At 37.4% G+C, this 72,089-nt stretch overlaps 2 protein-coding genes across 2 annotated transcripts; both read left to right on the forward strand.

Annotated features, from left to right (window-relative positions):
- The first annotated feature begins 4,031 nt into the window (after window positions 1–4,031).
- LOC125227625 (xanthine dehydrogenase-like) lies at window positions 4,032–5,986 on the forward strand. The gene is made up of 4 exons (XM_048131981.1): window positions 4,032–4,291; window positions 4,650–4,842; window positions 5,144–5,257; window positions 5,866–5,986. The coding sequence occupies exons 1-4, from the start codon at window positions 4,154–4,156 to the stop codon at window positions 5,934–5,936; spliced, it is 516 nt and encodes a 171-aa protein (XP_047987938.1). The 5' UTR covers window positions 4,032–4,153; the 3' UTR covers window positions 5,937–5,986.
- A 5,587-nt stretch (window positions 5,987–11,573) lies between these two features.
- Window positions 11,574–17,486, forward strand: LOC125227626 (aldehyde oxidase 2-like). The gene is made up of 3 exons (XM_048131982.1): window positions 11,574–11,616; window positions 16,602–16,771; window positions 17,322–17,486. Exons 1-3 carry the CDS (start codon window positions 11,574–11,576, stop codon window positions 17,484–17,486), a joined length of 378 nt encoding a protein of 125 aa, XP_047987939.1.
- The last annotated feature ends 54,603 nt before the right edge of the window (window positions 17,487–72,089 follow it).

The raw sequence follows: 72,089 nt of genomic DNA on the forward strand, positions 1-72,089 counted from the left end.
AGACCTTAGAAGTTGCAAACTAATCAGTGTTACCATAACCAGGGAATATCAAAAACATTCATAAAGCTTAATATAATTATAACATTTTCAATAGGTTATATATAAAATAATAGGAATAACTTAACTTTAAATAATAGGAATAACTTTTAATTTGCTTAATGACGTCATCATGACGTCACATCATCAGATACTTAATACCATTAAGTAGGTACTCATACGAAACTTAACACTATATCATATTTTGATGTTCTTACTTTATTTTATTTTCGCATGCAGTATTTGTATTGACATGCAAGGCTCTGAACATCTGCATAGTAAATAATATTTTCTCAAACATGCAATGAAATATTGTCTTTACGTTCCTTAAAATGGGCTGGGAAGTATCGCTTTTTGGGCGCAACAACTCGAGAGGACTGTAAAGGTATTTCATATTATTTTTTAGGCCTAGGCCTGCAAAGTAACTTTTTTTTATAAAATATTGTCCTTTAGAGCATTTTTTTTTATTTCATTGTATGTTTGAGAAAAGCACTATACATGCCTCGGCGTGAAAACGGATTCCCGGCCTCGTATCCCTATCCGGCCTCGCTCGCACGCTCGCTCGGCCGTATATACCCACTTGGCCGGAAATCCTCATTTTCCCGGCCTCTGATGTAATGTACTATTGTTGTCTCGGATTTGGATACGAAGTATAATTAATAATCAAACGAACTTACCTGATTGTATAAATTGCGGAATTTGTTACCCTCTTCAATTTTTCCTCTCATTTACTCAAAGGTTAACTCGAAGAGATCCCTCAAACGGAAGTCCTCGTTTGTACTTCACATCTCAATGTATGTTACTTTTAACCCTTAATTTGGCAGACATATAAACATTAAAAATGCGCTTTTTTTTTGTTCAATACTATTTTTATGGGTCATAAGGAGCCCCGAAAAAATAATGAAAAACATCATAATCTTTCAGTTTTTCAGGAAAATTATGTTCGGTGTGGCGAACACTGCCAGCTAATCAAGAATTAAAAGTGTGAAATAATTTGCTATATAAATGTCAAGAAACATACAATTTTTTCATAGAAAATGAACATAAAAGTATTGTCTACACTTTGTGTGCCCTTTTTGTACTTTGTGACCCCGAAACTAGACCTCCTTCGTAATGTTGACACCGAATATCCCGGTACTCTTGGAGACGGTAAGGGGAATGTCCTGGAATTTAGGCGCTATGTTATGTCAAATGGGGTTTTATATGCAGAAAATCTGCAAAACTTCTTACTGGGGTTCACCTAGATGAGATTATGTTTACTCCACTCGGATACCTGCTCAAGAGAGGCATTGATTTGAGACACAAGTTGCATTCTGATTTCCAAAACCTGCTCACGATAGGCATTTGCACGACCTGTGTACTGGCTGTCACCTGTGCTGTCATACGCATAGCAATAGATATTGCTAGTTTCTAGCTTATCATTGATATGAAGGATAAACAGGGTCGGTGATAGGATAGATCCTTGGGGTACACCTCCGTTAATGGGCCGGATTTCTGAGTATTGATCGTCGATGAAAACTGAAATGCTTTGCCCAGGTAGAAAGCTGGCGACCCACGTGCAAAGCCTTTCTGGGAGCCCGTACGAGGGTAGCTTGGGGAGATGCGTCTTATGATAAACTCTATCAAAAGCCTTAGATAGCGATATCTAGGGTAACTGCCAGTACCTCTCCCTTGTTCTCAATGGCGGTGGCCCAACTATAAGTATACCAAAAGATCACCAGCGCCACGACCATGGTGGAAGCCGTATTGTCGTTCACTATAGTCTGGTGTTCTTCAGGTATGCCAAGAGCTGGTTATTAACCACTTACTTCATTGTCTTGGAGAGAAGAGAGGTTCTCTCCTCTGGGCCTCAATGGGCTGACAGTGTGTAGGGTTTGTACGATCACCCTTCTTTGCGGTTGGATGGACTCAAGCAGTCTTTCAGGATGACGAGCATTTACCTGAGCAGTATGAATGCCAAAAAACGCGAATTAAAACTGGGGTAAGCTCCCCAGCGCACGTTTTCAGCATAATAGCTGGAATACCATCAGGCCCATTGGACTTATTGACACCGATGGCAAAAAGTGCACGCCTAACTACACTTTGAGTGAAGCGAACCTCGGATGAGAGTATTTAGAATATTTTTCTTGGATGAATGATGGTGGATGAATCTACTCTTAGAAAGTATTTTTGTGGAAGTGGGAAGACTCATGAGGAAAAGGGGTCTGAATCCTCGCTGTAGGACCTTCCTGATGCACATCCATCGCGGTTCAACACGGTAACGCAGCAAGAACACGGGTAGGTACTTTTGCATCGGGATGTTCGTAATTAGGTTAGAGTTGGCTATTAATTTTTTTTTATTTAGACGCCATATTAATGTAATTTAATTTAGCTTTGTGCTCTTTTGTCAAATAAATATTTTAGTATAAGGTCCACCGATAAGTTGGCAATGTTCGTCACACCGAACATGCAACCCTGGAATTCAAACACTGCGTAGCTGGCAGTGTTCGCCACACCGAACATGCAACAAACCTACTGTTTCACTGTGAAGATGGCAGGTTCGGTACCACGAACATGACTTTTTAAGTGCCATTGTCACTAAATTAAGACTTACACTAAACTAGAAACTCTTTAGTACGATTAATTACCTCATTGGTAACCGATAAATGTCGTTTTTATTAATGTGACAAAATAAAAATCTAATATAATGTCATAAATAACTTGATGATACTTCGCGGTTGCCGTCTTGCCGCGGTTTTGCGTGCACTGCTGACATACGAATATTGTGACAGTAGTGAAATAATTTTCTACCAATTAAAACAATACAAAGCTACAATTTTAGTCGAACGAAACATAAACAAAGATGAAAATGTGACCAGTAGATTTTTTTGAAATGTATGTTCGCCACAGCGAACACTGTCCAATTAAGGGTTAAAGTGTTTTTGTACAATAAAGAGTTACTACTACTACTACTACTACTTAAACTAAATTTTTAAAGTGAATAAGTACATAATATTCAATTTAATTTTTATATATTTTCAGGCACTTTAGAAGGAATTGCATTTACCGAAATGGTAATTGGAAGAAATATCCTATACACCGTGTTTCCGGTATAACTCAAAACCTCAGACACCCCAACTGATTTTTATTTTTTCAAACGTGTCTAGAGTGTTCATCCTTTAATCTGATGATTATTATTTTTTGAAATTGAAATTTTCATTTTCTGTACAGCTCTACTCGACTTTTAACTCTACACTCAATAAAATAATTGCTAGCTACCATCATAACCCTTCAAACTATTTATTTGTGTACGTTACTGCAACGACATAAGGTTTAACAATAGACAGCTATGTCACTGTAAAGCACTTAAGCTTTGTCACAGTAAACTTCAAATTGGACAGGTAATCGCAGTAAGCAAATTTAAACCTAACATTCAAAATGACAAGGTTGTAATTTGGTTGGAGTTCAATTTGTTATGACTTATGATAAACATTAAAAGTAAACTGACACACAACGTCAAATTCGTAGCGGAAAAAATAATCGTCCACGTAACCAGCCATTATTAATTATACTAGATAGAGACCCCATAGAAGTTCGTCGTGCCAATTTTAACCCCATGAATTTTGACGTCATTGAAATGCTCGACGAACTATTGCGGGAAAGAGAGTATTACAGAAGAAAGAGAGAAGTTGAAGAATTTAACTCTAAAAACCGTTGGAAGAAAAGAGGAATAAGAATTTCCCTCATGAGTTGGGCTGCTCCTATTATTTCCGGTTATCAAGTTGATTTAAACGTGTTACATAGTGACGGAACTGTAGTTGTTAAACATGGAGGTGCAGAACTTGGTCAAGGGGTTAATACCCAAGTGATCCAAGTAGTTGCTTACACTTTGAATATTTCTACAGATATGGTGAAAGTAAAAGCAAATGACTTATCCAATGCAAATTCTTACTCAGTTGCTGGGAGTAGAACATCAAGCTCGTGTTGTATTGGTGCTATCAAGTGTTGTCAGGTGTTGCTTGACAGGTTATCAGCAACTAGAGAGACGCTGAACAACCCTTCTTGGGCGTTATTGGTGCAAACCGCGTTCCTAGCGGGAATCAACCTGCAAACAAGTTACTATACAACATCAAGTGATATGGTGAATTATAGAGTGGGAGGAGTAGCTATGGCTGAGGTCGAGCTAGATATACTTACAGGAGAACATGAAGTAAGGAGAGTTGATATCATTGAAGATGCTGGAACATCGCTCAATCCGACACTTGATATTGGACAGGTAAATCACACGTAGATATAAAACATTTGTACAGTAGATCGATAATAAATTGTAATTCATGCAGACGTCAGCGAATATTTCAGTGTCGTGGCAGTGCAAAGGTGCCTGTACCTAATATCCTTACTGATATAAATTGAACACGACACAATTGTTATTCCATAATACATACTGAATGCCTTGTTATTAACCAGATATATCTATAAATAGGAGTTACATTGTACATATTAATAACAGAACTCTAAGTAAATTGTTAGTAGTAAATAATTTAATTTGTTTTTATCGTGGCACCTGTCGCGGTAGCAGTCGACGCTTGCAGAGCAGGAGTTATCTCAAGTGACAATGTTGAATGTTGTTGCAGATCGAAGGCGGATTTATAATGGCTATGGGGTACTGGACCACGGAGCGAATCATATACGACGAGGCCTCCGGAGAGTTGCTCACGGACCGTACGTGGCAGTACCACGTGCCGAGTGGGGCCGACATACCCCTTGACTTTAGGGTCAAGTTGAGAAAGAAATCATACAATCCCCTTGACGTTTTGGGCGTAAGAGGTGAGTTCCAGTAGCCTAGCTGCTCGTTTCATAACAACACTCATTTTTTTTTAGGCATTGTTGAGAGTCAATCGGTCCTCGTTAGAGATACGGGCGGCCGGTTGCTCTTTCATTGGTAATGGCTGGTTTTATTGTGTTTTGTAGTTAATGCCTCTCATTAAGCACCAGTCACATAAATACCTAATAGAAAGAAACTTAATACAAACCTTGAATCTACCATGATAGACCAACGTAGGGTATACAATACTTGGTAGTAATAAAGTATAAGTAGTTTTTAGAAAAAGTGCGTATACAATTGCAGGGGTTGCAGAACCTCCGTTATGCTTGGCGATATGCGTGGCGTTTGCTCTGAGGGAGGCCATAGCGGCATCTAGGCAGGAGACAGGGTTTCCGCGCAGGGAGTGGTTCCACGTCGGTATGTTCTTAGATTAAGAGATTTTTGGATAGAAGATACCTAAGTAAATAAAAAAAAAAAACAATTTTTTTTTTGTCTGTAATGACTACTAAGACTTATATTGACCGGGATATAAACCGTGATTCCACCCGCCGTCTTCAGTTTCCCGTGATCATGATGCATGCAACTGCGTCGAAATATCGGGACCTCAATAAATATCAAACAGGTAATCGCGGTTTATATGCCGGTCAATATAAGTCTTATGAAACTAACCGTGAATCATTTAAAACTCTTATTGTAATGACTACGGTTTAATTCGTTTTTATGTATACTATAGGGCATCACTTTGTCTCGATTTGTGATTTTTCTTGTCGTTTTACCCATACAGCTTTTTGATCCTGTATAGGAATAAGAAGGAACTAAAAGCATCGAAAAGTTTTTCAAAAATTACCCTTTTCTCGCACCCTGTTTGATTTTCACAAAATCTGTAAACGAAAATATTCATTATTTTGAAATAGAGGTAAGGTCTTTTCATCAAACCGTTTTCGCGTAGCAAGCTCGGAATCTAAAGTAGCTGTCCTCACTGACCCGCTATCAAGTACTTAACTATTAATTTTATTTCCTTCCAGATGGCCCATTCACATTGGATGAAAACGTACTATCAGCAGACGTGCGACTTGATGAATTCAGATTCAAATAAAGACAATTAAACACTAAACTAATTCACGGTGACCAATTCAAGAATAATTAAAAAAAAAATGTTGAGTAAGACAAAAACATTACCGATGTCACAATAATTATAATTTGTATGTATTTCCCATCACGGAACAATGGTATTCCGGACCTTTGGGAGGCGTGCGCGGGGCCGAAGCCAACACGTAGAGGCCCTTTCGACACTTTAATGAAATGTAAGGGGTACAACGAGCGGATGTTGCCCTTGCCCGTATCATGGGACACACGCAGAGGCAACACCCGCCAGGGTGTAAGGACTATTTGAGAGTTAATGGAATCTAAAATGAACTGGTCTATTTTGATGAAAGTGATGGACTAAATACTCACAATAATTATAATATTATTATCCCATATTCACATATTTAAGTATTGTATTTGATCATAAAATGTCTGCACATCGTCTACTCCTCCGAATACTAATATCCTTATCAAACTAACAATTTGAGTATGCTACTCTGCGGCGGGGCCACCATAATGAAATTCAACTAATTATATGTTAAAATGATGTACGTATAACGTACAATATGTACGTATGATGTTTATGACTGTACCTAGAGGTATAAGCGGGAAACCAAATAAATAAATAAATATTATAGGACATTCTTACACAGATTGACTGAGTCCCACAGTAAGCTCAAGAAAACTTGTGTTATGGGTACTCAGACAACGATATATATAATATACAAATAATGGGCTTTGATTGTGGCGCCACTGGGGAGCATGCTCTACAGCGGCGCCACTCAGTACTCAATACTCATAGATAGAAATTACATTATCTACTTTTTTCTTAAGGAAACTTAGTAAAATGTACTTTCAGTAATTCCGCATTCCGCCTGAACGGTATGAGCTATTATGTAAGGAGGTGTACGGGTAAGTGAGACGGAGATATGTTCCTTCCCGCTCGCACCCGCGCAACCCTCCGCTTTTCAATAATGTTTTTATTATTAACATAGTAGACCGTAACAACGTCAACCAAATATGTATGAAAAAATAGGTATGTCAATTCTGCTATGATTTCTTAGCTCACGACACACGGTCATGAGTATTTGACATTGTTAACCCAATTGAGTTAGGTAGGTAGTGCACATATATTACTATGTAAATCTTTGACCTAAAGACATAATATGTAATTTAAATAAATGAGATTGTTAAAAAGTTTCGTAAACGATATTTTTATCAAATGAAAGCACTTACATTTATTATCCCAAATATATTTTAAACATAATTTAGAAATTATTTAAGCAAAGACAACCATTTTCTTTACCTTATCTTCGAAACGAACTCAAATGTTTACGTTATATGGAAATTATTTAGAAATGTACAATTATTAAGCTAAGTTGGAGTAACAAAAGGCGACTTCAGTTTCATAATATGATACCTCCTCAATCTCCTCATTGATGCTGGGAAGGTGCTATGTGCTCTCAAATTTAAGGAGATTACTGTACGTGTACGCAAACTAAGTAGCGACAGTTTTAGTAACCTATATACAATATTTATAAGAATATAATGATGTTCTTTCGTATTTTTCTTTAATTAAGACTATTGTTGTGTTTGGTTGATTAATTTATTTTAGACTGTTTGTCATCTGTTTTTAGTAAAGTCTCACTAAAACAGTTACCTATATACATAAAATCGTAATTATGTAAGTATTTAATTTTAAAGTCTTTGAGGTAAACCCCAATAAATGCTGATTTTAAGCCCAGAGTATTATTTCCTTCTTGCTTTGTTGACTTATCTAGGCACAACTACAATCAATGTTTTTTTAAATATGCATGACAAGGAAATCAACAAGAAAATATATGAAGTTCCACAAGTAGCTATAAACATAGTAGTAGTAGGTCTATGTCTATACGTATTAAATTACTTTATTGAATTAAAACCCGATAAATCATATTTATAATCATTAAACTTAAATAAATGTGATATACAAACAAAATATTACCAAGGCCTACCAAGTGTCCAAAGCTCCTGCTCCTGCTCCTGCTGAATTCGAACCAGCGTGTACTCCGTTTACGCGACGGATGCCTGAACCGCTCGGTGGCAAGACTGGCAAGGATCGAAATTTTCAAGTATAATAAAATTATGACACAATTCCCGAAGGCTAGCTTGTAGCGCCCCCTGGCCATCCCTGAGGTGAACAGTACGGTTCGACCTCCTAGCTGAACCCGCTCAGGTGATTTTTTACTCTTAGAAAATATTTTAATCTGCATTTTAAGCAGATATTAAATCTCAGGTTAGGCTTTTATAATATGTACGTAAGTAGTAAAAGGTCAGGGTGGCTAGCCGAATGGCACAATCGCTCACGAAACAAAGCGCTAGTAGATATCTATCTCTATCGCGCTTGCGTATTGGCGCGACAGAGCCAGCGGCGTAGTTTGGCGTCAGATCTGATCAGAAGTGCCCGAAACCGACGAGCATGTAGCCCATGTAGGAAGAACGTTATGGAAGTGAGTGAAGCGACAGTGGTTTGTCGGGAACGTAGTAGCAAAATTTTTTTTTTTAATTTATTAATATTAATTACAGAAAATGGCCAAAATGAAAGAGGCCAAATAGAGGGAAAATGGTTAAAATCGGTTCACGCAATAAATAATTATCCCATAAAAATCATCTTCCATATAGCTCGCGCACATTAGTTTACTTAATATGCCGATAGATGTCGCTGTACGTTGAACGCTCATTTCCAACATCGCGTTTTTCCTGATATAATGAGGTACATGTAAACTATTGAAGTCTTGATTTTCTTTGGACGATGTCAAACAATAAAATTGTATATTAAAATATTACTTGTTATGTGGGAAATTGAGTCTTGAGGGATTTAGTCAAGTCTCTAGAGTTATATGAATAACATTTGATGATTCAACTATTAAGTTTGTACGGAACCCTCGGTGGGCGAGTCCAACTCGCACGTGGCCAGTTTTTTTTTATTTTCTTTTAAAAAGAAGCTTGTAAGGTCGACAAAAGCTATTCTTCGTAATTCATAATTCATAATTCATTTATTTGCATCATAGGAAAAACGAACTCTCCAGTGACATGTTGTACGTACAAAGTCAGAACGCGAAATTTGAACGCCGCCTGTGTGCGTCGGAACTCTTGAGCGGTCAAACGGTCACCAGAGTGCGGAACTCTGACAGAACGCAGACCGCTCTCTGTCTGTGCACGCTCGAAAATTTAAAAACTCAAATCATCATCATCATCATCATTTCAGCCATTAATCGCCCACTGCTGAGCATAGGCCTCCCTTCGTGTACGCCACTTATCCCGGTCCTGGGCTAATCTCATCCAGAAGTGCCCCGCAGTTTTTCGAATGTAAACGAAACTCAAATAGGTAACTTGAAAACCAATCAGAATTGAACCCTGGTTCATTGATCTTAAATATTTTCAAATGACCCATAATTATGTGGAAATTGTAGAACATCCCCTTTGAAGGAATAGATAGAATGGTAATAAATCATTTCATTGACTGGTCATGGTAAGAGTGGTAACGGTAAGTCAACCTGTAATGTCTGTCATGCATGTAAATCCATGACACTTAAACGGTTACCTACGAGACAGGCGTCTGAAACGGTTACTTACGAGACAGGCTTTGCCTAGTGTAGGAACCAGCAAATCCTAATGATAACATTTATTTGACTAAATGTACCTACATAACTGTCACTTAGTTGTAAGACCAGATAACTCAATTTCTGTTTAAGCTTTTTTGTGTGTACAATAAATACTTTTTTACTTTACTTTTTTTTTTTACTTTACTTGCCTACTAACTCTAGTAATACATGCGTGAATATAATGTATCTTAGATATCTAATAAATAAATATCATAGGATATTCTTACACAGATTGATCATTATGTTAGTATAGATGTCCCGCCTACCTCTTAACCCTTGTAATGCCGCCAATCGAGCGGTACAAACAAACGACAACTGACCCCATTTAAAGTCCAATGACAGAACAAAAACGTCACGTTAACCCCACACGTGCGGGCAACCCCAATTTACGTTATAGCGTAACGACTGCGGTTATCTGGGCATTAGCCGGGTTTGCTCTATCATAAGCAGCTGGGGGGTTAGTGTGAGTAGGTTTTAAAATGCGACATTAAGCTGGCATGTGCCTGACTTGTGTTTAGGTTTCAAGTAGGCTTATTTTAGAATTCACACATTATCTTATAAGTTTATTAAGGTATCCTTGTTCATTTTCGCACTCTTATTTACTTACCTATATTTAAGGTAGGTAGGTACTTTCTACCGCGATGCAAGCGGCTCCGGCGTCGGCGGCAGCGGCGGCGAGCCGCGGTATGGACGCGGTTCGCGGGCGCTGGGAGCAATTCTTAAATTTTTATTATTTAATTTTTTGGCTGAATACATGTGTAATGCCTTTGCTCTCTTTGATAAAACTATTAAGTTCCCGCCATTATTTCATCTACAATTAAATAGGTCTTACCCTGTCAGTCTACCCGTGACCACGAACATAATGTGATATTCGAAACGTCGGGCCAAATATAAATGTAAGTGTTTACGCGATTAAGTCCCGTTTTGTTCTAAAATTTAAAAAATCCTAATAAATATATAGAAAATATGGGCAATTTAAATACCTTCCTTCAGTGGTGCAATTTTTTTTGTTACCGTCTACAGTATTCGGTCTGAATAAAAATGGCGGTATAGATCAGCAATTCCCGAAAAGTTTGCACATTTGGATCACGTCTCCGATTTTGATAAAAATTGGTAGGTTGATAGAGTCCATGATGCTGAGCAAGATCCACTAGGTTTCCCAAAATGTCCTATATAGTTTGTATGAAACCTTCCTTTTTTGTTACCGATAATGTATAGAAATCTGGTAAAAAAAAAGGAAGATGTACAAACTTTTCGGGAATTGCTCAGATAGCGCTACTAGTTGAGGAATTCGCTCGATCAGGGCTAAGTTACGAGTGAATTCCTAAACCTCTGTACTTTTAGGTATTTAAAAGAACATACACAAATAATTTATAATTTTCGGGTAGTTACGACATATTTAGTCGGTTAACCAACCAAATACAAAAACCAAACGGATCTGTCACTGACAACATTCTTAAGTATTTGGTCGTATAATGTTTTAATTTACCCTCAACTGACAGAGGGTAGAATTTTGAGGGTAGAATGTGTTTACACTTTTTTTAAATACCTAAAGATACAGACTTGTAGTCCATACTTCCATACTAATATTATAAATGGGAAAGTGAGTGCATGTGTCTGTTTGTTTGTCCGTCTTTCACGGCGAAACAGAGCGACGAATAGACGTGATTTTTTAAGTGGAGATAGTTGAAGGAATCGAGAGGACATAGGCGACATTTTGTCTCTTTCTAACCCCCACTTCCCTAAAATGGGGGTTGAAATTTGTATGGAGTGTTCCGCAATTTTCGAATTTAATACGAGCGAAGCCGAAAACAAAAGGTAGTATAGTATAAAGTGTTTCGTAAAAAGTAACAGACATCCTAATATTACATTTCCTCTACGATTATTATTTAAATACCTACATAACTCACATAATAGACAGATATCATCTAAAATTACCTGCATCCTTCAGCACGTGCTATATTGGCGGCGGGTATCTAATCGATCAATTCCAGGTTGGCGCGATGGACCGAATCACGTTCAAAGTGAACGGGGAGTTATGTTCAGGTACATTTTATTATCAACACAATAAAAAACATATCTAGGAATACCATGTTACTTCTAAGTTTTGTGTTTGAAGAATTGAGTGCCTTTACCTAAACTACATATTATTATGAGTTCAAATAATAAGTTATTTAGATCGAAAAACAATGAAGTACTAATTTGACATCGAAACAGTGCGTGAAAACCTTTTAGTTTACATTTCTAAATAACAAGGAATAAAGAATAACGAGGATTAATTAATACAAACAAAATCGAAACGAGTGGCGATAAATCAAAACACGATCGAATGGAGTCTTTTAAATCGACATATTTTACAAATTTCCTATTTGCACGTAAATCGCAGCATAATTATGGCTTTTATAAATTTTCGACACAAGCACATATCTAACGCATAATCTAACTTTTCGCATATGATTTTTATAATTGTTTTGGTCCTTTGCGGAGATTATTTTGAGGGTTTATGTAGATGGATAGAATAGGCTTTATTGGCACAGCTCAGCAAAATATACAGAAAAAAGATACAGTTGAGTCAAAACAAATGATTATTAATAGAGGCAGACAACAGGCAGTTTATCGCTAAAGAGCGATCTCTACCAGACAACCTTTGGTTAGCGGGAATAAAAAACAATCAAAAAGAGTATTATTTATGGTCATGGTTCGTTAATATTTCTTGTATGTGGGTAGCTTTTGCACATTGTAATTTTTCCTCAGTCACCCGTTGACCACGAACGCTGTAAAGTGTTTGAAACGTCGGGATGAATTGTAAATTCATTATACGCGATTTAATCCGTTTCCATAGTTTTATTTCATAAATTTATCATGTTATACTGATTGATTGATGGCTATGAAGTTAATCACATCGCTTCCATCATCATCAACAAGGCTACAGTCAATAGCACGCGTGATTAAGCTATCAATTATGAAATCTTGTTTACAAATCAAACAGAACAAAAAATATTATGCAAAGTACAGGTAGTTGCGATAACTTAATTGCCGCAGCTAAGGTGTTAATTGATCAATTATTGAAATCTTGTTGATAAAACAAACAACAAACAAAAGAATGGAAGCAACCTGAAGTTGATGAGGAATGGGTAAAAATACAGCGTAAGAAGTTGAGAAACAAATTTATCGGATGTAGGGGTAACGCGGAGCCCAACGGAAATATAAAGTTTAAAGCAGCTGATAACAAGGTGCCGTTGTATATTTACAACGTACATAGAGATGTTTCGGAAAATGATATTAGAGAGTATTTATTGCAAAAAACAAATGAAGAGGTATCGGTAGTGAAGATTAAAATGCGCAGAGAAAAAGAATATCAATCGTACAAGTTATTTGTTCCCAACGATAAATTGTATATGTTTATGGAGGACGGTTTGTGGCCTAAAGGTGTGTACTACAGACGTTTTTTCACTGGTAGGGAATATCAGGGGGCAATGAGCAGCCAAAATGATGAAGGAGGAGCCTTAAACGAAAATTTGGTCAATGAATAGTGCCAGTAATCGATCAAATAGTCAATTAAATAAGCTTATAAGTTTTAACTGTAAGTCGTTTAAGAGATCGGTAGAGGGCGTGAGGGAGCTGTGCAAAATAGGAGATATTATTGCGCTGCAAGAGACTTGGCTGTTAGTGCATGACCTGCCGCTGCTTGGAACGGTGAATCACGACTTCGCATACACGGGGAAGTCAGCTGTGGATACCAGTGACGGCTTGCTGGCGGGACGCCCGCATGGTGGAGTGGCGTTACTTTGGAGAAAGTCGGTGTTTCCGGTTGTTAATGTAGTGCAGTGCGATAGTGTGCGGTTAGCTGCCATTAAGATAAGTTTGCCGAGCTCAGCGGCTTTGGTTTTTAGCGTATACATGCCTGTGAATGCACCTGACAATCTACCACTATTTACTGAGTGTTTGAGTGAGATTAGTGCTATCAGTGAAGAAAATCCCGAGGTAGAAGCGATATATATCTTGGGTGATTTCAACGCTCACCCCTCCGAGCTTTTTTGTAAAGAACTGCTACAGTTTTGTGAAACCCAAAATTGGTTATGTATAGATATAGATATGCTGGGTACAGAATCGGACACCTATACGTTTACAGCGAGGCCCATGGCTGTAATAGGTGGTTGGATCACTGCATTGTCACTGATGCAGCGCGAGCAACAGTATGCAGTATTAATGTTAAATACGACGTGTACTGGTCCGACCACCTACCGCTTGTAGTTGAGTGTAATCTGAGTAAGATACAGATCAAGTCCGATCCGATTACACCAACAAATTTAGGTATAGTTTGGGGGGAGAGACAGGAGGCACAAGTGGAGCTCTATAACTCGTTATGTAATGAAAAGCTTAGATTGATGGACTTTCCGGCCGAGTTTACGTCCTGTGCGGATCGATTATGTAATAATCCTAGTCACAGAATAGTACTAGATAGAATGTATGACTGTATAGTCGCTGCGTTGACGGAGGCGGCCGGAAGGACTAGCAGGGTGAGCCGAAAGCGGAGAGGTCAAATTACTGGTTGGAATAGGTATGTGGCGGACGCTCACAGGGATGCCAGACTTAAATTTCTTATATGGGTATCGTCAAATAGACCTAGTAGAGGCCCTATATATAACGAGATGTGTGAAAGCAGAAGGTTTTTTAAGCCTAAACTAAAATGGTGCCAGGACAGGCAAGAACAAATAAAAAATGACATTCTTGCTATGAACAGAGCTGCTAAGGACTTTAAGGCCTTCTGGAAGAACACAAACAAGTTTAATGCCCGGCCCGGCGTCCCTGCAGGCAAGCGACGTAAAATGAGCAAATAATTTAAATAATAATTTTTAATGGCGTAGGCCTGTCACTGCCCAGTTTCGTCTTTTAACCCCTTATTTGCCAAGAGTGGCACTGAAGCTTTAGTAGTTTCGTGTGTCTGCCTACCTTTATGGGATACAGGCGTGATTGTATGAATGTATGTATGTAAATAATTTCAAAATTGCCTTCAATGTAACGCCACTACTTAGGTCATCAACTCAGGAGGTGCACAATGCTGAGTCCGACATGGAGGTAAGCCCTGTGGTTTTTACAGCTAAGGAGGTAAATACCATCATTAAAAATATGCAGAAGGGTAAGTCGCCGGGGCATGACAGCCTCAGCATTGAGCACCTGAAGTATGCCGGGGGGCACCTGCCTCGTGTATTGGCGATGTTTTATACTCTGTGCCTTAACCATTCTTATCTTCCACAGGCACTCACGAGGACAGTGGTTGTGCCAATCGCGAAGAATAAGACTGGGGACCTCTCGGATCCTAGTAACTACAGGCCCATCTCACTCGCCACGATACTTGCCAAGGTCCTGGACAGCTTGCTTGATGCACAAGTTTGCAAGCATATAGAGCTGCATGACGCCCAATTCGGTTTCAGGCCGGGTCTATCGACGGAGAGCGCAATTTTGTGCCTTAAGCAGGCTGTCAGGTACTATAAGGATAGAAATACACCTATATACGCGTGTTTTTTAGATCTGTCGAAAGCTTTTGACCTGGTTGTGTACGACGTACTGTGGGACTAGCTAGACAAATCCGGACTGCCCAAGGAATGTGTCGCGCTGTTAAAGTACTGGTACAACAGCCAGGTCAATCGAGTGAGGTGGGCTGGAGAGGAGTCGGAAGAGTACAGGCTCAAAAGTGGCTTGAGGCAGGGCGGATTAACATCGCCGCTGCTGTTTAACCTTTATGTGGACGGGTTGATTGGGGAGCTTGGTAGCACAAGAGTCGGATGTCATATTACTGGGACATGTTTTAATAACATAAGCTATGCGGACGATATGGCGCTGCTGAGCCCCTCGGTCGACTCGATGCGGAGACTGATCAAGATATGTGAGAGGTATGTTGAGCGGCATGGTCTTAGGTACAACGTTTCAAAGAGTGAGGTGATGATCTTTAAAGCACGCAAATACAACCCAACAACTGAGCCTAGGATCATGCTGTGCGGCGTACCTCTAAAGCTAGTCCATAGGTTTAAGTATCTGGGACATAATACTCACGGAAGATCTAAGCGATGACCATGACATAGAAAGAGAAAGGAGAGCTATATCGATACGTGCTAATATGCTTGCCCGCAGATTTGTACGATGTAACAAACAGGTAAAACTAACGCTTTTTAAAGCATACTGTCAGACGTTTTACACGTGCAGTCTGTGGGTAAGGTTTACGCAAAGGGCATACAACACATTGCGTGTGCAATACAACAATGCCCTGAGGTTGTTGCTGAGGCTACCGAAATACTGCAGTGCTTCCGGCATGTTCGCGGAAGCGCACACAGACGACTTCTTCGCAATTAGGTGGAAGAGAATTGCCTCGCTGATGAGAAGAGTGCGTAGCAGCAGCAACAGCCTCCTTCATGCATTAGAAGGGCGCCTTAACTGCCCTGTCACTGAATACTGGGTGGCAGTAGTGACGGGCAGGAATAAATAAATTTCTGCGCAATTGTGTTGTTAGTTTGCTAAGTGTACATAGTCTTAGTTTTAGTTTTCTTTAGCTAGTTTGTAGTTATACTAACATAGTCGGTAAGGATTTTTGTGTAATTGTATCTACTAACCTATTATGGATCGTACTATGGTCTGAAATAAAGAATTTTTATTTTTATTTATTTTTATTAAAACAGAACAAATAAAGCATGATGATGAATATTAAACGTAAAGAAAATGCCATTTCAAAAAAAAACTTTTTATATTTTATTTTATTGTCATAATTGTTAATTTTAATAATCTATGGAATGTATTTCCGAAAAAAATAATAACGTCATGTATATATTATCGTCATCAAAAATAATATGCTGCATGCATGCTGTAGTATTGTCATTGTCACGTCCTAATCCTGCTAAGGTTCAAATAGTGTGAATATTCTTTCTTCTAACCTATCTACCTATTTTTTGAATTGCAACTTGAGTAAGAGTTATTGTAGCTAGATCTAGTGCTGTAGCGATTGTGACGTCGGTAAGTGAAGTGCATTCTGTTCGCAGTGAGTTCGGAGGTGGACTCGGACACGACGGTGCTCGAGTATGTGCGCGACACTCTGAAGCTGCACGGCACCAAGTTCATGTGCAAGGAGGGCGGCTGCGGGTCCTGCGTCGTCAGCGCCACCATGCCCGACCCCTACACCGGCGGCCGACGAGTTGTCTCCATCAATTCTGTGAGTACCTATAAAGTTTACAAAGAAAAGGAGCGAGTAACTTAATGCAGGGTAATTGCACATTGTAAACCCATCATGGGTAAATTTCGAACTGCTAACAAAGTATATACTTCATTCCGTCAATAACGTTTAATTGTAATATCGTGATATTCCCTAGTTTCGCTAACAAAGAGAATTGTAACTAGGTATAAGTAAAGCTGATAGCTGGACAGTTGCTACTGTTCTAAATTGACAGATTTTGCTCTTTTCTTTCTACACTCCATATTTTGTGAGTTTACAGCCAGGTTTGCAAAATTACAAGGTCTTTTAAATTAACTCTACGGTAATATAAGTGAGAAACATCACACATTTTTTCTGTGCAGTATGGTTTATGATGAATTGCATTTTAAAAAATACACTAATACCTATAAGTTTGCAATCGGGAAATATGCTTTGAGCATTTGATTTCACGCAGGTATATCTGGAGTAGGTACCTACCAGATATCCAATTTTGGACACGATAATAATTTCGTAATAAAATTAGAATTACTTTAGTATTTGACATTGACAGTGTTTGGTATCAATAACATCCTGCCAAGACTGGGAGATCAAGACTATAGAAGGCTTAGGTGACCGCCGAACAGGGTACCACCCCGTCCAACGGGCGCTGGCGGAACACAGCGGCACACAATGCGGGTACTGCAGCCCTGGCTGGGTCATGAGCATGTACAGGTAAACAATACTTTGTGTTACTTTGTAAATGTGTGACTTCAAAGCGTTAATAAGTTTCATTGAAATGACGCAAATGAATTTATTTATTTCAGCTTGTTGGAGTCCAATCATTATGACCTCACCCAGTTACAAATAGAACAATCATTTGGTAGTAACTTGTGTCGTTGCACTGGCTATCGTCCCATCTTTGATGCGTTCAAGACCTTCGCAAAAGACGCACCGAAACCGGATAACCTCGCTGATATAGAAGACCTCAAAATATGCAACAAATCTTGTGACAAACCATGCGATGGCAAAGACTGGTGTTTAGTTGATAAAGTGAATGCTGGATCAAATGAAATGAAAAAGATTATTTTGAAAGACAAACGTATATTTTACATAGTATATGATATAAAACAAATTTTTGAAATTTTAAATCAGGAAGGTGATGATTATATTTTGATTGGAGGAAATACAGGAAAAGGTAAAGACGAAAGAATGTTAAATCTCAAGATTTAAAAAAGCTTTCAAATGTTACCCTCACCAATTGTTAATGTTAACATTTTTCTTGTTACTTTATGAATTTAAGCATCGTTTTACACCGTTTTACTTATTTCATTTTATAGGGGCCTACCCAATATTCGCGTACCCACGAGTCCTCATAGACATCAGCAGAGTGCTGGAACTGAAGACGCACGTCGTGGACCAGAACCTGGTGCTGGGAGCGGCGACCACCCTCAACGACACGATATCGATCTTCTACGAGGTCTCTCGACAACGCGAGGAATTCAGCTATCTCGCCTTGCTTGCCGACCATATAACATTAGTGGCACATATTCCTGTTAGAAATGTAAGTATGTACATTTATTTGGAATGCATTAGTGTTTGTCTTAATTAGTGTCCTTCCATCCTAAAGATGTACACGGTCTGAATCCGGTTAAGATATATGGAGGTTATGGGTGCAAGTCTTGTTTATATATTTATTATTATTCGAACTCGCGCAGCTGTATCCATATATGTTTGTCAGTAAGAGGATTCGTTTAACATTTGTTTTATTTTGCTTGCACTTTATTCATGTTTCCAGATCGGCACCATAGCTGGCAACCTCATGGTTAAACACAGAGTACCAGTGTTCTCTTCAGACTTATTTTTACTATTGGAGACCATTGGAGCTGCACTTGTTATCGGTATGTCAATGTTTTTAACATACAGAGATGATACAAACGGGACTGCACAACACCAATCTCACTCAAAGCATCAATCTATAAATTGTAACTTTGTATTCCTACTTTAGCAAAATGTACAGAGACCTCGGGAAGAGTAGGGATATATTACTCTTTCTGAGGTATCTGTATATTTTACTAAAGTACATGATTTATTATTAAAAAAAATGCAAATGCAGCTTCGTTGGTGTCTGGTTGGTGTGATAAGAATATATTAGGTATGTCAAATGGTAAAACCTTTAAAATATTTAGTGCCAGCAAACCAGCATTAAATCGTAAATAGTAACAAGAAAATTTGTTTGAATATATGGTACACGTCGACAAGATTAAAACTGTAAAATTTTTGTTTACCTACTGAATGTATAGCTTACATACCTAATTTTGTTAGTATGTTAACAATCTTTATATTCAGTAATTGTCTTAGACTACAAGATTGACTGTTTGTGTTCATTAAAAAAAATTAAAAAAAAGACATTGGAGACTTATTTTTTCCATTTTCTAGTTGATAAACATGGAGCGGTGCACGTGGTGACCCCAGCAGAGTTCCTTCAACTGGATATGGCGGGCAAACTTATTACAGAAATCAGGATACCACCGTACTCGCAGAATCATCGATTTGTGTCATTCAAGGTGCTTAACTTTTATTCATGTAAAATATTGTCAAGTAAGTATATAATTAACGAATGAATGTAAAAATTATGAAGCCCTCTGGCGTCTTTAGCAATACGAGTAACGCTTTGAACAGATGTTTATCTATGTGGGTGCCGGTTCTTGTGTGGCAAATTATAGTTGATGAATCCGTAGGCTAGGATTACTTAAAGGTGACGTTTCAATTCTGGCCTTCACCACTTTCTTTTTTTTTACCATTCTTCGATATGTGAAATTTATTTAACTTTTGATAAAATGTTTTTCAACGATGATAAACTACGACAAATGAAGTGACTCACAAAAACGTCTCAGTATCAAACGCTCGCTCTGCACAATATGGATGTTTCAAAGAAAGTGAATTGTTCTCTGTGGCAGATAATGCCGCGGGGGCAGAGTGCGCACGCGCAGGTGAACGCGGCGTTCCTGTACGAGTTCGCGCGCGACGGCGAGACCGTGCGCTCGGCCAGGATCGTGGTCGGCGGCATCTCCGCCGCCTTCGTGCACGCCTCGCACACTGAGGAGTGAGCCAGTATTTTTCAATATTCTTAATTCGTATGATAAAATTGATCAAGTTGCTTTGAAATCGTATTGGTAATTTAATTCGAACCAATCTTAGTGCACAACAGTTTGACAACTTGGACACCCAGTGTTCAGCATAAACAATAAACGTAAAACGTATAATTTATAAACGTTTGTCTAGATATGTGGTCGGCAAGAAAATTTTCACAGACGAGGTGCTGCAAGGAGCACTGAAGGTGCTGGAACAAGAACTAAAGCCAGAGGAAATTGCCGGGGAATTCAAACCCGAATTCAGAAAGAAATGTGCCTTGGGACTTTTTTATAAGGTAAGCAGACGAACGAAAGAAGGGATGATATCTGAAACACCTCGTATGATGTGAAATAGATTCTGGGTAATTCCATCTAACAGAGTAATGTAAGTGACCAATTATTTATGATGTGCTAATTTAAATATCAATATATCTAAGGATTAAAAGCGTACAAAATATTGCTAGTAGAATCTATTATCTTCGTTAGCGTTAGTTATTAATCAATTTACTTCGTGACCAGGGTCTTCTCACTCTGATCCCTGAGAACCGTCTCAACCCTCGTTATCGCTCCGGAACTCGACGTATTCGAAGGACGAGACCTCTTTCCAAAGGGTCCCAAGAGTTTAATACCAATCCCCTCATCTGGCCTATTACAGAACCTTCTCCTAAGGTAAGCAGCAATTCTCTTTAGATCGCTGAGCATTATTAATAGTTAGTTAGATTTAGTTCAGGATTACTAGTAAAAATTACAAAAAATCTAACCTACGAAAATATCTAGAAACTTAAACAATTCAAAATTTGTTTTTCCAGCACGGGAAGCATGGTCGCGCGATAGACGATAAAATATCAGGCCGTCCCTATCGCACTTACAAATAGTGCGATAGGGACGGCCTGATATTTTATCGTCTATCGCGCGACCATGCTTCCCGTGCAGGACACAATATATTATCTTATATGATAATTTGTTACGTATACTCTAGTTGAGCAGGAATTGAAAGATTACTATTTACAGGTAGAAGCATTAATCCAGTGTGCGGGTGAAGCGAAGTACGTGAACGATCTGCCATCACAACCTCGCGAGCTTTTCTGCGCCTTCGTAACCTCAGACATCTGTACCGGAGAGATCGTGGAGATTGACCCTACACCTGCGCTGGTTAGTATTCAAACGTACTTTTTAAATATCTAAGTATTGTCCAGAGTATGTCCAATTTCACTAATCTACTTCTGTTAGGAAAATAAAACAAAACTATATAGATGTTAAAGTTAGTCATTCTGTAATATTTAATTACCTAGTTGAAATGCATATCCCATATTTTTTTTGCTGCACAACTCAGACAAAAATTAAGCGATTAGCACTCTTAATTTAATATATTCTACACCATAAAATACTTATATTAAATGTACTGCAAATACATATGCATTTCCATTTCAGAAATTACCCGGTGTTGTTGCATTTTTCTCAGCAAAAGACATACCGGGGCCGAACAATTTTTTACCACCTGAAGTACCGACGCTTATAAGCAAAGAAGAAGTCTTTAGCGAGGGCCAGATCAAGTATTACGATCAGCCTATTGGACTAATAGTGGCAGACACTGACAAACTGGCTAATCAAGCTGCTCTGTTAGTGCACGTCAAGTATAAGAAAGATACGAATAAACCAGTTCTGACTATAGAAGACGCTAAAAAAGATCCAAATAGGTAATTTGAAGATGTAATAGTAAAAAAACAACATGTTTTAACTGAAGGAGATGTTTGTATTAAGCAATTCAACTTTGAAAAAGCCCTACTTAGTGTTAAACAGGGTGACAGGATGATTTCTATTTACAAGCGCCGACCTGTTTTTGTGACTGATAATTGTTATTGCACTTTACTAAAAAAAACTAAAGTGTAATTCTTTAAGACCATATTTATCTTCTGTTTATACATTTTGTTACTACCAGCATTTTTTAACTTTTAATTCTAGGGTATCATTATTCTACACTCAACCAGCCCGTAATAGCCCAGGGGCAAACGTGCAAAGAGTTATCAAAGATGTTAACAGGATATTACATCAGTATCACTTCACAATGGAGACGCTTCACAGCGTGACCAGGCCTAGTGACGATGGTCTGGATGCTTTCGTCAGCACACAGTGGCCTGATGCCGTACAAACCGGTTTGTCATCGGTTCTGAACATTCAAGCAAATCGGTAAGTAAAGAGCGCAGAAGGAGATAGGAACACATATAAAATATTATTTTCAGAACAGGTGACACATAGACATTTTTTGGGTAAAATGGCTCTGTGCATCGGCAAACTTTACATCAGGTGAGATTGCGGTCAAATGGTTTACCTGTTCCTCATAAAAAAAAAAAAACAGGTATTTCTGTCTTAAATCTCAATATAACAGAATGTAACAAGCAATTTATGGCTTATATTCTATTAGACAGACTTACTACTCCAGAATTTATCTAATGAAACCATCAAAATACATTTTTCTTATTTTATATGTATAAGTTGGCTAAAAAAACTGTTGTTTTCAGTATAAATCTAGTGGTGCCTCGGTGTGGTGGTGCATACGGGCTAAAAGTATCTCGAGCGAACTGGAATGCGTCAGCGTGTGCATTGGCCACTTATTTAACGAATAGACCCTGCCGCTTTACCATGAGCATCCAATCCATGCTGAGAATTATGGGAAAGAGGCCTCCGGTAACTGTAGAATTCGAGGTTAGATATCATGTTTTCTTCTTCTTCCTGCTAAACGTGTTCCCATTTAAGTACTTGGGGTTGACCTTTTTTTGTCCTCAATCTCCACCTGGAACGGTCTCGCGCTGCAACTTAATTTCAATTTCGGTTAGGTCTTTTTAAACCGTCGTCCACCAGGTGGTAGCCTGGTAGGTGATGGTCTGCCTGAGATCTCGTTTGATGGTTGGCAGTTCCTTAAATGTGACCATACCAGATATCTTAAACGTTTCTCATTTCTATCATTCGTTAGCCCTCATCCCATTCATTTAGGGTCGACGCAGCATGTTGACTTCTTCAATGACTCTTTATCGTCCACATCTCATGATTCACTCGCGTTTGTTTCATATCATCTCTTACGCAGTCCATTGACCTTTTCTTTGGTTTCCCTCTCCTGTTAATTTTTCTCATTTTCATTCGCAATACCTTTACATAAAATTATCTACATTAGACATTTTGTTATATATGACAATCATATTATTTGACTATGTATACCTACACTTCAGTACTTATTTCTTTTTACATTTTTTTCAACTCTTATAGGATTACACTACTGCCACTAGGACAAGCTCAATCAGTGTACCTGTGAACTGTATGAATATTACTTCCTCCATGACTCAACACATAATTACTATACTTACTTTAAAACGATTTGTAATAATTTATTTTGATTTGCCACCAATTTTCTTCGCCGTCACCTCCCTCATACAAATACATACAAAGTACATTAAAATTAGGTGTTTAAAGCCACAGATATAATTCAATGTCATAATAATTATTAACTAATTATTAATCAATTCAGGTAGGCGTTGATGACAGAGGCGAGATCCAGTACCTGGAATACGATCTATACGAGGACCGCGGCTACGTAGAAGGTGACCAGACCGTCGGTCTAACAATACCAGCTATTAAAAACTGCTACGATAACTCACGCTGGTCAATTAAGATTATAAATACTCTAACAGACACACCTGCTGCCACATGGATGAGGTCACCAGGTACTTAATACGAACAAATTATTTCATTTTAATAATTCGATTGATCATGTTAAACTTTTACAAAATAAACAAAAACAGTAAGTGAATAATTAACTGTCATACTGTATTTTCTTATTTTAAGGCACTTTAGAAGGAATTGCATTTACCGAAATGCTGATGGAAGAAATATCCTATGTACTAAATAGAGACCCCATTGAAGTTCGTCGTGCCAATTTTAACCCCCAATATGTTGACGTCGCTGAAATGCTCGAGGAACTGTTGCAAGAAAGAGATTATTACAAAAGAAAGAGAGAAGTTGAAGAATTTAACTCTAAAAACCGCTGGAAGAAAAGAGGAATAAGAATTTCCCTCATGAGTTGGGCTGCTCCTAATGTTTCCGGTTATCAAGTTGATTTAAACGTGTTACATAGTGACGGAACTGTAGTTGTTAAACATGGAGGTGTAGAACTCGGTCAAGGGGTTAGTACCCTAGTGACCCAAGTAGTCGCTTACACTTTGAATATTTCTACAGACATGGTGAAAGTAAAAGCGAATGATTCAGCCAATGCAAATACTTATTCAGAAGCTGGAAGTAGAACTTCAAGCTCAGTCTGTGTTGGTGCTATTAAGTGTTGCCAGGTGCTGCTTGACAGGTTATCAGCAACTAGAGAGACGCTGAACAACCCTACTTGGGCGTTGTTGGTGCAAACCGCGTTCCTAGCGGGAATCAACCTGCAAACAAGTTACTACACGACAGCAGAAGATACGGTGAATTATAGAGTGGGAGGAGTAGCTATGGCTGAGGTCGAGCTAGATATACTTACAGGAGAACATGAAGTTAGGAGGGTCGATATCATTGAAGATGCTGGAACATCGCTCAATCCGACGCTTGATATTGGACAGGTGAATCACACGTAGAACACATAATTTTTATTTGTAAGTCATGTCAGCGAATATTTCAGTGCCGTACTGATTAAGATTATGAACACGACACAATGGTTATAATAATACATATATATGCATCGAGTCGAGTTACATGAATACCCAAATAAAAAACTAATCGAATCTGTCACTGAGCGACCTGTTTTTATCTCCGTATTTGGTAACGTAATATTTTAATTTACCTTGAAGTGGTTTAAAGAGGAGGGTAAACTTCACATTTATTTATTTATTTAAATAGTAAAGTAGTTTATTTGTGTAAATAGTAAAGATACAGACTAAAGACCTCTGACCTCTGGTCGGCAGTGATCGCTGACCATCAGGCAACATGTCTGCTCGTTTGCGTCCTATCCCATAAAAAAAAGTAAGAGTTAGTTACTTCAAGTGGCAATGTTGGATGTTGCAGATCGAGGGTGGGTTTATAATGGGCATGGGGTACTGGACTACGGAGCACCTCATCTACGATGAGACCGCCGGGGAGGTCCTCACGGACCGCACGTGGCAGTACCACGTGCCGAGCGGGGCCGATATACCCCTCGACTATAGGATCAAGTTGAGGAAGAGATCTTACAATCCCCTTGACGTTTTGGGCATAAGAGGTGAGTTCCATTACCTATGTATTATGTATGGCCTGCATGTGGACACATATATTATCCTAGCCCAAGACTAAAGCAAAGCTTGTATTATGGTGCTAGGTAATGGAACAATAGCTAAAATATGAAAATGAATGAAAAGCAAGAGGTTGCTCACTAATTACAGTTTTTTATTTACATAGGTACACAAAACGAAGATTAAAGAACATACTAAATATCTGCCATGATAGGTCAAGTTACGGATTACTACATATACGTAGTACAAACTAACCACCAGGGACCGCAACTTTGGTGCCGATGACAGACGTATGACGTCAAGCTAAATACAGAGTGTTGTTATCTAGATTATATACACTTAATCAAATAACAACTTATTAGCCTCTTTAGTTTACTGATATTCAAACTTGAGTTAAGAGTTTTTCCACGTACTGGCCACGTATAAAAACATAACTGTCTTTGTCATGTTAAAACCGAGATTGTGGGAAATGACAACCAATTTCTGTTTAACTATTTTTCATTGGTAAAATATAACCGAAATATTATTGTTTCGCTATGGAACCGCATTTGCAGAAATTTCCTTTTCTGATTTTACAAAATGAAAAAATGTACTGCTCCTGCTGTGACCAATATTTAAGAGGAAAAGCAAGTAATATAGAGAAACATTTGAAAACAAAAAAGCATATAGAACGAGAAGGAGGAAAAATGACACAGCATGATTTCAATATGGATTGTTCGGAATCTTGGATTGCCAGAAGTTTTACGGATAGAGCTATTTTTAAAGTCATTGGCGTCATTTCCATCAAAAGAAATTAATTTAGATGAAGAATGGTTGACCGTCAACAACATTTGCTCCAGATGCGGTTATAGGAATTATGACCAGTGCGACCCCAAATTTCCGAATTGGCGAGAGGTTAAAGAATTATTTTGCCCTGAATGTACGTGTGAAATGTATTAAAAAAAAACAACCTTTTGTTAATATGTTGTTTTATTTAAGTACACGAAGAATAATATTTTTTGTTACAATTACATTACTTACTGTAAAAAAAGCCAATAAAAATAATACTGGCATCGTTTTTTAATGTTAACATTATTTTTTTATGCAAATACCAAGCAGTTCTCAATATCTCATTATTAAGAATTGAGGTATTGCAATGTTATTAAAAGAACATCCTATATCGGACTAAACGTCATAATGACGTCACTGGCACCAAAGTTGCGGTCCCTGCTAACCACAAAATTAAAATTTTGAAAAACCGACCTCGTGAACCAATTTTCATGAAACATGGTTAAAACACTCCCGACTAACTCAGCTTTCAAATAAACTACGGAACCCTAAAAAGAACTAAATCTAAATCGGTTCATCCGTTCGAGAGCTACGATGCCACAGACAGACAGAGACAGACAAACAGACACGTCAAACTTATAACACCCCGTCGTTTTTGCGCCGGAGGTTAAAAAGAAAAGTATATGAAGTTTTATAAAAATACCTATATTTTTACAGCGGTTGCAGAACCTCCGTTGTGCTTGTCGATATGCGTGGCATTTGCTCTGAGAGAAGCTATAGCGGCATCTAGGGAGGAGACAGGGTTTCCACGCACGGAGTGGTTTCACGTCGGTATGTACTAACATTAACCCTTAAATGCATAGTGTATATATGCATCATCTATAGAGATCGTTATCAAGGTGCACTTTTCGTGGCAACCGGTACGGTTGGCAAAAAAAACAAATACTTACATTTAAATATTCACTTTGTTCTTAACTACAAAATAAATACTTACCTTCTTAGGATTACACATCTACGTTACAAAGCCTTTTCCGATGAACTATATATTTTTAAAACAATATAGGTACATAAATAACATTAATTATGTCATAAAAATACATTACGCGAAGTGTAGACATATTATTTTAATCCAAATAATCAAATGCACTCTAGAAAAGACTATCTAGAATTGTTATTCAAGTACCCAGTTCAAGTCAAAAGTAGTGCAGGAAGCCAAATCTGTTGAACAAATTTTAGTTATTTATTCAATGTAATTTAGATAAATAATTATAAATATGTGTATATTTTATAATTTGTTAAGTATATAATGTTTTAAATACTTGTGTATTTGTTTTTTTGCCAACCATACTCTGCCACCAATACAGCACGCTGATAACGATCTTTAATCATCTATTTTCGACTCCAATGACAGCATGTCAAAATTCAAATTTGAATAAATCTTCGTCAAGGTCATGAATTTAAGGGTTAAGAGACTCTTGATAATCGTAAACATTTTATTTCACTTTGGATAAGCAGGGGCATAAACATGGAAATAGATCTGCATTATTATAAAACTCGCACGAAAGTTCTTTGTTTGTGTTTGTTTTGTCTGTAATGTTGATTTTGCAATCTTAAATTAGTTTTTAATTTTATGTATACATGTATAAGTAAGAGTCAACATAAAAGTTTGTGAAAAATTATCTTCTTCTCGCAATATGTATGACTTTCGCAAAACCTGTGAACGCGAATCTTCATTAAATCGAAATAAAAGGAAAAATTAAGACTGTTTTCGCATAGCAGCACAGAATCTAGTAGCTACCCTCACTGACGCTATTAAAGTACCGTCTATCTATCAAAGTACATTCTGTATAGAAATAAAGAAATAATATATATATTTATATACATATAATTATGGCCTCTGTATATTATAATAGGATATTTCTACCGGATGTGGCCTGTAATAGGAGCAAAAAATTTAATTGTAGCTAGTATTCATCAAACTGATCAACGTTAGTTCAGCGACTTTTATAAATTATTTGTATTTAAGTAAGTAAGTAGTTAATGTGAAAGCATATTTTAAAGTTTATTTGATCACGTCAACTAAACCGATGACGGCGTAAATAGATGGTAATGTTTAATTTGTATGAAAAAAACCGGCCAAGAGCGTGTCGGGCCACGCTCAGTGTAGGGTTCCGTAGTTTTTCGTATTTTTCTCAAAAACTACTGAACCTATCAAGTTCAAAACAATTTTCCTAGAAAGTCTTTACAAAGTTCTACTTTGGTGATTTTTTTCATATTTTTTAAACATATGGTTCAAAAGTTAGAGGGGGGGGACGCACTTTTTTTCCTTTAAGAGCGATTATTTCCGAAACTATTAATATTATCAAAAAATTATTTTAGTAAACCCTTATTCGTTTTTAAATACCTATCCAACAATATATCACACGTTGGGGTTGGAATGAAAAAAAATATCAGCCCCCACTTTGCATGTAGGGGGGGTACCCTAATAAAACATTTTTTCCCATTTTTTATTTTTGCACTTTGTTGGCGTGATTGATATACATATTGGTACCAAATTTCAGCTTTCTAGTGCTTACGGTTACTGAGATTATCCGCGGACGGACGGACGGACGGACGGACGGACGGACGGACGGACGGACAGACAGACATGGCGAAACTATAAGGGTTCCTAGTTGACTACGGAACCCTAAAAAGGAACATCTAGAGATCTCACAATTTTTAAAAGTACATTACATTTCACGCCATGTCACTTCTGTTCTGAAATCTGCTGAGACCGAAAAACAAAAGAAATATTCTGCTGCCTGCGAAGCGAAACATTTTACCTTCACCCCCCTCGTGACTTCTGTCGATGGTGTATTCGCACCACAAATGAACTCCTTCGTCAAACATTTAGGCGAAGCCCTCGCGGACCGTTGGAATAAATCGCTAAATACGATACTCGGTTGGCTTTGAACAAGGATATTATGCACTGCTGTAATTCGAGCCACCAGCATGTGCATACGAGGCACACGTCATAAATTTAAACCTGCAGCGAAACTGTTGGGTTTTGATAACGGAGCAGCCATTCCCAACTTCAACTAATGAATGCGAAGATGTGAATTATTTGTTTTGTTTTTATAATCTGTTTACTCTTTTATCACTAGTTTTTATAAATATTATATTTTTTAAGTTATTTATCATAATTAACATCGTTTGCAGAGTATCAGTCTTTGTTTAAATTATTTGCTCCTATTACTGGTCATACCCGGTATGTTAATATTTATTCTATTTCCTTCCAGATGGCCCATTCACATTGGAAGCCAACGTACTATCAGCAGACGTGCGACTTGATGAATTCAGATTCAAATAAGGACAATTCAATTAAACACTTAGCTAATCTTAGAAACCTCTAATATTAAACAGAATAATGTTTTAATTAATATTAAAGGGCTTAGGGAAATGCAAAAAAAATATCGGATGTAAGACAGACAAGTTTTTTTTTTTATAGCGATGGGACACAAAGTATGTTGCTAGTTTCCGTTTAATTATTCTAACAGCTAATTGAATCTGCCTTACAGCTCATTCTGCCAATCAAAGTCACAATTTCCAAACTTAAAGTAAAACGATTGTCATCTTATCTACGCACCGTGTTGTTTTATTTAATCATCCTGTGCAAGTGTGCTTAGCACAACCACATGACAGTATAATAAAGAGTACTATCGTACATTATGGCCACTCCCACTCCCCGCTGAAAGTGCCGCCCACAGGCTCTCGGTCACCTCACAGTTACCGCCTGTCAAATACGCGAACTGACATGACAGGTCTCACTCATACAAGAATGGCACGCGTTCACCCACACGAGCTTAGAATGTGTGCTAGGAACGCGCCTCTTTCATATTATTTGATCGCCAGTGTCCGAGGTGTGGCACAACAACGGTGCCTACGCAGTCGTTGCTTACTCAATTACTCATAGGTGCATAAATCCTCGCCAAATTATTGGAATCAACACATAATAAAAAAAATTATATCTATTTAATAACCCTTATCCGGCAGGTGTAATATATCTTGTATTAGCGTGTTGGTTAATTTCTTAATCAAGATCAAGCATTGCAATTACCTTGCATGTCGACGCAATGGACCGAATCACGTTCATAATTAACGGAAAACCATGTTCAGGCGGGCTATTATGCTCGCAATTTCAATTGGATAAGAAACCTGTCACTCTCACACTGACATACTTGCCAGAACGTGACGGATGCTTTATCCACGTATGGACTAAGAGCCCAGAGCCGCCAGACCTTCCTCATTTTCTCAAGGATGAAACATTGGGATAATGCAGAGTTCATATCGACGTTTAATGTCTGCATATTACCTAGTTGGGCCACTTTTTTGCGATAAGGTTTTTTTTAACACTAACTTTCCTTAAATTCTCAAGGCTGATTTTTAAATTCAGCAAAAGTAATATGTAAAAGCTTGTTTTACAGCAAAAATTTGTGTACAATACAAAGTTGCGTAACTTTCAGTACCTAATATTCGCGGATTCCGCCAACTTTTCCCGAAAACACTAACGAGGTTCGCTAACTAGGAAATTTTCCGCGGGAAAACGCTGAAAGTATTTGCTTTCACGCCGAAAACCGTTATTTATTTATCGGGGTACCTATTTAACGGAACACGGATTTGCATTGTATACTGAAGAGCTGTTTTCAAAACGTTTGAGTTAGTAGTTTTGGAGGTACTTAAGGTAGGAGATACTATAGTTTTATGTCTATATTCTGATGAACCTTATTATTTAATAATTCGGAAAAATATATATTTGACATGATCATATTAAGCACTTTTATTTGATATATCACAAAATATGGTTTATGAAACCTTTATTATTCACTTTCTCATTCACTCCCTAAAAATGAACACTATAGTTAAAATTATTTTTTCTACTCCAGCACTTAAATCTGTCAATTAGGTTATTGTCAGCGGTATCCAAATTAAGTTCATTTGAGTAACGATGAGAAAGTCTATTTGTCTATAGGTTCATAGGATTACTGCTAGCAGTAATCATATGAATATAGGAGGTCTGTTAATTTTTTTTTAAAAGCACAACTTCCATTTATCAGGTATGTTTTCATTTACAGTAATAAGTAACTTTTAATAAATAATATAATATTTAGGTTCATAATTTAAATCAAGATGAAAAAATAAACTTAAATGCGTTTTACATATTAGATATTGCAAAACAAAGGTAAAAATCATAAGTTTATCCAATAATTTTACATTCGACATTTAAATATTCTTGAACGCAACCACATTTTTCGTAATTGAAAACCGGATTATTTTCTATTTCTCTTGTCTATGGTATGTTTGACATTTGTAAACTTATCACGAAACTATTTGAACTATTTCGGTGGTGTGTAGTTTGTTTTAATTCGACGTTATTGTGCAAAAACATAAGTAATTATGAGTGATTCTGGTGAAAAATGCACTTCCGAAGAAATCAAGGCTATGGGCGCTCAAAGTGACTGACAATTTCTTACATGAAAAGTCAGATAAAGCGTACCAAAAATGTTATTATTGTTTTGACATGGAAATTGCAAAAAAATGTTTCAACTTTCTCTGAAACGGCGTTGTTGGCATATTTTGAAGAATTGTGCAACAAGTTCTCGCCATCAACATTGTGGACAGAATACTCAATGCTACGACGATCCACACAAATATTCCCATTCATTACATGAAGTAAGTAACTAACCCATTTTATTATTCTCGAATAGGTATGTATGTGGCTGTCGTAGAAAAAGTATAGTATACAATCGTAACATTATGAAGGCTATAAAAGTCTCGTACCTTACTTAGGCCACTCGGCAAGCCTTCGTGGCCTAACCGCGGTACTCAACTTTTATAGCCTTCATAACGTTACCGTTATATAATATACTATTATTTACATTGCATGTTGTCTTCGGGTTAAAGAGTTACATGTGTGTGTGTACGGATCAACTTTCAACTTAATTGGTTTAGTCGTTTACGAGAAAATGGGCTCTGGCAGACGAATGGACGGACAGTGTTTTCATAAGATGTTGCCTTCTTTGGACCAGAGTCGCCTTCATTGGACCACAAAGTCGCCATCAATAGACTTAGGAAATTAATACCAATCAAGGAAATATTCTTTATACAAATTTTATAATTAAAAAATATATATATAATCTTTTCGTATGTACTAGTTTTTTATTACTTATTGTCTATTTGCGCACGGGTGAATAATTTAAAAAAAAGTTGCCATGATTAGACCGGTCCGATGATAGAATCACAAATGAAAATATTAAAAAATAGAGAAAAGAAATCCCTGGAAACTGTTGTTTTAAATTTGCTCATTAATGAATGTTTAAGCAATATACGTCAACATACAAATTCAATCGCCACTTTCGTGATTTTATTCCTTCGTGTAATTTAACTTCAACAGCGCTTGAAACACACTTGGACGCGTCACTCTTTTCCTGGAAGCGAGGCGCGACTGAGGTTACGGGGTGGCCCAAGGTGAGGCATAAGGTCACCTTGTACCTTACTGGATTCCATCTACCACGATTAGATTTTGAAATATTTAAGTGGTCCAATCAAAGCGCTGGTCCAATGATCGCAACCTTCCCCTAGGTATTGAAAGACATTTCAGTAATAGTATATTTTAATATCTTTTCAATATTTTTTACTTGGCGAGTAATTTAATGACTTAAGTAGGTACTTTAAATATTACAACACGATACTCAACAAAGTTACCAAAAACTCCCTAATTTCGTCCAACTTTTCCTGATTATACTTATTAGAACTTATTTATGAATTATGTAGCATTTATGCCACAGCAGAGTAGTATATATAAAAAAGTAAAGATTACCTCAGATGATCGTCTGTTATTCAGTTACATGAAATATACATGAGGTTGGAATTAGCTCTGGCCCTCACAAATGACGGGGTGTTTTACATTTATATTACTGGCGCGACACTTTTCTTTTGAGTAATTTCCTTTATGATCGCCTTGTCATAAAGCGGTGAGAATTTGGTTAATATTTCCGAGGAGAACTAGGGACGGGAAATGATTCAAAGATGAAAGAAAAGGCTGAACTAAACTTAATGGGGAGCTGAATCGTGTAGCGTATAATTTGTTTCATGTAGTAAGGTAACTGTACACTATTCCGGGATAGTAAAATGTGGTACATTATTCCGGGATACTTTGGTTTTTGTCGCAAAATAAGGAAGCTATCAGTAAAATCTTAATTTAATGCAGTATTTTATTAACTATAGATCAAATAGAACCGAAAAAGTCGATTTTCGAATATGTATGATATCTTTTGAAGCCGTGAGGTACCTCCAAACGCGTCAGTCGCAACCACGCAGTGGTTTCTATGGGCGTGTTTGACGGTGAGCTTAACGCGGCAGCGGAACTTCTTAAGGGTTTACTGTGATGCGGGTAAGTTTATTTATATTAAATTTGAATCATAATTGTCTTATAGTTATTAAAAAACATTTATATCATCTTTTCAAATTAATTTAAAGCATATTTTAATTAAAATACCCGCTCCCGGAATAATGTACACCATTTTGACGCGGTGTATATAATTGCGGGAGTATCACGGAATAACGGAACCACACTCCGCAATGTTTTTATATTTTATTACTATTTGCGGTGAAGTATATTTATATATTTGATGTAAATATATTAAGTAAAGATTACAGATTTATAGTGACATAATTACGGCACATATATTTTTTAGATTTTAGTCTCATAATTGAGTACGAAATGCATACTCGTTGAGTAATACGTGCGAAATATTGGAGTGTGGTATCGACATTAAATTTGTTTTATTTCATAAAATTAAAGCACAAAGGTTACTTATTTCGATGTTTTGAGTATAATTGTTATATAATCTTCCAATGTACTAAGAAAAAAATCTTGTTTGTCTATTAATATAGCCTTCGTTTTGACTGCCGTAATTAAGTACACGACTTTATATGAGTGTATCTTATTCCGGTATGCCTATATAAAGTATATTAAAACATTAAAACAAAAAATAAGGTATAGAGACCCGGTTTATGCGTGTAAGGACTATAAGGAAATATGGCGATGTATAAAAATGTCTACTTTGAAAACATAAATTTGTCTGAGTATTAGAAAGCCAATACTTCAAAACGTTTAAATATTTTTAAGTCAGAATATAAAAATGACTACTATCAAAGTATAAAAATGTCTACATTCACAGTATGTAAATGTCTTATATAAAAAATGACTAGGTATATAAATGTCTACTTCTTTACTTAAGCTGTTCATAATATAGTTACTTGTCTATAAATAAAATTAACCCTTTAAGAGGGTCCTACGTTATACCAAAATAAATAAAAAAAAAAAAAAAACCAAATACGATACATTTAGTGCATATAATAATATTGACCACATTTTTCATTTAACAACCGTCTGAAAAACAAAAAATAAGGGACGAAAGCCAGACAATGTGGACATTTTTATATTTTGTCATAAATATACACTGACAATAATTATTATTCAAGTGGACATTAGTATACTTCGACATAATTCCATATAGTCTATTGATGCTACATGTTTATATTTCGTCTAATATACACGTGGACATTTTTATACTTTGTCTAAATTATATAGGGACGAAATTATACAAGTAGACATTTTTATACATCCCCATATTTCCTTATAGTCCTTACACGCATAAACCAGAGACCCGACTATCATGTTTTTAAACTTCCTTAGTTAGGTAAAAATCTTTATACCGCATATTGGTTTGTCCGTCAGTCTGTCCGTCTACGATTTAGCTCAATCATTATTAGTACTAGAAAGCTAAAATTTACATGAGGATAATACATAATAGGATAGACATATATAAATATAAAATAGTACAAATTCGTCGGACAGTCAATTTGTGTAAGAACGGCCTATAATATTTATTTATTGAGTACTATTTATTTATATATACATACTTGAATAACGTATCACCACCATATATGTATACGGTGTAGCTCAGTGATCACCAGTACCAAAAAACTGAAGTTTTCACGAGTATCTTGCAATTTTTATAACCAGCAATAGCTTCTGGATTGAAATTAAATTTTGAAAAAATAAACCCCGACATTGTAAAGTGTTTTTCATCAAACATGGCTAAGAACACTCTCGACTAATTCAGCTTTCAAACAAAAAAAAACTAATCTAAATCGGTTCATCCATTCGTATAAGCGATGCCTTAGACAGACAAACAGTAAAACTTATAACAATTCAATTCAATTCAAAACCTTTAATGACATAACACCCTGTCATTATATCATACAATCGTTATACCGTAAAATAGCATATTTCCCATCCCACCCCAACCCATCAAAACATTGCCAATTATAAAAAAATACACTCTGTATAAGTATCTATCAAAACGATATGTGCATTTATATATTTATTTAAACAATATTTTTAATTCAATTTTTACATTATACTTCAACAACGTCGACTTTAAAGGTATCCCGTAATTACGTACAACGACTCCCGGAATTGAAGCCATACCAAAATTGTATCCCGGAATAATGGGCAAACTAAGGGTTAAGTAAAACAACGGTAATTTCTATAAATTAGAAGTTACGATGCAAAATAGTGTATTAAATCCATCGTAGAAGACTTATCCTTAAAATAAAATAATTAACACGACTAGAAACTTCGCATTTTTTTTACAATCCTCAATCAAAGTAGGAAACGTCTTAAGTTCCCGTAATATGGGACAGTTACCTTATAACAAACAAAAAATCTCTCACCATATAGAAACGTCTGTGAACCTCTACGCATCCTGAGAGAAAGGGACTTGTCAGACAGAGACATTGCAACAACAGACATCAGAGTTATTTCAAATGAACTTTGATTTTGAGGTTCAATAAGTCTTTAAATATTCAAGGTTTTTATTGACGGGGATATAGACCGCGAGTACCTTTTTGTTTTTTGTCGAGCTCTCGATATTTTGACACAGTTACACAACACACAAACGAAGGTTATTAAGGTTATCATGGTCTATATCGCGGTCAGTATAAGTCTAAATGAAGTTGAAATCCGTTGGAATTCATACAGATTACCGGTGCACGCAACTTTTACACTATCGCTTTTATCCACAACTTTTACTATCTCAATTAAAGCATTTCCAGACAAACGAACAATACAAATTTCTCGTTCAGTCTCTGAAGCAACTTAAATTAATTTTGCACTGCACGTCGTGTCTAGAAATGCTTGAAAGCTTCAAATGAATTGACGCGTATGAATTTAGGGACACACAGAGCACCTATTTCACATTTAAACTGAGAAAAATTAGACTTGACAAAAACAAATAAAATGTTCAACCGTCAAGTCAAGCCCCAAACTAAGCAAAGCTTGTACTATGGGTGCTAGGCGACGATATACATACAACTTAAAAAATAGATTACATATTTATATACATAGAAAACTTCCATGACTCAGGAACAAAATATCTGTGCTCATCACACAAATGCCCTTACCGGGATTCGAACCCAGAACCGCGGCTTAGCAGGCAGGGTCACTACCGACTAAGCCAGACCGGTCGTCGTCGTACAAATACCACTATCATCTGCATGGCCGTATGATTCTGATAATTACGGAATCTATCAGTAGGTATGTTCATCCAACAAAATATTTTCAGAAACTCGCTGAATAGCCAAAGGCACAATCGCTTGTACTTCATACTAAACATTAGGACACAGATACATATGATACACATAAAGCGTTTCGACACTAAGCACCCTGTTTCGTTGTCCGGAAAAGCCGGAGATACGAAGCCACTACAAATTTTGAAATTAGAAAGCCTCGAGCCCTTTGAAATTAGAATACCAGTTAGAAATTCAAGATACTGTATGCCCCAGGTTTTATTCAGGTCCCAATGCCAAACTAACTTCGACATGAAGTCTGAACTTTGATTGGTTGAGTTGCAAGCGTAGTAGTATTAAGAATGAAATTACGCTTCTAACACATTTTATTACCTAAGTTTAGTTAGACAGGTATACAGGGAAATGCTGAAATTAGTTTGAAGTTTAAGGAAAGCAAGTTTGTGCTGCTTGTATCTGTGAAGTTTGTAGAAGTTAAACAAGTCTGGTAGTTATTCTACCTGGAAGAACAACCAAGATAAATTGTAGCTTATCTCACGTTTCATGTACAACAACGTTAGTTCAAGTGACTTATAATAGTCAAAATATAATGGTGAAACAATATGTCTACCATTGATCAACTCGAAAATTATACGAAACTAGACTTAGAATTCCAAAAACAATAACGATACAGGTAAATTCTCCATACAAACGCTCTCGACTATTTCCTCCCTGTTTTTTGAAGATAGAGCAATGATTTTTTCAGATTATTATTATTTTTATCTGTGTCGGACCGTTTTGATTTTTTTGCTATTTTTATTTTAAAAGACGCTAGAGCCAATCAAAGTTTTCTAAAAACGGCCTTTTTCAATATGGCTCAGGAAAAAGGTACATGTGATACTCAAGATCAATAACAATTATCCAAGAAATCTAAACGGCCCGACACAGATTATTTCATTGTTATTCAGATTCTCTCGTTCCGTTTATTGGTTTAAATAAGTTTTGAAGAAGGAAACAGTCGAGAGTGGAACCTCGATTTTAAAGATTTTTTCGCAATTTCTTTTAACTGAGTTGTTCTTAATGGACATATTTTTTCGATAAATCTAGTTAATAACACTAGTTTATTTAACTGAAATTCCCAAATTGAAGGGGGCTCCTTTCCATTTCAGCATTAAATTTTCGCTCCCGTAGCGTCTTAACCTAAGACGTCTCTGGCGATGGCGCTAAACCTCCACTTTTCTCCAACTGCATAAAAATATGAGTGAGTCCACTTCTTAAAGACATTTCAGGAGCAAAAGATAATTTCTGCTAAAGAAAATGTTTAGTTCAGATACCGCCGTAGTTGACCATTTTAATGCCGTCTGCAAACACTTCAGTTTCAATTTTGTTCGCTTTAAACTCAATGAATATTTCCAATAATTCCCACTAATAACAGCACTGGTGATATTGACAATCCTTTGAGCTCGTTCTCCTTTGACTGCCCTAGTACAAACAAGTGTGTAGGGTTGTGCTGCCGAGGTCTGAGTCAACGAGTCTCTTTGAGGTAATTTTAAAATACACAACTGTTTTATAAACTACAACAGATCCGATAAGATCCGACATTCGCCACTGGAAGGCTTCGTAATTGTTGTACTTAAGACATCTAAATATTTTAATGAATAATTCATAAACTCAAATAGAAATATCTGAAGCAAATCAATTGATTGATTTTCAAAGTTATAGCTCATGTCAATAGCGTCCATAAATTGTTTGATTCACTATACTAAGTTTCCCCATCATATACATTACTTACGTAACACACTCGCACGTATACCAAAGCTTATTTATCACTCAAACGTTAGCGAAAATAGTTATTGTATAGGTATTGGTTTATTTTATGTTTTCTGCTGAGGGTACAAGGCACATCCCTAGCGCATTCAGAAGCCCGTCGTCGTTAATGACAAGTCGAACCTTTGATTCGAAGAAGTACAAAACTACTCGTGTTCTGTATTCGCTTCCCTCACATAGGCAATGATATCGTTACTCGTGACCAGTCGACTAGAAGAGCGAGTTGCCAGGATACTAAATAAATCTGAAAACTGTTGTTTTTGAAGTGAAACTTCTAGTGCGACTTTCAACTGACAGCGTAAAAGTTTAACGCTCACTTAGGCCCACTTGCACCAACTACTTAACTCAGGGTTAGTGGGCTGTCATCTGTCAAATTCCATATAAAATGGTGGGTTAACCCTCGGGTTAACTCTCAATTTTCGTTGGTGCAAGTGGCCCTTACAGCGCTAAACGTTTAATGTTCAGTGTTGTCAACCCGAATTTGATCTCTCCCCTTTCTATTTTCATTTGAAGTTTCACTTTTTCGCGCGGAGAGACTCTAAGCACTATTTTATTTTCTAAGAGTTTCATAATACTCAATAATATACAAAAACGCAGGATTTTTGTCTAAAATTAACAGTCTCCTGGTAAAGCGTGCGACTTCTAAATCGTAACCCATGGACAATTGGACATGAATATGCTTGTGAGATAACATACTTTTTATTTCTTTCATTATTATCATTTGATGTTGACAAATGACTCAAAAATGGTCAAGGCAAATTTCATAGGTGATCCCATATTAAAATAGATTTCCTTAGGTTCCGAATGTAGTAGGTACCTTTTTCAATAAAACCTAGTTCCGGGATATGATGTAGATAAAACCTACATCATATCCCGGAACTAGGTTTTACAAAGAAAATTCCTGAAGCATTTAGAATAACCGGCAAAAGTTGCGAATGTTGAGATAAGGATATAAACTACGAGGCAAAACACCAGTACCTATCCGTATCGAGTTCAAAAGAACAATATCAGTTGATTGATGGCTCCGAGGAATTGTTCAGGAAAATCCCTGCCGCTTCTTTCCGCCATCGCCCTGCGCGACAACATTTCCATCTTCATCGCTTAGATGGCTGACAGTCGTCAAACTGTGCTTCTCTCAAAAAACTTTCCGCCTCGCACCGCACTATTTTGGACCGATGTAACCTTCGAGAAAAGAGCGGACCTATATCTTAATGGCCGGAAACATTTATAGGCACACCTCCTTGAACTTGTACATTCATTTTTGCTGTGTACTTAACACAACAAGAAGTACAAGTTTCTAATGGGTTGGCAACGCGCATGTGACACTTTTTTGAATTGCAGGCGTGCATATTTTACGGTGACCGCTTTCCATCAGGCGGACCGTATGCTCGTTTACCACCGACATAGTATATATATATATATAAAAAAAAATCTGTAGACTATTTCACAATAGTGACAATTATCACCCGACAGTGACACTTTACCGTTCATTGCCTGTTAAGCAAGGAAATATTGACGCTAAGTAACAATTAATGTTAAGTACTTATCAACCCGATTCATTGATTGATTGGTGAAAATAGCCCACTATTGTTTCGGATGCCAATAGGTGGCAGTGATTTGTCTACTCATTTGCCTTCTATCAAATAAAAATATATTAATTCAGGGATGAACTACATCGACTAGAGCAACACTTAACAGACTGATGTCGCAGTTAACAAGCACAAACTTTCGGATACCGTTTGATACATAGGATCTGCATCGCATCATAATTATTTTTGACGACACGAAGTTTTTTTTAAGAACATTTAAGTTACAAAGGTGGCTAACGAGCAATAGCCCTATTACAGATAATACAGTACGATTAGCGTCTTAGGGTCGGTTGCACCAAACCGTCTGTCATCGTTAAAGCATTCGTTAAATTTTATTGTATGGGAAGTTCCATAGATCTCTGCTGCGTGACGATGATGTGTCTGTCAAATGTGGTTGATGCAACTGGTTAGCTCTATTTTTCAAGTAGGTAAAATAGTTCGCTTAAAATACATATTCTCAAAGGCAATAAAAAAATACTGCTACATTTTCAATTCTGTATGTGCATTCGTTTAGGAGCCACAAAAGTGCTTTTAGCAATAATGTAGTGTAACTTTATTCTTGGATAGTGCAGTGTTCGCCTAGTCCCAGTCAAGTGTCAAGCGGTTATTACCGTCAACCCTCTGCTTTTGCTCGTGTCAAGTTAGACTCACAGATTACTACTTGATGGACGATACAGTATATTGGCTGGGTGCGAAATAGAATAGGTAGTGGGAGACGAACGATCGATCGCAGCGCGCACCGTGGCCAAAAAAGGCACCTCGGCAGACCAACTGTCACTTATTACAGCGAAATTTACGTATCCGTGCATTTAAAGTAAAAATAAATAAATATGCGTCGCGATACTTGCTACGTAGCACATGAAACTATTAATGCTTCAGTGCCTCTCTTGGCAAATAAGGGGTTGAAACGTTGAAAGAAAACGAAAACAAACTGCGAACCGCCAAGGAGTGCAATGCCCTGCCTGAGTCTGTGTTCCCACATGAGTACAATCCAGGTCTCTTTACGTGTACGAACACTGGGAAAAACAGTGATCACAAATTTTATAAATATGCACAAGCAAATTGGAAACGAGATCAGCAAATGAAATAGATAATCGCTGTAAGAGGAAAAAGTAAGTAAACTAACATACTTTTAAAATAGACAAAAATTCTGCATTATTAACGACACTACATGCATATATAGTCGTCTCCAATATATATGAAATGCGTTATTACCTAAAGTCGGTTTACTTCTTTATTTACATTTCGCGAACTCAACCGTGAGAAACTCCGTGTGTACTTACCTGAAATTTATTGATTGTGTCATTTTAAACGGAGTATAAAAAGGTGAATGTTATTTATCGACACTATAAATTTAAATGATCGAATTAAACATTGCGCTATTTCATTAAAATTATTTGTTTATTTACTTACTCTTCGTATTGACAGAAAGCCATTTGGCGTTTCAAAGTCCGCCGTAGTTGTAACCGCTACGTGATGCTGTCATCGTGCACCAAGCCAATACTATATGAAATTTTCGGGTACACCTTACACATCCACCTAACCCCAAAACTAACTAGGACCACTTGCACCAATCAATTAACTCAGGGTTAGTGGGCTGTCAACTGTCAAACTCCATATAAAATGGTGGGTTAACCCTCGAGTTCGGGCCTAAGGGGTTTACAACTTGTATTACAAGTCGAACTCTCTTTCTTATAAAAAAGAATTGGGGTGGGGACTACCACTTGTACTCGTAATATGAGTTGTAATTGTTGTAAATTGTTGTGCAATAGGCCCCGTGTCGTAATATGTATATTTTACTATACTTTACGCAAGTACTTCTTAAATAATTTTCAATGCATCTCGCGTCTTTGCATATTAGCACGAGTGAGATGTCTATGTACGAGTAGATAGACAAGTTAATATGAAGACAGCAAATTATGTAATCCACGCAATTCGGTCGTGTTTTAATTTATCGCAACTCGAGTAGAATTTCGTTTTTTCCGCATAACTTGTATAGTACCTAACATAATATTATGTCGCCTGCATCGAAGTTCGGCAAGTAGTCTGTGTTCCATACAAAGATTGCAGAGGAGATGTGACACGGGAAATCCCTAGGCGAAACAATGAGACGAGACGTTTGCGGCCTTTGCGGGGCAATATGAACGGAAAAGGTTATTTTAATGCTCTAGAGTTAGTCCAAAATAAGTTAGCAACGATTTTGGGCAGCCTCCCCGGTACTAATTTTAGTAGTAGTAGTAGTAGTAGTAGTAGTAACTCTTTATTGTACAAAAACACATAAAAAAAAGCATACATTGAGATGTGAAGTACAAAGGCGAACTTTTTATTCTTATTTTATTACTTCGATGGAACTACTAACCCAGAAGGTATCAAAATCGTTACCAACTTCTATTTATGTCTGACGAATGTTTCCAAAAAGTAATTTGATGGTACGAGTATGTATTTGTACCAAAGGCGCTTTAAATGCAAATTTCGCACATAAGGTCATCCGTAGATTACCAATTTTTAATTTTAACTCCGAAAGTCAAGTTCTTTTTATTTTAGCTTGATTTTTGGCAAAAAGAACAAAATTACGTACCAACCAAGGATTATTTATATAGGATTTACAATCTTCATACTAAGAAGTATACCTCCATTTTTTAGCGCCACCTATTAAATAGTATCATAACTACACTGATGATGCCTACAATATTTTTTAACATGTATTGACGTGATATCATGATATCAAATAAAGAAGCATGTCATTTGTTCTTATAAAAAAACACGCAAAATTATTTTGGGATAATATGATTTTGGTCACTTCCAAGCTGCGAAACAGCAACATCTAGTTTTAAGCTTAAAAGGCCAATACATTTCAGGGGTTTTTTGTATGGGCTTTGTCTGTCTCGGTATTACATCGTCCTTGGTAGCAACTAAAAAAACTAGTTCAAAACTGTTTCGCCTAAAATTTATTTCAACAGAAGCATCTGCATGCGACTCGGCCGACAATTTGCCGTCTGACCTAAGCATCAGTTCCGCAGAATGGGAAATTCCCACAAAGCCGCAACAGCACAATGTAAGTTGAAATGGGCATGGACAATGCAACTTCGTGAGCATACTTTTAACTGCCCGCGGCCATGTCAGTTGCCTGCTGTGTATTCTATGCCGTAGAGAAAATGAAGGCGAGTCTTCGTCTGTATGTATTGAATAAAATGCAGACTTACGCCGTGGCATGCGTGGGCGAAGGTCGCGCGATGGTCGCGCGACGGCGATGCGACGCATACGAAATCAAACATTTTCGATATGGAAGTATGAGACGCGACGGCGACCCACGCAAGACACGGCGTAATACAGACTAATCCATACCTATATTATAACCTACTACACTACTATACTATTATTATTTGTTTGTCTTTTCCATATCTCGGGACCATGGGGTCCCGGACCTTTGGGAGGCACGCGTGGGGCCGAAGCCAACAGCACAGAGGCCCTTTAAGACATTTTAATCTAAAGGCAAGGGATACACGTGGCGGATATCCCCGAGCGCACAATGTGATACACCCGAAGATGGTCCCCGCCAGGTGCAAAGTGCCGCCCACCCCCTCTCGGTTACCTGACAATTACCGCCGGTGAAAAACGCGAACAATCGACCTGTCATATCTCACTCATACAAGCATAGTACGCGTTCACCTACACGAGCTTAGAATGTGTGGTAGGAACGCGCCTCTTTCATATATTTGATCGCCAGTGTCCGAGATGTGCTTGCGGTTAGGTAGGTTGTGTATGTGTATGTATTTTAGGGTAGTCATAAAACTGCATTATATTATGTATCATCATCCTCCTTGGCGTTATCCCGGCATTTTGCCACGGCTCATGGGAGCCTGGGGTCAACTTTGACAACTAATCCCAAGATTTGGCGTAGGCACTAGTTTTTACGAAAGCGACCATCTGACCTTCCAACCCGAAGGGTAAACTAGACCTTATTGGAATTAGTCTGCAAAAAAAATTGGAAAATTGCATTACATGTATAACGTATTTATTTATATGATATAACTTCTATATTGCTATAGTTTGTATAGGTTAGGTATAGGTTTAGCTTAGGAAAGTCTACCGTCTCCAATTCTCCTTTAACTGCTCAGGTTAAGGCGAGATGATCTGTCAAACTAACCAATCCAAGGGGGTGAGGTGCGCGGCGTCCGGGCAGCCCCGCCCGCGCGGCTCTGTTCGCTTGTCGCACACGGGAACTCAAATTCGCGCGGCAGCATGACACAGACGGATCGCAGTACAATGATCGCCGTATTTTAACTGGGCTTTCTTAGTTTTTTCATGAAATAGGAGGCAAATGAGCAGCTGTATCGCCTGATGGTAAACGATCACCGCCTTTATTTTCTTTATTAGGTTTCATCATTTGTGTAAGTAATACTAATGATTTATAGTTACAGTGTGTTTGGTCAGCGTTGTCGGAGCTTTTAAGGACGTTCCTAAACTACAATTAATTTTATCGATTTTTTCGGGTTCTCCAACTGCCATCGTCGAAACTTCTTAGTAATCGCACTTAGCTACAGATCGACAGGGTGAAATAAAAAGGACCATTCAAACTTTTCATAGTGACTTTTGAGGTCATTATGAACAACTTTTATTAAGGGTGCAATGCTGAAACCACGAAAAAAAAATTGGATGTTCCATAGAAATGAGCTGTATAATGACAGTCGAAATGTATAAAAAAGATATTTTTTTTGCGTTTTCAGCATTAGTCCCGTAATAAATAGGAGCACAATTTGAAAATTACGAGTTACAACTATTTACCTGCAAAGATCTCCTAAACATCATAACTGTAACTTTTACGGTTTTCCTGAATATATAAAGAAACTGAAAATTAATATATGAAAAACTGAAGGGAGGAGGGGAAAGATTAACATCTCGGCGAGTTTTCTACTTCATGTAGAAGTTTTTTCTTATAAACATATTGTTAACAGCATAGTTAACAGAACACAGTAACCGTCATTCAGCTTCTTTGACAATAGACTTTATGTAAAAAGTTTATTATGTCATGTCACTGTTGTTTAAAAATACACATTTTTGTCAGTCGTGAATAAATAACGCTTTTTCATTTTCATATTGAAAGCTTTTAAGCTGTATACATGCCAAAGATTCGAATTTTATTCTTGTTGTTTATGAACCTACTAATAGCAGGTTACTTACTTGTAAATTTTGATGATCGTCATTCAAACATGATGAAATCACATCCAGTCACTGATGAAATATATGCTATTTATATTTTAATATATGAATAAAATCAAAAGTATGAAAACTATGCAATTAAAACTTTGTCTATTTAATAAAGTTGCTATTGATATCATATCCTGACAATTATATTAATCTGGTTTAAACCAGACCCAAAATTCGAGGATTCAGAAGAACGACAAAATGCTTCAAGAAAACAGCTTTTCTCTTCGCTTGACTCGTGTTGGCGGGGGCACTACCGCCACTACCGTACCTCCAAATAAAATACAACCTAGCACAAGATAAAGTATCAATACCATTCTATGCCTACCTTGAATTCTCAAGTATATTCATATCAAGTATCATCTGTTGTCAAAGGAGTCAGACAGCTTGTTGACGGATTCATATTAATCTTGCAAATTAGTCAAATATCTGTAAATATAAAGTACCGTAATCATACCCACCAAATAAAATAAAAAATGTCCAGCTTTATCAATGTATGATTATGGACTTTCATCAAAATTTATTGAGAAGTTAAAATACTGAAATCTTTTAACTATTGTGGAAAAATGGCGATAGTTGTCAAACAAAATTTCTGTCAGGCTGGCCACATGTTTGGCATAGACACAGAAAATATATAGACGGAGGGTAGCACGATCTAATTAACCTTATACCAAATTTTGAAAGACAGACCTACCTGATCTTCAATCAGTACTGTACCTACCGCCGCCTTTTCTTTGTAACAACTCAATATTTTTATGAAAATTATACGTAAGTTTCTTCACTAACTGGACATCAGTCATATATTTTCCAAGTGGAAAAGTTGTGCTGTAATGACGTCACAGACGCGTCGTCTAGGGGTTTCTAAAATCTATGATGTTTAGATATCGTAAATGTCAATTGATAACATCATATGAAAATGAAATACTTACGAGTATATATAAATTATCATTTTCCTCCCTTTTCACAGTCTTTGATTAGAATTTTCTTTATTTATTTGTTTTCTAGCACGCAATTATTTTTTCTGCCTCCTCAAAGCTTTGTTCCCCATTGTTTCAATGACACGTGACCACGCGGAAAAAACTGACACAGGTCCATCCTCTGAAAGCGCCGCCGCGCGACTGAAGAGGCCATAAGTGCCATCGAAAATGTTTTCGATTTCAAAAATTTTTTCAAAATTTTTTTTTTTTGCAAAAACAGGATTAGTAACAGGTCTTAAAATTGGGTTCATAGTTGTTCCATCTTTCCGTTGCGGATTTGGTAGTATTTGGTAAATATTATATTATTTTAATGACGCTACCGGTACAAACTCATCAGATTCGTCTAGATAATCTTATTAGCTATATATTGAAGTAAAAAACAAGTCAAAAAAGTTTTTATCCTAGCTATGGGAACGATTTATTGTTAAAAGAAGAGGTAACTTTGGAGTCATTTTCTATCGAGCGAAGTTGTAACATTTATGTTGTTCAACTCCATAACATACCCACCAGATCCTGAAATTTAACATATATCGTTTTCAGATTTTTCCATTGCGTTTTCCTATGTTTTTAACGGCTTCAAAAAACGAGTGCGTGCAGCGTCTACGGAAATATATCGCCTTAACTGGAAGAAATCCCTTAATGGGATAAGTTCGCCTTCGTACAAATGATGTGTGTGTTATTTTTTTCCTGTTATATGTGTTCTTACTTTTGTACGATAAAGTGTATTACTACTACTACTACTATTAACCGTAAATGAGAACTAGTGTATAAATAAATAAATAAATAAATATTGGGGACACCTTACACCGATCAACTTAGCCCCAAACTAAGCAAAGCTTGTACTATGGGTGCTAAGCGACGATATACATATAAGTATGTATATGTATTTATCTATTTAAGAGTAGATAAATACATATATATAATTATATACATAGAAAACATCCATGACTCAGGAACAAATATCTGTGCTCATCACACAAATAAATGCCCTTACCGGGATTCGAACCCAGGACCGCGGCTTAGCAGGCAGGGTCACTACCGACTGAGCCAGACCGGTCGTATCTTTCTGTCACTGCCTCTGTATGATACCTCTTCACGCTTTAACCGCCGAACCAATTATGTTGAACACATAGACAGACACAGTTTACAGACATACATATAGACATAGTTTTAAATAAAAACTTATCTTACACGTGACCCTTTTTCCTTTCCGTATATTGGTTTGCTAGTATGAAACTCACCCACACTCGGATAACGTTCTGTACAATATTGCTGGTTTGTACCGGTTGCGTAAATAATCCTAAATATATATAACACCACAGAATTAGATTTAGATAGAAGAAACACTCGTTTCTGAACTCTCATTTATTTGTATGGCGGCCGAGCGTGTCAGATTTTGTACTGAAGTTGTTACTTGCCTGTGATTTTAAATATGTCTCAGGCCCTTGAGTGTTGATAAGTTTTATGATGTTGCAATAAAATATCATGTAACGAGGCATTTTTAATGTTTTTGTTCACTTCAACTTACAAAAATTGACGCCCGAAAGCTGCAAGCTGCGATTAAAGACGGACAACTCAGTGGATTTCACTGAGTTCATTTGACACGCTAAGTAGATACGTTTGCTTGATCTATGGTTTTTATGACATCTGTGTATAACATTCATTTTGTTTGCAAGGCTAACGGGGATGGTATAAGTATTGCGTACTATACTGATCTTACACGTGCCCTTACTTCTTTCATTGGTTCGCTCGATTGGTAAGCGCAAATAACATTCTCGATGGCATTTAGAATTGCTCTGTTATCTATTGGGCCAACAAATAGTACAGGAACACTTGGTTTTTTTGCAAGGCTTATATATAAAAAAAATATTGGGGACACCTTACACAGATCAACAGCCCCGAACTAAGCAAAGCTTGTACTATGGGTGCTAAGCGACGATATACATACTTATATACATAGAAAACACCCTTAACCCAGGAACATCTATGCTCATCACACAAATAAATGCCCTTACCGGGATTCGATCCCAGGACCGCGGTTTAGCAGGCAGGGTCACTACCGACTGAGCCAGGACGGCACGCGGCACATACGTAAATTAGGTACGTAAAACGGATCTGACACCGTGCCACCTGCCCTGACATTCCTTATATAGGCACGCCACAGACAGTCTTAAAAATTCATAATCTTAGAAAAGATTTGTATGCAAACTGACACTGACAGATCTGTCAGTGTCAGTTTGAACTGACAGGTTGCATAAAAATCCAAATTCAGATTATGAATTTTTCAGACTGTCTGTTGCCGGCCATAGTGTGAAACTCGCTCACACTCGGATAGCGTTCATAATGATATTGCTCTGTTTTGTACCGGTTACGCAAATAGTCCTAGAACGCCCCTCCTGTTTGCAAGGTTAACATGAACGGCATAGACGAAGTTACTTAACTCGTAAATAAGTATTTATCAAACACATTGATTAAAAATTAAGTTTTTATAAATGTAATCATCAAGTCAACGATGCGTGTTGCGTGAACTAGTAATAAGTACCTATACCTAGTTGTTCCGATGTTGGATGTCAACAATATGGCGTGATATGTAACCGCCGCTAATAATGAGGCTGTATTACGGCGGGAACGTGAAGAAACATTTACATTATTACTATTTGAAAATCTAATCAACAAAAAACTGTATATAGACGCACTAGCAAATGTGGTTTGGTTTTATTGCACTTTATACTAACTGTTGTCTACAGCAGACATGTATTTTTAGGGTTCCGTAGCCAAAATGGCAAAAACGGAACCCTTATAGTTTCGTCATGTCCGTCTGTCCGTCTGTCCGTCTGTCCGTCTGTCCGTCTGTCACAGCCGATTTACTCGGAAACTATAAGTACTACAGTGATGAAATTTGATGGGAATATGTGTTGTATGAACCGCTACAAAATTATGACACTAAATAGTAAAAAAAAGAATTGGGGGTGGGGCCCCCCATACATGTAACTGAGGGATGAAAATTTTTTTTTCGATGTACATACCCGTGTGGGGTATCAATGGAAAGGTCTTTTAAAATGATATAAAGTTTTCTAAAAAACATTTTTCTTAAAGTGAACGGTTTTTGAGATATCAGCTCTCAAAGTCGTAAAAAGTATGTCCCCCCCCCTCTATTTTTATAACTACGGGGTATAAAATTCTAAAAAAACTTTTTAACAAAAAATAAAACCGCCTTCAAAAATAAGCGCGTTACAAAACACGGAGAAACTAAAAAGCCAAAAATAATAAACCTTTCAATTCAGATTTCTTATCGTATTGCAATAAGGTAAACATCCAAATTATAAACAAATCAATTATTTTTGTAGTCGGTACCAGACCTGTTCGTCGCCTTGCTATTGCCTGTTTGCCCCACCCAACCATACACAGGCTGGTACCGACTCCAAAAATAATTGATTTGTTTATAATTTGAATGTTTAGCTTATTGCAATACGATAAGAAATCTGAATTGAAAGGTTTATTATTTTTGGCTTTTTAGTTTCTCCGTGTTTTGTAACGCGCTTATTTTTGAAGGCGGTTTTATTTTTTGTTAAAAAGTTTATTTATTTGTTGATTTTTAGTGGTTCCTAGTGATATTATATGTATCAGTCCGAATACATGTACAGTAGTGAAAGAATTATCCTTTAACTCCTAACCATTGAGGAGTTGACCTTCCATCATCAGCTCAGTTGATTTTTAGTGGTTCCTAGTGATATTATATGTATCAGTTCGAATACATGTACAGTAGTGAAAGAATTATCCTTAAACTCCTAACCATTGAGGAGTTGACCTTCCATCATCAGCTCAGCCACATAAAATTATTACCATCAGACGTAAATACTGGTGTACCTTTGAAAAATAGACTAAAAACATTACATAAGCCTATAACATTTGAAGAGTTCCCTCGATTTCTCCAGGATCCCATCATCAGACCCCGACTTGGTGCCAATGGGACCATCTCGGGGTTATACCGGTTCGATCAAAAAAAAAATTTTGAAAATCGGTCCACGATTCTCGGAGATATCGAGTAACATACATACAAAAAAATAATAAAAAAAAAAAACATTCAGTCGAATTGAGAACCTCCTCCTTTTTTGAAGTCGGTTAAAAAATAGAGGTGATGCATGCTAATTAACTCTTTCAACGATTTTTGGTTTGATCAAAGTATCTCTTATAGTTTTTGAGATAGGTTGATTTAACTGTAATTTTGGTTTGCTGCTACGGAACCCTTTGTGCGCGAGCCCGACTCGCACTTGGCCGGTTTTTATTAATCATCTTGTGTTTTATTTCATGCTTGGTGTGCAATATTTTTTTTAAATGCAGTCAAATACCGTAGCTATAATGATATTTAAGTGTAAAGAAACCAAACGGGAAATGTAGCTATTATGATTTGTGAAATATTCGTATTCCGCCATATTAGCGGACCGTTAATTGACTGCAGTAATGACCAAGTTCCTCGAACGATCAACGCGCCTTGGTTTCTAAGTAACTAGGGTTGGCTACTTTTTGAAGGATATATAATACTAGCTTTTACCCGCGGCTTCGCACGCGTTAGAAAGAGACAAAAAGTAGCCTAGGTCACTCTCCATCCCTTCAACTACCTCCACTTAAAACATCACGTCAATTCGTCGCTCCGTTTTGCCGTGAAAGACGGACAAACAAACAGACACACGCACTTTCCCATTTATAATATTAGTATGGACTTCTTTACATTTTAGAGCTGTGTTATTGTCGGTGCAGCAATCTCCTGCTCGACCGGTCCTCTGCCAACTACATAACCTTTCGGTATGGCTCGATCTGAACTTTTTGTTTTATTTGGCGAAAATAGTGTAGGTATCCTTAATAAAATAGGCCTTGCTCTCTTTCCTTCGTTCGCCTAGTACACAGGTGCTAGTACACAGAGATATTTGGGTATAAAAATATTACGGGTAGACGACCGGTCTGGCGCAGTCGGTAGTGACCCTGCCTGCTACGCCGCGGTCCCGGGTTGGAATTTCGGTAATGGCATTTATTTGTGTGATGAGCACAGATACTTGTTCCTGAGTCATGGATGTTTTCTATGTATATAAGTATTTATATATTACATATATCGTTGTCTGAGTACCTGCAACACAAGCCTTCTCGAGCTTATCCTGGGCCTGAGTCAATCTGTGGAAGAATGTCCTATAGGTAAATTAGGTAATATTTATTTATTTCATTTATTTCCCATCCCATGCTGAATATGAATACCCATGTCGTGAAACTATGACAGAACCTCGCTTTTAGCAAACTAGGCCCGGTAGCCGAATGGCATTTCTGCGATGCAAAACGCTACAGAAATGTAGTCTGGCTCTGTCGTGCCAATACACAAGAGCGATATAGAGATAGATAGCTATACGAAAGAGATATTATCGTGAGCGTTTCGTGAGCGTTTGTGTATTCGGCTACGCACACAGATCCATACAAAATAATACAGCCCGCAATGTATGATGGCAAACACACTCGCGTCGTTGACACTTTACTTTTACATAAACTAAACTCATATCGCGTTCTTATGGCATCGTAATGTTCATCGCTGCCGGGAAAATTAGAATTTAAAATATATGGTGTCAAATCAATAACTTAAAACCAAATCCTCTAAGGTAATGAATGATAAAACTAATAAATTATATGTCTGGTTTAATCGCCCTTATAAATCTTATATAATACGCCTTAGGTACACAATGTATAACACGTTTGACAACCCTACCTGTAGCATTGAAGTGATGAATAGTTTTTAACTCAGAATAAATATTAAGTACCTAACTATTAATCATTTTGGCGGATATTTCTTATTATCATAAATTTTCTACCTAATACCTATCAGATATATCTCATTAGGTTATTCCAATATTAGCAATCAATCCGTAAAAAACTTACACAGATAATAAGGAAAAAGTATCTAATTTTTAAGTATATAGCCAATACAAATTGACAAAGACTTACCTTTAACATATTTTTCTGGCTAGAGGCGCGAATGTAGCCGACTAGTTAGCGGAAAATTGAGCTAGGACGTTAGTTTTAAGAAAAAAATACAACTTAAGACTATGTACGTAACTAAGGTTCCAGTTCCAGTCATTGAGTAATTATTACTTCGTATAGAGGAGCTATAGCAAACAACGAACGTGTCACAGCCTGTAAGCTGAAGGCGGGGCGAGGGGGCGGGGTGTGAACCAATGGCCCGCTTCCGTAACGACGCAAGCGCTACGATTTTACTCGGCGCTTACGACGTTTCGGTCGCGATGATGAGCCCTGCATTGAGTGCATAGATTAGAAGTCGTAGTATAGAAGTGACATGGGTTTACATGGGCATTTTTAGGGTTCCGTAGTCAACTAGGAACCCTTATAGTTTCGCCATGTCTGTCTGTCCGTCCGTCCGTCCGTCCGTCCGCGGATAATCTCAGTAACCGTTAGCACTAGAAAGTTGAAATTTGATACCAATATGTATATGAATCACGCCGACAAAGTGCAAAAATAAAAAATGGAAAAAAATGTTTTATTAGGGTACCCCCCCTACATGTAAAATGGGGGCTGAAATTTTTTTTCATTCCAACCCTAACGTGTGATATATTGTTGGATAGGTATTTAAAAATGAATAAGGGTTTGCTAAGATCGTTTTTTGATAATATTTTTATTTTCGGAAATATTCGCTCCTAAAGGAAAAAAAAGTGCGTCCCCCCCCCTCTAACTTTTAAACCATATGTTTAAAAAATATGAAAAAAATCACAAAAGTAGGACTTTCTAAAGACTTTCTAGGAAAATTATTTTGAACTTGATAGGTTCAGTAGTTTTTGAGAAAAAAACGGAAAACTACGGAACCCTACACTGAGCGTGGCCCGACACGCTCTTGGCCGGTTTTTAATTTATGACTCAATTAGCGTGAGTTGTTAACAAAAAACATAAATCGCTGTTAGTTTTGTAACGACAATCAAGCTTGAAATCTGTATTTAAAACTAAACTTATTTCACGTTCTGAATTTAGATTATAGCTTAGTATAATTTACATAATTATAACAAAAAGGATGTTTTTATTGAAATTCCATGCTTAATAAAATTATCGTTGTTAAGCGATTTAACTTTTTCTTAACAACTCTGTGAGTCCCAATTTTTTTTAAATGCCCACATATAAAGCTGCATACGGACTGAGCGTACATGTGTACACGTAGCCGCAACTGGATATTAGTAATTTATGTGACTGTTGCATAATGGTAGGCATTAAAACATGTGTTGTTTTTGTTGTGTTAATAAGATAACATGAGTGTTTTAATGCCTAATTATGTATAGTCGCATACATAACTTTATCTACGTCCATGTATGTATGGGCGCGGATTTATCGTCCCGTAGAAAATTTAAATTTCGCGCGTTTTTGTACTCTCATAATTTGCTTGACCGTCTATATGTACCTACCCAAATTCATTCAGGCAGGTTAGGTACTGTACTTACATTTACATACTCACATGAATTTCGACACACGTATTGAGAATCTGTTATAGACCGACATGTCGGAAAACTGTGCAATTCTGACAATAATAATTAAATAACCTTTTTTGCGTCGATAAATATAAAATATAATTTAATGTATGATAGGAAACTTGAAATAATTTCATTAACCTAGGACCGCGATATTGTCACGTCTGCCTTTGTTACATTTTTTACTCTTTGGTGTCAACGAAACATGGCCGCCGCAACAAGGCGCTTCGGCATGAGTTTATATTGATAATTTTTTATAAAAGTAAGCGTGTTTAAACAAAAATGCCGTAAACCTACGTGTGAAAAGTCACTCCTTGGCTTTTATTAGATTTTTCTGAGCAGTTTGTACAGTACCTCACTACACATGACGGCATTATTTAGACGAAATATTTTTCATTGCCATATGTCAATCTACCACAGCCGTTCGGCACAGACTAAGCGCGTTTGTGCCGATCGGCTCTAAGTGTTGTAACACAAAATCAAGTTGAGGTGCCCTCTCTAGTTAACATAATTACTCAAAGGTTCCAGTCAATACGCGAGTCACAGTTATCTGTTTGTTTAACTATAAAGTACTTATAATGCTTATAGCCCACGGAAATAAGAAAAGCCTATTCTAAGGTAAGGAGGTAAGGTAGGCATTCCAAGATAAAGTACGCAGGTAGGTATGCCATAAGTTGACTGGAAATCTTGCACGGGTGATACATAGAAAAAACCGTAGTTAATAATAATTATTATAGGTAAGTCACAGTTTAAAAACAGCACTATATAATAGTAACAATGTAGGGAACAAATCAAATTCTTTTATTAGGCGCCTTGCCTTCAGAGATAACATACGAGTACACTAGAGAAATTCGACGGGTACCTCGGCGGTCGGGGTGGTGGTGTAGCGATTTATCAGGTCAGCCACGATAGCTGGAGACCCGGGTTCGATTCCCGGCTTCGCCACCAGTGAGCTTGATCGCTTTTTCTTTAGTGTATGGTATCTATTTAAGTTTGTAGCACTATAGTGATTTAAAAATAGTAACTGACCTTTTACTAAGTTGTTACTTAGTTACTCGTAGAAAGCGTAGCAATTGGAGACCGTTGGTACTTCTTCGCAACCATTTCGGTAAGCTTCGTACTCAATTTCACCTTTAAGTCCCAAGAGACTTCCAAATAATCATGAAAAATACCAAGGGCAGCTTGTGAAGTGACTTCTTTATTTTAAATTGCAAAGAGGCTGTAACAATTTCCATGGTAGTATTTTAATTTGGTTTAAATTCTGTAGAAATTCCGACATGGTACAGACAAAGAATCCATATATGAAACTTAAATTCACTTTAAAAAGAAATAGACACAATGACACAATAATTACCTGCACAATCATTTCTTACATAGTGTATTTAAATCACAGAGAAATTCGGAGGAACTGCAAGACTCTCCTTCAAAGGCAGGTTTTCGAGAGCATTGATGTACTCTAGATCAACTCTGTGCAACTTAAATGGAGCGGTCACGTTTGGCGTATGGATGACTGTAGACTCCCTAAATCTGTTTTCTATTCGGAACTTGAGTATGGAAAACGAAGCCACGGGGGACAGTTCCTGCGTTATAAAGACGTTTTGAAGCGCCATCTTAAGGCTTGCGACATCTCATGTGAACGTTGGGAGGAACTTGCGGTCCAGAGGTCAGAATGGCGCCGTAAAGTAGGAAAAGGTGTAGCTGCCTTTGAGGAAGCTCGACTGGAGAACCTGGACCAAAAGCGCCTTCAACGGAAGTCTCGCCCAAAACCGTCCTACGCGTATACATATAACGACCAAGGGCAGCTTTATTGCGCACAGTGCGACCGAATATTTAAAACGAAGTTCGGTTTTGCGAGCCATATACGTGCTCATCAGAGAAAGTTGTAAAGGTCGCCGTTGTCGGATACGGCATGGAGGACTATATATATTTAAATCACAGAATATTTAATAATTATCACATTGTAATAACACAAATCAATAGTTCCATTACGACAGCAAAATGTAAGAAAATTTTCACGATAAACAAAAGACAAGCGCGAAGGTACGTTTTTTTTTTCATATCGCCAGCCAGTGCGGCCCGAGCGCCGCGGCATCATGCATTTTTGCCATTTTACATAAAACACGAAATATACAAGAAATATTTTATTTACGCGCCTTTTTTAGTGACAAGATTCAGTAAAAAAGGCGCGTAAATCAAATCTTCTATGGGATGACATACCTTCTCCCCTACTTTTATACAATTTGCCTTCTTTTTAACCGACTTCAAAAAAGGAGGAGGTTCTCAATTCGACTGAATGTTTTTTTTTTTTTTTATTTTTTTTATTTTTTTTTTGTATGTATGTTACTCGATATATCCGAGAATCGTGGACCGATTTTCAAATTTTTTTTTTTGATCGAACGGGTATAACCCCGAGATGGTCCCATTGGCACCAAGTCAGGGTCTGATGATGGGATCTTGGAGAAATCGAGGGAACTCTTCAAATGTTATAGGCACATGTAACGTTTTTAGTGTATTTTTAAAAGGTACACCAGTATTTACGCCTGAGGGTAGTAATTTTATGTGGCTGAGCTGATGATGGAAGGTCAACTCCCCAATGGTTAGGAGTTAAAGGATAATTAGAATAGAATAGAATAGAATAGAATAAACATTTATTCGTGAACACAGACAAGACAAAGAACACATAATAACAACAAGACAGAAAGTAATGAAGTGCCACGAAATGGCCTCATCTCAGCGTGTTGCTGGTGACTTCCAGCGCTGATCTTCCGATGAGACCATCAAGTGAGAAAGATTCACGGAGGGTAACAGACAGAAGAAATGCAAAATATATGTGATACAAGAAGAATGGACTACAGTTAAAAAGAATAAAATTGAAAACATTACAAGAAAAATAACAACAGGCTGTGATATAAGAAAGATCTAAGTATACAAAATAATAATAACAAACAGAACAGGACAGAACACATTAAATTAATAAAAAGAAAAAAGGAAAGCGTCATACACCAGATCGCACACACAGCGTTCCATCGTTTGGTCGTACCATACTATGGCTGTTCATTAAGGCGGCCATTGCTAGTTGCAACTAGCGCCAGCGGTAGCTACACTAACTAAAAGGCAGGTTCTGACAAGACAATAACAAACGTAATTTTATACGTAATTTTATGTGAAAGCTAAAAATCAAATGTATAAGTTTACAGGATGATAAAAAATACTGAATAACATCGACGGCATAATAATCATGCTGCAGAAGGAGCGAAAAACAAGTGGTAAACATATTAAATGAGTAATTAACTACAGACAGCTCGTGTCAAGTCTCAAGTTTTCTTGACTAAGTTGGTGGTTTAATAAGTACTGCTTAAGCTTGGTTTTAAAACTATAAATACTTTGCAGGTTCCTCAATGGCGGAGGCACATTATTCCAGCAGCGCGAGGCAGAATAGCGATAACTTCCTCGAAAAGCTGCAGAAGCATGACGCGGCGTTAACAATTGAAGCCCACAGTTACGGCGTTCGCGAAGCTTAATACAAGAGAGCTTGCTGAAGAGATACGGGGGTGTTTTAAACTTCAGTACACCAAAGAGCAAACAGGCCAAGTGAAGTTTTCGTCGATGCTGCATTTTGAGGATCTTATGGCTATTTAGAAACGGAGTCACGTGTGCTCTCAACGGAATATCAAAACAGAAGCGAGCACAGGCATTTTGAACACGTTGAATGAGTCTTTTTGTTCTTGCAAGAAGTCTAGGTCCAATTACTACATCCACATAATTCAATTTTGATAATACAAGTGACTCAACTAATTGACAACGTAGGTTTTCACTTATATAAGGCCGAATTTTATATAGAACCTTGAGTTTGTAAAAACAACTTCTGATGGATTCAGCGACATGCTTCTCATAGCGCAGTCCACAGTCCATCAGGAGTCCCAAGTTACGGGCCTCATACACCCTCTCAACTGGAAAGTTTGACAACATAATATTTTGTGGAATAGTGACACTAGCCAATTGTTGCCTGCTGCCAAATACCATGTATTTAGTTTTGTTCGGGTTAAGCAGTAGGCAGTTATCTGTGGCCCATGATGCGATAGTTGCAAGATCTCGATTTAGTTTCTCAATAGCACTGTCAATGTCTGCTGGCCGGCATGATATATACACTTGGATGTCATCTGCATAGATGTGGTATTTGCTGTGTGTGATGTGTGACCCTATATCAGCAGAGTATAATATGAACAGGAGCGGACCGAGCACCGATCCTTGCGGAACTCCCTAGTTACTTCCGCCTTTTCAGAAAAGAGTGAGGAACCATCATTACCACACACTTTCACAATTTGTGATCGGTTTTTTAAATAACTGTCAAACCATTTTACAGTATGGTGGTCAAAACCATAGTAGCTCAGTTTGGATAGAAGAAGGTTTATATTCAGACAGTCAAATGCCCTAGAGAAGTCAAGAAGGACTAAAATAGTGCACAAACCTTTATCTTGAGCATCTAAGATGTTGTCGGTGACATCAAGTAAGGCGGTGACGGTGCTACGACCTTTTCGAAAGCCTGATTGGACGTCCGGTAAAATATTGTTCTTTTCTAAGTAGGCGGTTAACTGTGTGCATACAACCTTTTCCATTATTTTGGACATACAAGGTAGTATACTTATGGGTCTTAGGTCTGTGAGCATGGAGGGATTAGATACTTTGGGTATGGGAGTCACAACTGCTAGCTTCCAGATATCAGGGAAGGTAGCTGTAAGTATAGAGGCATTGATTAGGTTAGTGATGACCTCAATTGTGTATGGAAAAGTTAAAATAAGCATGTTTAGATTTATCTTATCAATACCTTCAGCATTAGACTTTATGCATTTAATAATTTTAATCAGTTGGTTAGAACTAATAGTTTCTAGATAGAAAACAGACTCATTGAACCTATTAAACTCAAAAAAGGTCAGCTGCGACAAATTAACATCTGAAGTTCCAGGCAGGTCAAGAAAATGTTTGTTTATCATACCGGGACTATTAAATGAAGTAGGTAATTCTTTATTTTTTTTAGGCAACACAGTGTTTTTTAAGTTTTTCAGAGACACTAATTGCGTTAAGCTAAAAGAAGTGGTAAAGTTAATAAGTTGAGTAGTTTTAGTGTCAGGATTATTCAATAAATTAATATTAAAATCGCCTAATAAAACTAGGTTGTCGTAGTTACGCATTGAACTAATTGAATCACTTATAGCATCCAAAAACAGTTGAAGATCCATCCAAGGTGGACGGTATGCTGTACCAATAGCTAGCTTCCTTCCGTTGAGAGTAAACGTGATCCACATCTGCTCTACCAGTCTATGCAAGGGGTCGACGGGATGGGGCCAGGTCCGAGCGTTAATCTGACGTTTGATATAAAATCCTACACCCCCACCACGTGACCGGTCGCCCTGTGGTCTCGGAATATGCCGAAAAGTATAATCAGGGAGAGTTGGTGCTCGCCCTTCTTCGCCCGCTCTTAACCATGATTCGTTGATCGCCAGCACATCAACGTCTTGCCGAGTAATAGCCGCTATAAAATTATCGTGATTTGTGCCAAGAGAACCCGCATTATACAAACCAATTTTAAGTGTTTTATTTTTGCCTGTTATGGCTATAAATATCAAACCACCTGACAGTAGAGATAATTGACATTAAGCTGAAAGAGCTCAATATAATAATAAAATGAGGAATAACAAATATATATAAGATATGACAGAAAGAATTGCCGTGCCAAAGTAGAGAGGCGAAACAAGTTAGACTAAAACTAAAGCTACTGAAATTAATAACCACCCAGACCTCAGACGGAGCTGGTACCAAAAACACGCTCTATGTCCGTTTCAGAGCGAATGGGGCAAGCCGGCTTTCCCTCTCCTTGCCGGGCATAAATGCGGCCCCTCTTCGTCCACGAGAACCTCCACTGGTGCTGCCTACACAACTCGCGCACTTTATGAAATAATAGCCGGTTGGTGCGTGTGAGGCGCTCGTTGACGAAGACACGACGCGGAGGCCCCGGCAGGCTGTCGTCGGTGAAGGTGAAGTTGCGCCGCACCCGGGCGGCTTGCAGCAGTTCGTCGCGCAGCTGCCGCCGCGCCAGCCTCACGACGACGCGACGCGGCCGGCCCCCGGCCTCGCCTTCGGCCCCCTCCCCGGCCCGTCGGTCCGCCGCACCCACTCGTTCGGCGAATACGACGTCCCGTTGCTCCAAGGTCACACCTAACTTGGCCGCAAGGACGGTGACTGTGTGGACAACGCTTTCTCCCTTTATTTCCGGGACGTGGCCTATGTCGAGGTCGGACAGCAAAGCGTCCTGGTCGCGGTCGTTCAGCTCAAGCTGAAGGCGCTCCACTGTCTGCCGCAGCTCCACCGTAGCCGCGGATGGCGAGCTGTCGCCTACCTCTACGACAACAGGCTCCACCGGTCGCTCCTCCAACCGCCTAACCTTCTCCTCCAAGACATCTAGACGGCCGGTGACACTGCCAAGGAGATCATTGAAGCGCGCCACCTCTACGCGTAGGCCTGCAACTTCGTCGCGCACAGAGCCGAAGTCAGCACGCAGCAAGCTCAGCTGTACAGCGACATCTAGCGGCTGATCCAGCGGCACATCCTCCTCGCCGGCTCCACTTGGCTTCACCGGCGTATTGTCGGAGTTGTCCCGCCGAGGCGCCGCCGCTTTGCACGTCGGGCCACTGCTACCGTCCGTTCACTGATTTTCACTACTGTACATATATTCGGACTGATACATATAATATCACTAGGAACCACTAAAAATCAACAAATAAATTAACTTTTTAACAAAAAATAAAACCGCCTTCAAAAATAAGCGCGTTACAAAACACGGAGAAACTAAAAAGCAAAAAATAATAAACCTTTGAATTCAGATTTCTTATCGTATTGCAATAATCTATACATCCAAATTATAAACAAATCAATTCTTTTTGGAGTCGGTACCAGCCTGTGTATGGTTGGGTGGGGCAAACAGACAATAGCAAGGCGACGAACAGGTCTGTGGTACCGACTACAAAAATAATTGATTTGTTTATAATTTAGATCTATAGATTATTGCAATACGATAAGAAATCTGAATTCAAAGGTTTATTATTTTTTGCTTTTTAGTTTCTCCGTGTTTTTAGTGGCAAGATTCGGTTGGCCGACTATATTATAGAAATATAATTATTATATTATTGAACGGGACTTCATAATATCAAAATAATTACTATACGATACAATTTCTGTTTTACTTTTTATTTTTTTTTCTGTTTAGGACAGTCGACGTGGCAATAGTTTCATTCAGCCAAATAAAAGCGATATTTCAGCAACCAGAAACATCACTTTTGTCACTAAATTCATGTATTCTACATATGAAATTTCATTACTAGTCCCTAATCTAATTAAGTGCGTTTTCACATTATCCGATCCGATATCGGATGTCGGACCGATATCCCATATATTACAGGCGCCATCTTGGATTTGTTCCATTGAATACTTTCCGACATCCGATATCGGCTCGGATTCATCGGATAATGTGAAAACGGACTAACGGAACAAAACATTTTTTTTATTCACATTACATACTATTGGCTTCGTGCGAAGTGCATGGAGGGGGTAAGCAAAGCGATCGCAGTGCTTGCGGTGGTCAAAATCGACACTGTTTTTTTTTTATACTACGTCGGTGGCAAACAAGTATACGGCCCGCCTGATGTAAAGCGGTCACCGTAACCTATGGACGCCTGCAACTCAAACAATGTCACATGCGCGTTGCCACCCCATTAGAAACTTGTACATTCCCTTTTGCTGTGTTAAGTACACAGCAAAAAGGAGTGTACAAGTTCCAAGGAGGGTTCGGGTTGCCGACGACTCAAAGGACAATAAACGGAACAAGTTAGTTCCGTAAGTCCTCCCGTCATCAGCACACCGCACCCTCGTTGAGTTCTGGCAGCCTTACTCACCGACAGGAACACAACACTATGAGTAGGGTCTAGTGCTATTTGGCTGCGGTCTTCTGTAAGGCGGAGGTACTACCCCAGTTGGGCTCTGCTCTAGATTCGAGCGAGACGATATCCGCTGTGCTGTGCCCTACCACACAAAGCGGAATATCATTCGCTATGCCCTACCTCCTACTTGACTGTGGTGGCTACACTGATTGTGGTTGTCATCTATCAAAACTCATAAAATATAGTACAATGTGTAATGTTCGATATGGGGCATCAATGTTGTTTCGTTGTTAATTGTACAAATAATGGCATAAATAGGGGTAAGTAATACGAGATATAAGAACGTATCGTATATTACTTATAAAATATACGCTCACTTTGTATAAGCTTGTTCAGCATAACGTTCACTGGTTATAATGCTCAAAATCGATAATAGCAAATAATCTAATTTCGAAGTGGATAATGTTTATTCTCTATAATATCAGTGTATATAAAGATTAACGTATATAACGTTAGGGAGACCTAATGTTTATAAGATATATTAATCAATTATTCTAACATCAAAAGGTGTAATGTTCATAATATCTAAGATCTATGTTTATAACGTTTGGGATACCCAATATTAATAACATATATTTTTCAATTAATCTAACATCAAAAGGCGTAATGTTCATTCTGTGTGTAAGATTTTAAATGCATAATAATCTAACTTAACCCACTTTCTTAGCAACAGTTTTGTGTGCGGGTCGCAGTTCTAACCTAACCTAAACCTACTTTCTTAGCAACAGTTTTGTGTGGGGGTCGCAGTTCTAACCTAACCTAAACCTACTCTCTTAGCAACAGTTTTGTATGGGGGTCGCAGTTCTAACCTAACCTAAACCTACTTTCTTAGCAACAGTTTTGTGTGGGTCGCAGTTCTAACCTAACCTAAACCTACTTTCTTAGCAACAGTTTTGTGTGGGGTCGCAGTTCTAACCTAACCTAAACCTACTTTCTTAGCAACAGTTTTGTGTGGGGTCGCAGTTCTAACCTAACCTAAACCTACTTTCTTAGCAACAGTTTTGTGTGGGGTCGCAGTTCTAACCTAACCTAAACCTACTTTCTTAGCAACAGTTTTGTGTGGGGTCGCAGTTCTAGCCTAACCTAAACCTACTCTCTTAGCAACAGTTTTGTATGGGGGTCGCAGTTCTAACCTAACCTAAACCTACTTTCTTAGCAACAGTTTTGTGTGGGGTCGCAGTTCTAACCTAACCTAAACCTACTTTCTTAGCAACAGTTTTGTGTGGGGGTCGTAGTTCTAACCTAACCTAAACCTACTTTCTTAGCAACAGTTTTGTGTGGGGGTCGCAGTTCTAACCTAACCTAAACCTACTCTCTTAGCAACAGTTTTGTATGGGGGTCGCAGTTCTAACCTAACCTAAACCTACTTTCTTAGCAACAGTTTTATGTGGGGGTCGCAGTTCTAACCTAACCTAAACCTATTTTCTTAGCAACAGTTTTGTTTGGGGGTCGCAGTTCTAACCTAACCTAAACCTACTTTCTTAGTAACAGTTTTGTGTGGGGGTCGCAGTTCTAACCTAACCTAAACCTACTTTCTTAGCAACAGTTAAATGTTATATATGGAGAACGGTATGGTGTATAAACTGATATTAAGCTAATATTATAATCGTTATATTAAGTAATGTTATTTATGGTGGACGGTATACTTAGTGTATGGTATCTAAACTGAAATTAGCTAATTTAAATATTATATTAAGAAATGTTATGCATGGTGAACGGTATCCGTTGTGTATGGTATATAAACTGAAATTAAGTGAACGTTAGTAACATGAAATTATATATATTAACGTTATATCTCGTGGAACGCACCCCATAAATAGTCGTTGCACGTTCTATGCGTTTCTTAGAGCACACTGGAAATTGGATCAAAGAACTAAGTGGATAGCTACGGGTGAAAAGAAAATGTAAGTGACATGTCAAAACAAAACATTATAATAAATTATATTTAAGCTTTGTTTATCTAATATTGTTCAATACGCTGTTAGTATTTTTCCTACCCTGGGAATAGGCCCGTGTCGGAGATTTCTGCGGCCGCGGACATGACTAGGTACTTACGTTTAGATTTGTTTTATATGGCATTAACGGGACGGAGGTTTAGCGAATACCATATCACTGGCTCGAAGAACTTGTACCATTACTCCTATGTTCTTCAAGATTCCTTATTATGCCCTGCCAGCACCAATTTATTGACTCTTTCTGTAGTCTGGGGTTGGAACTTTATACCGTGAGTAATGAAAATGAAATGAAATGAAAATGAAAATGAAATGAAAATGAAATGAAAATGAAAATGAAATATTTATTTTTCAAGTAGGCATATTACAATGCGCATATGAACGTCAAATAAAGCTACGCCGGCTCTAACCCTACGCCTCAGCCTCGAGAAGATTTCAGTCCCCCCTCAGTTGGGAGGGGGGTATCCACTATGGGACCGGCAAGAAACTCGGCGGGCAACTTCTTTTCAAAACATTACATCTTATAATTAACATGCATTAAATAACAACATACAATTTAACATGCAAAAGTATTCATCAAAGAATATGAACAGACTAGGTACTCTATGGAAATCAATTTCAATAAATTATATTATTGCTTAATAATACGTCGTTCTTCTTCAGAGAAAACATATCAAATTGTCATAGAAGAAAAAGATAATATGAATCTCAATATCATTAAATATGTAATTTACCTACACAACATAAAATATAAAATATTTGATGTGCTTTCTTATCTGAACTGTGTCCTCTATACATAATACAATTATTTTAATTGCTATTCGTTTTTTGTAGTTTCTGGTTCGGGCCATGCATGTTTGTCTGTCAAATAGTCCTCGACTCTGTAATAAGCCTTTAACATCAATGATTTTTTTAAGTAGTTCTTAAGAGCTGGGAGGGGTAATCTCAAAGCAGTGTCAGGTAACTTATTATAAAAATGAATGCATTGCCCAACAAATGACTTCTGTACTTTACGGACACGAAACTTCTTTATGGCAAGCTTATTTTTGTTTCTAGTGTTATAATTATGGATATCAGAATTCTTAGTGAAACAGTCTAAATTCTTAACAACATAAATTATACTATCATAAATGTATTGGGAAGCTACAGTTAAGATATTAATTTCTTTGAAGAGTTCTCTTACTGATTCACGTGTTCCTAAGTTGTAAATAGAACGAATGGCTCTCTTTTGTAATACAAAGATAGTCTGTATGTCAGCTGCTTTGCCCCAAACCAGAATACCGTATGACATTACACTGTGAAAATAACTATGATACACTAGGCGAGCTGTCTCAACATTAGTCAGTTGCCTGATTCTCCTAACGGCGTATGCGGCTGAACTTAATTTGCTTGCTAGTTTCTTTATATGAGGACTCCATTGTAGATTTTTGTCCAATGTTAAACCAAGAAACAGTGTTGTATCTACCATCTCTAAGCATTCATCATTCAAAAGTATTTTTGTATCGATTGGTTTAACATTCGGCAGAGAAAATCGAATACATTTGGTTTTCTTAGAATTAAGAAGTAAATTGTTGACAGTAAACCACTGCAGTACATCAGCTAACGTGCTATTAATTACATTGTAATCCGTAGATTTTCGGTCAACATTAAAAAGCAGTGATGTATCATCAGCAAAAAGTACTATTTCACAAAAGTTTTTCACTATACATGGCAAATCATTTATATAAACCAAAAACAGGAATGGACCTAAAATTGAGCCTTGTGGCACTCCTAATTGGACTACAGTCCCGCTAGAGCGAGTTTTGTTAACAACTACTGTTTGTGTTCTATTGCTAAGGTAAGAAGACATAAAGTTTAGGGCATTTATAGACAAACCATAGTGTTCTAATTTCAAAATGAGCGTTCCATGATCCACACAATCAAAGGCTTTTGAAAGATCACAAAATATGCCAATTGCATCACAAGAATTTTCCCAAAAATTATATATATGTTTAATGAGTACCGAAGCAGCATCGGTCGTGGAACGGCCCCTTGTGAAACCGAACTGTTTGCTTGTAAGTAATCTATGTCTGTTGAAGTGTCCCAGTAGATCATTTAACATTAGCTTCTCAAAGACTTTACTTAGTACAGGAAGTATTGATATGGGACGGAAATTGGTTATATCACTCGAATCACCCGATTTAAAAGCGGTATGACTTTGCTACATTTCATAAGATCTGGAAAGGTGCCTTGTGAAATTGAAATATTATATATTACGGCCAAGTAAGGTGCTATTATATCTATGACATGACTAATTACTTTAACTGATGTTCCCCATAAGTCTTCCGTTTTCTTTAAATTGAGTGACTTGAATGTTTTAACAATATTTACAGAGTCTACTTGACTAAATTCAAATGAATTATTACATTTCTTAACATTAGCACAAAGTAATGAATGGGCTTGAGCCGCAGAAGAATGTAAACATTTTGTGGTGTTAACGGCTATATTTGAGAAATAATCTTCGAATGCCGAGGCAACATCGCTGTTCGACACTATTTGTTGATTATCTGATACAATGTTGACTTGACAATCGCGTGATTTACATTTACCAGCTTCTTTATTTATAATACTCCAAGTTGTTTTCACTTTGTTGTCCGACACTTTCAATTTAGAACTAATAAAGTTTTTCTTGGCAGTTAAACACACTTTCTTGAAGATTCTTGAGTAGTTTCTTACATAGTCCAGGAATTCTGAATTCTTGTTCAGCTCTCTCTCACCATAAAGTTCATAAAGTCTTTTTCTACTTTTGTGAATACCTACAGTAGCCCATTCACTAAACTTTGTTTTAACTTTTGACCCACTAATAGATTTCACTTTGAAATTGTTATTAAATTGATTAAGAATTACATTGAAAACATCTTGATACAAATGATTACAGTCATAATGCGAAAATGGTATTATAGACAAACTATGTAGAATTTCATTTTTGAATGATTCCAAGCGAGATCCAGTAATGGGTCTATATGTTATTGTTTGTGGAGTATCATGAATAACGTTTAAGAAAGCTGCCCTTTGGCCGCTGTGATCGGAATGAAAACAGTTAAATAATTTCTTATCTATACATTCACAGTTACAAAAAATATTATCTAGGCATGTTGCACTAGTCACACCTACCCGGGTAGGTTCAAGAAATAAATTAAATAAATTAAATGATTTAAACAAACAGAACATTTTAACAGTATTACTAGATGACTCGAGCAAGTTAACATTAAAATCTCCACATACAATAACATGTTTTTGGCCCTTGCATACTAAATTCAGAACATTTTCCATTGTAGATTCAAATATGCTGAAGTCAGCTGATGGTGGTCTATAAACACATACAATAATATATCTGTCTAATTCAACACATGAAATTTCTATAGTTCTTTCTATGGAATATTTTACAACATCTTTGCGCTCTTTACACTTCATACAATTTTTAACAATAATAAGGGAGCCACCATGAGCAGCAGATTTTCTGGCAAAAAAACTAGCTAATTTAAAATTAACATAATCAAATATCAACTGTTCTTGTTTCAACCAATGTTCAGTAATACACATAACTTCAACATTATTACTATCTAAAAATAATCCTACTTCTAATTCTTTGCTGGAAAAACCCTGAATATTCTGGTGAACAACGTTCATATTCAGGTGTTTTTCCGCTGTCTTACAATCTAGTTTAAATGAGGCATGGGGTCCTTGGCTTTGTCAGCTGACTGAGACTTATATATAACACTATTACATCTATTTGGCTCAATATTGAAGGCCAATAACTCCACTAAATATACAAATAATTTCTTTGGCAAAAATACCTTCCGTGGAGCTAGCATGAAGCGCTCAATGAATTTATTTAAGTCAAAGAAATGGTACTTTTTATTAACAGCTATGGCATGGTACATTAAAGAATTATAGTAAGCTATCTTACAATTATAGTCATATGATACATTTTCTGCATAAGGTAGTGCACATAATATAATTTTCCCCACACCAGATTTTTCAATAACATTTAGTGTGGACATCAATTTATCTATGCTAAGCTTATCTACATTAAGACTATTTCCTAATAAAATTACTAATGTAGTACTGCTATCATAACATCCCTTTGAAATAAGGTCACATAAATGAGACAAAGTAATGTTTTGATAACAGTAATTTGTCACTTGTTGCTCTAACTGGTAGCTTAATAATGGGCCCATTCCTAACCCAATCTGATCTGAAAAAACAACAGTCTTACTGACTGCTCTAGGGGCTGTTTAACTACTGCCGCATGCCTAGTTGTGTCGTGGGCCACATCGGCTTGAATAATCTTTGCTGGTGGCATTTGGCCACAATTACAATGTTTTCCATTTAATAATGCCTTACACCGCTCCTCCAAATCTCTATTTTCTAGCAGCAATTTATTAAAAGCCTGTATGTGCTCCTCAACTTGTTTTTTAGTAGTCTCATACATGGTGGATACTGCCAAAAGCTCATCATTCAGCCTGTTAATGTCGGCATTTAATTTCAGAAAATTTGATTCCTTGACTTCCAGCTCTGAATGACAGTCTTGAACCCTATTTTTCATAACTGTTAATGTATGTTTTAATTTACTATATTTTTTAATACATGCCTGGCCTTTGATCAGCTTTTGGGTTCTCCTAATATACCTATTAATCTTAATGTACTTTTTTAACTTATTACTACTATTAAAGAATACTATGTGTTTGGAGTCCCTACTCAATTGTGTTTCACCGCTTACCAACTCTTGGTACACATTCTGTAACTGCGAAGCATCATAGTGCTCCCGCTCTTTCCTAAACAAATTAAGTTCCTCATTAGCCGCACCCAGTTCTTCTTCTAACTGTGTGATGCGGGCCAAGGCCACTTCATGTGTCGAAGCGCACTGGTTGAAGGTGTCTATTGTGCCTTGCAAACGGTCCACTTCTCCGCGGGCATCAGTCAGCTGCACATCATTGTCCGCCAGCTCCCTTTTCAATTCTGAGTTTTTGTTGATTACTTTCTGGAGCTCCACTTCGCTTTCCTCCCTTTCCTCCAACAACTGCTTCGACAAGGCCCTCGACTCTTGTAGGTCCTGTGCTGTTGTTTTTAGCTGCATCTCTAGTTGTCGTGCCGTTGCCTTGCGAGTTTCGGTCGCAATATTGGTGTCCATTGTCACTCGTCTGGCTTTCTGAAAGATGTAATAAAAAAGGATGAGTACTTATCTCAACAGAGATTGAAAGATTTGCCAAGATGACGACAGAGATGAGAGCTGTAGGAATGAATAGTGTGCAGTGTGTCAGTAGTCGGCAGTGTCTGTGGCGAATGTGTCTTGTCTCGTCTTGTGCTTCCACTAGTTCGTCAAGCAAAGGGAAACTGCACGGTGCCAATGTTGTTTGTTTGACGTTGCTCAGTAATGCTTTGGAAACTGATTTTTGGTATTATATCCATGTCTTTGTAATCTATCTACCCAAATTACACTTGAAATAGTAGCTCTTTATATTTGATTTATTTAAAATTAACGAAAAATCGTTAAAATATAATGTTTGTTTACATGTAATTTTTTGACATTTTCCACTTCAAATTCACATGGTAGTGGGCGTAATTGTCGTGCACGTAGCCAATAGGTATACACTTTTTGTCTCTGATCTAATTAACCGAATCGTTACGAAAAAAATTCAGGGTGACGTTAAAAATTCAGGAGTTACAAACATTTTCTACTGCGTGTATTTTTTAAACATGTTGCATAGGTATGTCGTTTAACGGAACGGAACGTATAAAAACATTGCATTAACTTTGCTACACGTTTAAAAAAAACGATGAATTCTATCTTCGTCTAACTAAGGGTGCGCGCCCACGGGCGACACAGTTGCTCGGCGACTTTCGTATTTGTATGAAAAGTTGCGTCGCCTTGTGTGCGCACTTTCATACTAGGCCGTGGTCGCGACAAAAAAGTTGCTTCGAAAAGTTGCCCGTGTGCGCACCCTCAATCACAACAAACAACAATTTCGTCAATGAGGGCGCCACTGGGCGGACGGAGTTATTATAACCAGTCAACTACTAAAATCATAATTCGCCTGGCAGTAAACCCAGACCATTTGACCGGTCTTGTCATGATTCTAACGGGTACATCAAATCTCTATATCGCTTCACATTTGGACCATAAACTGTTTTATGCTCAATATCAGCTTGACCATAAAACAATATTGTCCAGTAGCCCAACATAGAATCTGACATTCACACTGTGACATGACAATTATCAATATTTTAGGTAGTTAGGTACTTTGCTTACTTTCTATGCACCTTACTCGTACTGGGGGATATTATACAACGTCAAACTTGCGGTAAGGAGGAGGTATTTCAATACTAATATTGGTCCCACAGTGTTTTACATAACGTTACACATCATCGTGTAACAGGGACAAAGTGATAATCATAAAATTTTATACATAAAATTGTGAGGGACTACAATATCAGCAAACAAAAATCATTAGCAATTCACCTTCTGCGCACATTTATATTACGAACTCGCAACAAAGTACGTAAAGGTTTACGATCCATGCAGACTGGCGACAGTCGTTGTAAAATGTTTTATACATCTGCCATTTCAGATATAATAACTCATTTACATATTCTACGTGGTTAGGGGACTGCTAAAAATGTTACCGACACCTGACATTAGGACAGATGATGCTCGTACATTCTTCATTTCCTTTTTTTCCAGGGGTAATCAACTTTATTTTCTTTTTTGAACGCGCGTTTGGAGAATATAATTTTATGATACGTTAAGTACAGTCGCTATCAATATATGTGAGCTGCCAAAGCTCTCAAAATTATCGGAACACGCCTCTATTGTGAAGACTTTAAGTCCGTGTTCCGATATTTATGAGACTTTTGGCAGATCCGCTATATGATGGAGACTGTACATTAGTACTTAAGTTAATAATGTGTCGTTTGAGATTCCCAGCACGTAGGGATTAATGTTGTTAGGTACAAGTAAAAATGGCCTAAAATGTGGCTAAATAAATTTGGTACTCGTGAAAGTTTATTTGAAAGTACCTACATATAATGCCATTGGCCAGTTTAGGTATCAGTAGGTGTAATATTATCTCTTACCTGACTTTTTTAACATTGGATAGTCTGTGGCACTTCGGACTGAAAACTATTGATTTAGTCAATAATAAAAAAATATAGATAAAATCATACTTTGAAGGAGGCATCAACACATAATAGGGATGAATTACGGATATATTTTCTGACTATTATAGTCTAACATATGTCAGCTATATTAGCTGGGTATCATAGGATGCTAAAAAATATGCGTAACAAATCAATTTAAAAAAATACATGGCATATAATACATGGCGTCTTAGCGAACAAAACACCCTTATTCTACAAAAGTGGTTAAATATGACGTACTCACACTTCGTGAACCAAAAATCGCCCTAGCTCGAGCGATATCATGCGCGATGTCGCGTCGGGCTCATCAAACGCATGGATGTAATTGGCCCTTGCTCAAAAAACACGCTGCTGTGTCGTACAAATTTTTTTTTAACTTAAAAAACTTATTTGATTGAAAATGAAAACAAAGTTTATGTACCTAATTTCAGCATGATCGGAAATAATCAACTGTTTAAAAAGTAAATATAGAGGTACAAATAAGTACAGTTTACTTGGTCATTTGTGTTAACTAATACCTAAGTCAGAGAACGAAGTATGGTACGAATAATATTTGCTTTTAACTTACATTTTAAACTTTTGAACTACTTATTTTTAGCAACTTTAATTAAAGATAAGTTTACTTTTTTCACTAAAACTACTGTAACGCCTTTATGTAGTTGAAGTAATAGCTCTTACTTGTTACTTTTGTATGCTTGTAATGTAAGTATAGTCGTCCAAACTAACTCTGCAATAACTTGCTCAATGCTCACGCTCAGTACTCACTGTCACTGCAAACAATCGTGAAACAATCTCATACTTTCGACCATTTCGACTGCTTTATTTCATGTATGTATCTTGTTTATTAATATACCCCATTACTACGTATTTAAATTATACTAGAATATGTATAACATGAAATATCAATTAAATACCGACGACTAAATAACAAATTGCCAGCATTCGTATTTCCAAACTAGCATTTCGCCAATTTCCATAGACTTTCAGTAATCGACGTGTCAAAAAGAATCAAAAAGTGTCAAGAACAAGTCAAAAATGGACCCTTTGATTACGTACGTGTCACTCCTATTTAACCTACAATATTAACAGTCTTCAAAATAACTTGAAGAACTAATATGCTTAATTTAAATTGTGTATTAATAACAACAAACGACGTTCATTAAACATTTTAATGATCATTATTCCTTCATAATCGTTGTCGTGAACCCGACATTTTCCAATTAAACAAAACATCTTTCAGCTTTCATGTCAGATCGATTAATAACGAACAGCGGGGTCGTCGGCTCCAAAACAAAGAGGTATTATTTCAAAAGGCCTGCTGTTCAAAATTTGAAATTCACAACTTTTAAATATTCTCAGTA

Source organism: Leguminivora glycinivorella, chromosome 6 (genome assembly GCF_023078275.1).
Source record: "Leguminivora glycinivorella isolate SPB_JAAS2020 chromosome 6, LegGlyc_1.1, whole genome shotgun sequence".
Lineage (NCBI taxonomy): Eukaryota > Metazoa > Arthropoda > Insecta > Lepidoptera > Tortricidae > Leguminivora > Leguminivora glycinivorella.

Bases quoted from the DNA above. Each gene is read 5' to 3' on its own strand.
- LOC125227625 (XM_048131981.1), top strand. From the start codon at position 4,154: ATGGTGAATTATAGAGTGGGAGGAGTAGCTATGGCTGAGGTCGAGCTA. The intron at 4,292-4,649 runs GTAAATCACACG...ATGTTGTTGCAG, and splicing joins CGACACTTGATATTGGACAG to ATCGAAGGCGGATTTATAAT. The intron at 5,258-5,865 runs GTATGTTCTTAG...ATTTCCTTCCAG, and splicing joins CAGGGAGTGGTTCCACGTCG to ATGGCCCATTCACATTGGAT.
- LOC125227626 (XM_048131982.1), top strand. From the start codon at position 11,574: ATGGACCGAATCACGTTCAAAGTGAACGGGGAGTTATGTTCAG. The intron at 11,617-16,601 runs GTACATTTTATT...TTCTGTTCGCAG, and splicing joins GAACGGGGAGTTATGTTCAG to TGAGTTCGGAGGTGGACTCG. The intron at 16,772-17,321 runs GTGAGTACCTAT...TGACATTGACAG, and splicing joins GAGTTGTCTCCATCAATTCT to TGTTTGGTATCAATAACATC.